General features: G+C 38.5%; 1 non-coding gene across 1 annotated transcript; it reads right to left on the reverse strand.

The window, feature by feature from the left end:
* Window positions 1-22,588: 22,588 nt before the first annotated feature.
* On the reverse strand, window positions 22,589-22,695 carry LOC128294226 (small nucleolar RNA R71). Its single transcript, XR_008284540.1, has one exon. It is a non-coding gene; the product is annotated as a small nucleolar RNA R71 (small nucleolar RNA).
* Between the last annotated feature and the right edge of the window lie 49,394 nt (window positions 22,696-72,089).

The raw sequence follows: 72,089 nt of genomic DNA on the forward strand, positions 1-72,089 counted from the left end.
TATTTAATAATTGTTGTAAGTCTTGTATGAGGTAAAGGAAGAATGCATGTGAACATGGTAAGTATACTCGGCCTTATGAATAAATGATGTGAGTGTTATGGAATTTATTCTTGAATATGTGTATAATTGACCATGTATATTCCACCAAATAAGTAGTTTATGTACATGATGTTATATTATGGTTCTTGAGCTTGTGAATATGAGCATATGTATTTTTGGTTATATAATGACATCTTGGCTTTGAAAGTTGAAGGATAATTTGTTAGTTTAATTATATGATCGTTCGGCCAATGTAGCATTTGTGTATGAAAATGTATTATTAATGAAATTTGTAACTTTGAGACTAAATGTGGTAATGATAATATAATTTGGTTTATTTTAAGTGAGATGATTATATTATTGAGATGTTTATTTGCTTATGACTTACTAATCTATAAAATCTTACTCTATGTATGTGTTTGATTTTGTTTTATAGATTTGGGATCAAGTTATGAGCTCAGGGATCGTCAGCAAAGTTCATCACACTATCTACTGTTTCGGTATTTAATAAGTTGAACTTGAATTATGGCATGTATAGGCTGGAACATACTTTTGAAATGTTGAGTTTTGGTTATGTATAATATAAGCCATACGAAAATGGCCTAACTACCTTGTTTGAAATCAGTTATGTTTGATTATGGTTTGTGTTCATTTTGGTTATAATATTGGTTGGTATGGATGAATGATATTTGTGATATGTGTTTTTGTGCATTGAAGTTGATTGGTGAATTGGATGTGGTTCGAATGATTCGATCATGATATACTTGTAGGCAAAAATTATAATTGTTATATTACTCTTGGCTAAAATGTTTCGGTTGTGACTTGTAATGATAGTAATAGTCTCATTTGGTTGACAAGTATATTCGGTTAAATAAGAAGAAGAGACAATGAATATAATTGATTATTAGTTCGGCACATACATATTTTTTTTCATGTAAATTGTGGTAGTTTATAATGTTAAGAGTTGTGTTAATATTTGGTCTTGGAATATGCTTACATTGAGAGTATATCCAAGGTATATGTGTTTATGAAGTTGTTTATGTGTCTTGGCTACATGACATATAATGGTTGTTAAATGAGCTAAGTATATCATATACTAGTTAGGTAACAATTAAGATACATGCAAGAGGTATATTCGATGTTCCCTGATGGTTTGGAATAATGATATGTACATGATTTTTTCGTTATAGTAAAAGATATGTCCTAATTTAATCAGCTATGCTTTGTTAATTGAACTTATATATGTATAACTTATACTATGGTTGGTATATATGTATAACCAAATGATACTTGTTATTATGTTTCGGTTTGTTTTGGAAATATATATGCATATATTATGCTTATATGATTTGTAAAATAGATACAATTGATGAAGACAAATATTGAGTAGGTGCTAGGTATGTATTGTTAGTAAATGGTTAGTTAATAACTAACAAATATATATTTGATTGTGGATGTGCATTCGGTAAACTTTTTAACTTAAGTTGGAAAGATAGAGTTGGTATAAATTAAATGTTTAATTTTATCCCGGCATTTACTTATCATTAAAGAAATTAATCGTGATTTGTATATGCAATATGTTTTATATGTAATTAATTATATGCTCCACATGTATATAAGAATATGACTTTTGATAATATGAGAATGTTCGAAACTGTGCTTATGTTCAGTAATGCCTCGTGATCCTAGTCTAGCGATGGATACAGATTAGGAATGTTACATTTTATTGGTATCAGAGCTACGGTTTAGTCGATTCTAGGACTTACGTAGCGCGTATGAGTCTAGCTATACATACCATATTATATATTGAGATCGTGTGATGACTTCTGACATTTGAAAATGTGTTTTCATATAGTAAATGGATCCCGACAGAGTTGTAGCTGATGATGTCTAGAGTGTAGCGCCTACTCCCACGCAAGGGACAGCGCCGGTTGATTCTCGATCGATTTCAAGTAACCAAGAGGGAGAGGCTAGACAAGCCTTTTACCAAATGATGAAAAACTGGTTTACTCGGTATATTCGGACTAACCCGGCTACACAACAACCTCTACCCCCGACTAATCCATCTTTGATGCTTGCTATGCCTCAAGTAAGTGACCAGTTGAGATTACATAAGCCACCTGTTGATAAAATCAAAAAACACGGGGCTGAAGAGTTCAAAGTTTCTAATGATGATGATGCTGAACGAGTTGAATTTTGGCTTGATAATACTATCCGTGTGTTTGATGAGTTGTCCTGTACCCTATATGAATGTTTGAAATGTGCTATATCTTTGTTACGTGACACTACATATCACGGGTGGAATACTCTAGTATCGGTGGTTCCGAGAGAGCAGGTGACCTGGGAATTCTTTCAAACTGAGTTTCGTAAGAAATAAATCAGCCAGAGATTTATCGACCAGAAGCGTAAAGAATTTCTGGAGTTGAAATAGGGTCGGATGACTGTGACAGAGTATAAGCAGAAATTCGTGAGACTCAGTCGGTATGCCCGAGAGTGTGTTTCGACCGAAGCTATAATGTGTAAAAGATTTGAAGATAGGCTGAACGAAGACATTAAACTGTTAGTTGACATATTTGAGATAAAAGAGTTCGTAGTACTTATTGAATGAGCCTACAAAGCTGAAGAGCTCAGGAAAGAGAAAAAAAAAGCTGACTTTGAAGCTAAAGATACACGTAAGAGACCATCCGGTATGTAACACCCCAAACCCGGCCTAGACGCTACGGCCGAATCTAGTGTGTCACATCTGAGTGTTTTGCAAAACCTTGTACTTGATGGTGGAAACCGTTTTTAAGTTAAACCCATGCAATTAAAAACCGAAGAAGCTTCTTTAGTTGAAATCCTTAAGGATAGAAATGCAGGTTTTTATTTAAAATGCTATTATTTTGAAAATTCGATGTTCCTACTCTAGTAGTTTAGAATATGAAATCAAAAGCCCATTAAAAGTTAAAAACCCCCAAATGGCCTTATTACATAATTAAAACCCAAATATGAAAGCTTAAATAAATTGAGTTATTAACAACCAATCTGCAGACATGTGGCCATCACTGAGTCCCTCGTAGATCCAAATCTTCTAAAGCTGGGGATTACTCACACAGTTAAAAGAAGGGTGAGTTTACGAAAACTTAGCCTGTAATCCCCTATCGATCAACAGTAATAGTGCATACAGTATTGGTCTGGGCCTGAGCCCTATTCAATAACAGCAAAGTCTGGGCCTAAGCCTTATGCAAGAATGAAGATGGGCCTAAGCCGATGCAGAATAAGACATCGGGCCTAAGCCCTATGCAGTAATAGTGTGGGCCTATGCCCAAAATAGTATAATCACAATACACGTATGCAACCCAACCTAATCCATCCTGCTCACCACCTGTACCAACCAACTCACCATGTAGGGAATAAATCGACCCATGCAGCCAACACGCCAATTTTGTAGCGTAGTTGCTAATAGTAACACAGCAAAGCTGCTAATAGCGATAAACATGGCGTAGCCACTAATATTAGAATACGTGGCAAAGTCACCAGAATAGTACTTCCTCCAAATCAGAATCCCAACCCCAATGCAGTATGTCATGTCATAATATTTTGTGTATGCAAGGTTTCATACTTAGATACGGTCATGCATTATCATACACTCATCAATTAACCTACCTTTAAGGTATAACAGTTATTTCCACCCATTAGGGGTAGAATAGTAATTTTTACCCCTTAGGAGTATTTTGGTCATTTTACCCTCTAGAGTCTCGGTACAAATAATCGACCTCTAAGAAGGTCCATAGTCGGCTCAAGCGACTTAAGTAACCTAACCATACCTAACGGTGTAAATGGCCTAAGACCCATTATTCGGCCCAAATGGGCCCACACGCTCATGTGGCCCACTTAGCCCAAATTTAGCTACGGCTATGTGACCTACATAGCCCAGTCCAAAATTTATCACTTACCGTAGATTTAATCTGTGTGAGGCACAGGAGCCCATTGGGTCCTCTCGACCCATTTCGGCACAACGAAGCCGTTAATATCCTATACCATGCACATGACATGACAAGCCCAACTATTTCCCACCTATCAGTTAGATTTACACAAGCAAGCTCACAAGGCACATTGGGTACATTTGGCCCATCGAGGCCCAGTACACGAGAACGCTCGTGGCAGCCTCTACAGTCTATCGCCCATGGTATGTGGGCTCGATTTACCCCACGAGCAGTCACACGCTCGTGAGGCCTCAAATGCCAAAGTTTCAGCTTTTCAGCTTTTGCCGATTTTCAGAAAAAAGGGCGTGAATACACACCTATTTATGAGAATGCACCGAAGTCCACGATCACCAACTTTGGCACATCCTACATTGAGTTTTAATCACTTTCCCTCTTACCAACTCATCTGGTTTGCACTATTTAAAGCCAGCTTCTCACCAATGCTCATGTTAGCTTCCTGATGTGGGATTACTTTCAACCATTAGGAAAATTCCTTATTAGTTTTTATGACCACTTTAACCACAGAGTTCCTGCCTGATAAACCGTAATTTATATATAGTTTTATCCCATGCTGAGCCATTTATGAATGGTTTCTCCTTAGATTTGGTGAATTCGATGCTCCTAATCCTTTAATTTCATGTTTTATACTTAGATAAGCATAAGAGAGTAAAAAGAGCGAGAAACAGGCCGAAAACGAAAGAAATAGACCCACGTGGGAAATCAACACGGCCTGGACTTCCTCACACGGGCATGCCACACGGACTTGTCCATTTGGCAGGATTGAAGCATGACTTACATGGGTAGACTACACGCCCATGCCTATTCAACAGCCTTGACCACTGGCTGGAGTAATCGCACACGGGCGTGTCACATGGGCATGTCCCTGCGGAGCCCAAGTATAATCTTATTCGGAAAAAGGCCAATTTTTAGGGATCTTAGGCATTCAAAAGCCTATTTAAACACCTAAGGAGGCACTTAAGAGGGGAACGCAGAGTAGGAATCAAGGAATTACTCAAAGAAAGCCGATTAATCCATCTCAGAAGCCGGATTCATCATTTAGATTGAAGATCTCCCTTTAAGTTCCTTCAGGAGTTTTGGGTTTTCTTATGTTTTGTTATCTTTATGCTTTTGAGATGATTTCTTTCATAAGTATGAACTAAACCCCCTAAATACTTAAGGGGAATGAAACCTAAGACAGATCTTGTTATTATTATCTGAATCGTATGATAAATATTTGACTTGTTCTTAATTATGTGTTCTTAATTCTTGTTTTAATATTCCAGGATATTGGTTCAAGTTAAGCTCTTATTTAGAGGAGGAATAGACCTTGTCTAAGAGTAAAATTGTCATAATTAAGTAGAGTTGATTGCGCGCCTAGAGATAGGGTGACAAGATTTTTTTGGATTAGGGTGAAACCTAATAAGAGAATCCATAGATCGAATTAATGCAATTCTAGGGTGTTAATTAGAAAGAGATTTCAATTATTCAACGTAGGGTTAGACGTTATTAGTCTCGATATAGATAAAAATATAACTTAGGGATTTCTACAGATCATGTAACATCCTGATTTTCGGTTTTTCGCGATTCCTGATATTTTAAGTAAATTTCTAAAATTTGGTATGTTATGATGGAATTCATAATTTGGGTATGTAAATGGGCTTATGGAAGGCCCATGAGTTGGCCAAAACCCGGTAGAATTTTTTAAATTTTGGACTTAGGAGTTAGGGGTTCTGGCTAGGTGCCCTTATATTAAGTTGTGGGTAAAGTGTATCACAAAAAGATCCTCCGAAAGTGGCTAAGTGACGCCACTAGGGAGCTTTAAAGGTGGCGTGTAAGTGTTGGGGAAGACACAGGATCGATTCCTGTGTTGGCAAATAGGAGTATTTATTTTTGTGCGGGAAGGGTAAGTGTTGGAACCCGAGTGGATTCTGTAAGAGGAGAGAGTTGGATCAAGTCAAATGCATAAATTAAGGAGGGATAAGGGAGAGATTTTAGGATCGATATGGAGATAGAGTTGGCGAATAAGGGAGTTTGGAGAGGGATTTTCGGCAGAGGGTATTAGGTTAGTAATTTCGGCATTAGGGTCTTAGTTGTGCCGATTTTGTTCTTTGGTGTGTAGCTTTTTTCTCTTTCTTTTCCAGCCGAATCTACCTCCCTTCTACTCAATTTTCTTCCTTTTCTTTCTTTCAAATCAGCCCACTATTTCCTTTCATTCACCATTGTTTTCCCTTATCTCTATTTTTGCGAAGTGCCACAAAAGCGAATCGGTGAAGATAGGGGTGCCGATTCTTTGTGACCAGCAACCTTTTCTTCCTTTTCAATAGTTGGCGTTCGGTTCCTTTACCTTTAGACATCCGAATTTAAGAGGAGAAAGGCGTGGTAAGTGTTCAAACTCTAAACAGCCTCTAGTGTAGCTTTGGCCAAAAGTCAAACTCCAAGTTTAGGAGATGGCGAATATGGGCATAGACTCTATGGGGTCTTCTTTTAATATTTTTGGTTTATTTATTGAAGGATCAGCAAGGTGTAGTGATGATTTGGAGTAGCTTGGATCGACGGAGTAGCTAGGCCTAGTCATCAATCGCGACAAAGGTAAGGTGCCTAAGGCCATTATGGATGGTGGCCGAATGTGTAAGTGTTAATATTGGAAAGTTCTTAATTTGGTTCAATTATTGCGAGCTGATCTATTTAACAATTGATTATAGGAGAAATCGTGTAGGATATCTCGTCAAGGAATATCGCAAATCAGGTGTGTAACGAACCCTTTCATAGCTTAAAGCGATAAAATGCCGAAAAGCCGAAATGCCGAAATTCTGGCATTTCGAGGACTTGTGAGCAAGGGAACGCTCACTAGTTAGTTAGAATCGATGAGACGGTGATCGAGAACGATGGAAACGGTAAGAATGTGATTTTTGGCGTTCTTGGTAAGTTGGGCCTCGAGGGGCCGAAGTGGGGCCCATTGGGCTTTCGGGCCCATTTGGGTAAAAATTGGTAGAAAACGAAAATCTGTTATATGGCATGATAAGACTGTTAAAACCGTTATGGAATATAGGCTAAATGCGCCTAGATGACGAAATTGGCTAAGTAGGGCCCATTAGGGGTTTTAGGCCCAATAACTCGATTTCGCTAAAAATGGGCCAGAATCACTGTTTGCACCCATGGATTGTTAGTAATCGTTAATGAACATGGAAACCCTAATTTTTGGTAAAATTATGAGATTACCCTTATACCATGAAAATGACCGTTTTGCCCCTAGGTAAAAATGACCATTATACCCCTAGGGTTTATGTATGATTTTAATACATGGGATTTTGATAAATATGGTAAGTATGATATGCACATGAAATGTATGATATGTACATGATATGTATGATATGCACATGAGGTAATCATAAATGCATTGGGTTGGGTTTTATATGGATGGAGGAAGTGAAAAGGGCTTATGCCCTGCTTATCAAAAGGGCTTATGCCCAGCTTATAAAAGGGCTTATGCCCCGATTATTGAAAGGGCTTTTGCCCTGATTATTAAAAGAGGCTAGGCCTCGGTTATATGATAAAGACTATCTTTGCCATTGGAGAGTTTGGCGGGGTGGGTCGAGTTAATCCCCACATGGTGTGTTGGTTGGTACGGGTGGAGAGTAGCGGATGGTGGGTTGAGTAGTCTCCCAAATGGGTTGCATTCTTTCATTGAAGTTATATGTGACCTTGAAATGGGCCTAAGGGCCATACCGATTTCTGAGAAAGGCTTGCCCAAGAATATGAAATATGAAAAGGCTTCGCCCAAGAATATAAAATATGAAAAGGCTTTGGCCCAAGATATGAAATATGAAATAAGAAAAGGGCTACGCCCAAATGCATGATTGAGATTGGATTTGGGCTTAGACCCAACAGTCGTTATTGTTTTGGGCTCGAAAGGGCTTGTTGCACACCGAGTTTCCAAACTCACCCCTTTCCTTAACCTTGCAGGTGAGCCTTGATGTGGGGACTTGGTAGGAGAGGATTCAGAGTGGCCACGGTGATCATCTTTGGGCTTTTAAATAAGTGTTGGTTTTCATTTAATTTCCTTTAATTATTATTTATTTTGGGTTGTAATAAGGCCAATTTTAACTTTCCTTTTATTTCTTTTGAATTATTTTAATTTTAATAACTTTAAAATTGGTTAATAATTATTCAAATGGGCTAGACTTAGGACGTGTTTTCAAAATGATACTTGTTTTCAAAATATCTCAACACCACGATTAATCGATTTATCAAAGACGTCCACTTAAACAAATTTAAACTCGATATAACAAAGTGTGGCTATGGTTGTGGGCATGTCTAGGATTGGATCCAATTAAAGAACTTGGTACTTAAGCAGCCTTCATGGCTCACCTCCTCTGTCTCAGATACCTACCTAGAGCCCAGGTTCTATACACTTTGTTAACTCAATAAAATGTATGGTTTTAAAACACTAAAATGGAACGTGGGTTTTCAACTCCAATGTGGCACATCAGATTCGGCCATAACGTCTGGGCCGGGTTTGGGGTGTTACATTTAGTGGTATCAGAGCCTAGGTTGCAACAAATCGGCTGTGGATCGGGTCCGAAAATCTATTTGAAAACTTAGGCCTAAGAAGGGTATTTTTGGAAATGGTTTCGAAAAGTTCATTTTAAAGATGTTTTATGGAAAATATATGTTAAAAAGGTACCATCTTTTCTGTTTTAATCAAGAGTTCAAAATAAAGGAGTTTTTAAATCAAAGTTTTCAATTTCTATTTTCGATAATAAAAACATGGTTTTTTTGAGAAAGAAGTGGTATATCTGAATCCCGGCACCAAGTCTGTAAGTATATTTTCCTTACAATATATGATATTGATATGATATTATGAATAGTGCTGAGACCCTACTATGATACCTTAGCTAGGGTAGAGCTGTAAACAGTAGGAATGAGACTGTAGCTAGGCTATGATGATACGAAAACAATCCTTGAACTGCTATATCTACATAAGACATTTTCTTAATAAACAGTGGAACGTTATACTAATTTCATAAAATTCGTAAATCAGATAATTCGATATGAGTACTAGAGGAGATAATGGTCATAGGGGAACGAAGGGATTATTTATCCAATGTTGTTTCGGCGTTAAGAGCCGAGAAGTTGATCCGGAAAGGTTGTGAGGCGTACTTGGCCTTTGTAAGTCAAACGGGACTTGAGGAGATAACGGTGGAGTCGGTTAGGACTATTAAGGAATTTCAGGATGTATTCCCAGATGAACTTCCTGGATAACCCCCGAACAGAGAAGTCGAGTTTGGGATCGACTTACTACCTGGAACAGCTCCTGTGTCCATTGCGCCTTATCGGATGGCACCAAAGGAGTTGGTAGAATTGAAAGCTCAGATTCAAGAGCTGTTGGATAGAGGGTTTATAAGACCAAGTGTTTCTCCGTGGGTGCACCAGCATCTGTTCAGAAGAAGAAAGATGGGACTATGCGAATGTGTATTGACTATCGGCGGTTGAATAAGTCGACTATCGTGAACAAGTATCCGTTACCAAGAATCGATGATCATTCGACCAATTAAAAGGAGCCTAGGTGTTTTCTAAGATCGACCTTGATTGGATATCATCAATTAAGAGTTAAAGAGGGGATATTTATAAGACGGTGTTCAGGACTCGATACGGTCATTACGAGTTTCTGGTAATGCCATTTGGGTTGACTAATGCACCGGCAGCATTCATGGATTTGATGAATCGGGTATTCCAGCCATACTTGGATCGGTTTGTAGTCATTTTATTGATGATATCTTGGTGTATTCGAAATGGAAGAGAAGCATGTTGAGCATCTTCGTAGTAATCGCAAGTGTTAAGGGAGAAGCAACTTTATGCAAAGTTTAGTAAGTGCGAAGTTTTGGTGAAGGAAGTTACCTTCTTGGGGCATGTTGTGTCTCTGAAGGGATCAAGGTGGACCTCGAAGATTGAAACAATCTTGGAATGGAAGCCACCAAGTCGAATGAGATTCAAGTTTCGGGTTGGCGGTTATTATCGGAGATTCGTGGAAGGATTTTCGTGATGGCAAAGACCGTTAATCTAAACTTATAAGGAAGGAGCACCTTTTGTTTGGACAGATAAGCAGCAAGAGGCTTTTGAGAAGTTGAAGAAGGTTTTGACTAAGCGCCAAGATTGATTCACCAGAGGTCGGTAAGGATTTCACTGCGTCTGACGATCGTCACATGTAGGTTTGGGCTGCGTGTTGATGCAAGAGGGTAAAGTGGTCGCTATGCTTCACGACGACTTAAGCCATATGAGGTGAACTACCCTACGCATGACTTGGAATTGGCAATGTAATCTTTGCACTTAAGATAGGGAGGCATTACGTATGGAGAGAAATGCATCATCTATACGGATCACAAGAGTCTTAAGTACTTGCTGACTCAAAAGGAGCTGAATCTTATGCAGCAAAGGTGGATAGAGTTGTTAAAGGACTATGACTGTTCGATTGAGTACCACCCAGGTAAGGCGAATGTCGTGGCTGATGCGCTAAGTCGAAGAGCTATGGCGGAATTAAAGGCGATGTTTGCTCGTCTAAGTTTGTATGCCGACGGGAGTTTGTTGGCAGAGTTACATGTGAGACCGACTTGGGTAGAACAGATTAAGAAGCAACAGTTGGAGGACGAGTCGTTGGTTGCTCGGTTTTGGCAAGTTGAGAAGGGGGAGAATCCTAACTTTGGGTTAAATAGTGAGGGAGTTCTTTGTTTTCGAGGAAGAATTTGTATGCCGAAAGACTCCGACTTGAGATTGATGATTTTGAAAGAGGCACATAATGGACCTTGTGCTATGCATCCAGGAGGGAGTAAGTTGTATCCAGACTTGCGAGAGCAATATTGGTGGCCTGGGCTTAAGCGAGAAGTGACCGAATTTGTTGGGAGATGTTTGACATGTCAACAAGTGAAGGCCGAGCATCAACTACCTTCGGGATTGTTACAGCTGGTAAAGATACCACTTTGGAAGTGGGAAAGGGTAACTATGGACTTTGTAAGTGGGTTGCCGTTGACACCTTCTAAGAAGGATTCGGTTTGGGTGATTGTGGATAGACTCACGAAATCTGCTCATTTCATACCTGTCCGAATCGATTACTCACTTTAGAAGTTGGCTAGATTGTATGTGGTGGAAATAGTACGGTTGCATGGTGTGCCAGTATCGATAATTTCAGACCGAGACCCAAGGTTTACATCTCAGTTTTGGCAGGAGTTGCATGAGGCATTGGGAACGCGATTGGATTTCAGTACGGCTTTTCACCCTCAGTCGGATGGGCAGTCAGAGAGGGTTATTCAGATTTTAGAGGATATGTTGAGGGGTTGTGCTATTGAGTTTAAAGGCAGCTGGGAGGACCATTTGCCCTTAGCGGAGTTCGCGTATAACAACAGTTATCAAGCAAGTATTCAGATGGCTCCATATGAGGCACTATATGAGCGAAGGTGTCGCCGCCTACTTGTTGGGCGCGAATTGGGGAAAGGCAAATACTTGGACCGAGTTGGTAGCGAATCATGAAGACAAGATTAAGGTAATCGGGAAGAGGTTAAAGAGGCGGCGGATCGACAAAAGTCTTATGCCGATCTAAAGCGTAACGATATTGAATATGCGGTAGGAGACATGGTCTTTTTGAAAGTTTCGCCTTGGAAGAAGATCTTGAGATTTGGTAAGAAGGGTAAGTTAAGCCCACGGTTTATTGGGCCTTACCGAATCATTAAGCGGATAGGGCGGTGGCTTATCACCTAGAGTTACCTCCGAATCGGATCGCATTCACGATGTCTTCCATGTGTCCATGCTAAGGCGATATCGTTCTGACCCAACTCATATCGTGCCAGTTGCAGAAATTGAGGTACAGTCGGATTTGACCTTTGAAGAGGAACCTGTGCAAATACTTGATCGTGATGTCAAGGTGTTGAGAAAGAGGTCAGTCCCATTGGTGAAGGTACTTTGGAGGAACCATGGCAAGGAAGAAGCTACCTGGGAGACTGAAGAGGCAATACGTCAGCAGTACCCTCAACTGTTTGGACCAGGTAAATTTCGAGGCCGAAATTTCTTTAAGGAGGGTAGAGTTGTAACATCCTGATTTTCGGGTTTTTCGCGATTCCTGATATTTTAAGTAAATTTCTAAAATTTGGTATGTGATGATGGAATTCATAATTTGGGTATGTAAATGGGCTTATGGAAGGCCCATGAGTTGGCCAAAACCCGGTAGAATTTTTAAATTTTGGACTTAGGAGTTAGGGGTTCTGGCTAGGTGCCCTTATATTAAGTTGTGGGTAAAGTGTATCACAAAAAGATCCTCTGGCAAAGTGGCTAAGTGACGCCACTAGGGAGCTTTAAAGGTGGCGTGTTAGTGTTGGGGGAAGACCTGGGATCGATTCCCTGTGTTGGCAAATAGGAGTATTTATTTTTGTGCAAGAAGGGTAAGTGTTGGAACCTGAGTGGATTCTGTAAGACGAGAGAGTTGGATCAAGTCAAATGCATAAATTAAGGAGGGATAAGGGGAGAGATTTTAGGGATGTGATATGGAGATAGAGTTGGCCGAAAAGGGAGTTTGGAGAGGGGATTTTCGGCAGAGGGGTATTAGGTTAGTAATTTTCGCATTAGGGTCTTAGTTGTGCTAATTTTGTTCTTTGGTGTGTAGCTTTTTCTCTCTTTCTTTTCCAGCCGAATCTACCTCCCTTCTACTCAATTTTCTTCCTTTTCTTTCTTTCAAATCAGCCCACTATTTCCTTTCATTCACCATTGTTTTCCTTATCTCTATTTTTGCCGAAGTCACAAAAAGTCGAATCAAGTGAAGATAGGGGTGCCGATTCTTTGTGACCAGCAACCTTTTCTTCCTTTTCAATAGTTGGCGTTCGGTTCCTTTACCTTTTAGACATCCGGATTCAAGAGGAGAAAGACTGTGGTAAGTGTTCAAACTTTAAACAATTCCTAGTGTAGCTTTGGCCAAAAGTCGAAACTCCAAGTTTAGGGAGATGGCCGAATATGGGCATAGACTCTATGGGGTCTTCTTTTAATATTTTGGTTTATTTATTGAAGGAGCAGCAAGGTGTAGTGTCGATTTGGAGTAGCTTGGATCACGGAGTAGCTAGGCCTAGTCATCAATCGCGACAAAGGTAAGGTGCCTAAGGCCATTATGGATGGTGGTAGAATGTGTAAGTGTTAATATTGGAAAGTTCTTAATTTGGTTCAATTATTGCGAGCTGATCTATTTAACAATTGATTATAGGAGAAATCGTAGGATATCTCGTCAAGGAATATCGCAAATCGTGTGTAACGAACCCTTTCATAGCTTAAAGCGATAAATGTCGAAAAGTCGAAATGCCAAATTCGGCATTTCAAGGACTTGTGAGCAAGGAACGCTCACTAGTTAGTTAGAATTGATGAGACGGTGATCGAGAACGATGGAAGCAGTAAGAATGTGATTTTTGGCGTTCTTGGTAAGTTGGGCCTCGAGGGGTCAAGTGGGGCCCATTGGGCTTTCGGGCCCATTTGGGTAAAATTGGTAGAAAACGAAAATCGTTATATGGCATGATAAGACCGTTAAAACCGTTATGGAATATAGGCTAAATGCGCCTAGATGACGAAATTGGCTAAGTAGGGCCCATTAGGGTTTTAGGCCCAATAACTCGATTTCGCTAAAATGGGCCGAATCACTGTTTGCACCCATGGATTGTTAGTAATCGTTAATGAACATGGAAACCCTAATTTTGGTAAAATTATGAGATTACCCTTATACCATGAAAATGACCGTTTTGCCCCTAGGTAAAATGACCATTATACCCCTAGGGTTTATGTATGATTTTAATACATGGGATTTTGATAAATATGGTAAGTATGATATGCACATGAAATGTATGATATGCACATGATATGTATGATATGCACATGAGGTAATCATAAATGCATTGGGTTGGGTTTTATATGGATGGAGGAAGTGAAAAGGGCTTATGCCCTGCTTATCAAAAGGGCTTATGCCCTGCTTATAAAAGGGCTTATGCCCCGCTTATTGAAAGGGCTTTTGCCCTGATTATTAAAAAGAGGCTAGGCCTCGGTTATATGATAAATGACTATCTTTGCCGGTGGAGAGTTTGGCGGGTGGGTCGAGTTAATCCCACATGGTGTGTTGGTTGGTACGGGTGGAGAGTAGCGGATGGTGGGTTGAGTAGTCTCCCAAATGGGTTGCATTCTTTCATTGAAATTATATGTGACCTTGAAATGGGCCTAAGGGCCATACCGTTTCTGAGAAAGGCTTCGCCCAAGAATATGAAATATGAAAAGGCTTCGGCCCAGTAATATAAAATATGAAAAGGCTTTGGCCCAAGATATGAAATATGAAATAAGAAAAGGGCTACTGCCAAATGCATGATTGAGATTGGATTTGGGCTTAGACCCAACAGTCGTTATTGTTTTGGGCTCGAAGGGGCTTGTTGCACATCGAGTTTCCAAACTCACCCCCTTTCCTTAACCTTGCAGGTGAGCCTTGATGTGGGGACTTGGGTAGGAGAGGATTCAGAGTGGCCACGGTGATCATCTTTGGGCTTTTAAATAAGTGTTGGTTTTCATTTAATTTCCTTTAATTATTATTTATTTTGGGTTGTAATAAGGCCAATTTTAACTTTCCTTTTATTTCTTTTGAATTATTTTAATTTTAATAACTTTAAAAATTGGTTAATAATTATTCAAATGGGCTAGACTTAGGACGTGTTTTCAAAATGATACTTGTTTTCAAAATATCTCAATACCACGATTAATCGATTTATCAAAGACGCCCACTTAAACAAATTTAAACTCGATATAACAAAGTGTGGCTATGGTTGTGGGCATGTCTAGGATTGGATCCAATTAAAGAGCTTGGTACTTAAGTAGCCTTCATGGCTCACCTCCTCTGTCTCGGATACCACCGGTGCCCAGCTTCCATACACTTTGTTAACTCAATAAAATGTATGGTTTTAAAACACTAAAACGAACGTGGGTTTTCAACTCCAATGTGGCACGCCGATTCGCCATAACGTCCGGCCGGGTTTGGGGTGTTACATTTAGTGGTATCGAGCCTAGGTTGCAACAACTCTGCTGTGGATCGGGTCCGAAAATCTATTTGAAAACTTAGGCCTAAGAAGGGTATTTTTGGAAATGGTTTTTGAAAAGTTTATTTTAAAGATGTTTTGCGGAAAATATATGTTAAAAAGGTACCATCTTTTCTGCTTTTAATCAAAAGTTCAAAATAAAGGGAGTTTTTAAATTAAAGTTTTGAATTTCTATTTTCGATAATAAAAACATGGTTTTTTTGAGAAAGAAGTGGTGCAACTGAATCCCTAGCACCAAGTCTGTAAGTATATTTTCCTTACAATATATGATATTGATATGATATTATGAATAGTCTTTGAGACCCTACTATGATACCTTAGCTAGGTAGAGTTGTAAATGAGGAATGAGGCGTAGCTAGGCTATGATGATACGAAAACAATCCTTGAACTGCTATATCTCCATAAGACATTTTCTTAATAAGCGGTGGAACGTTATACTAATTTCATAAAATTCAGTAAATCGATAATTCGATATGAGTACTAGAGGAGATAATGGTCATAGGGGAACGAAGGATTATTTATCCAATGTTGTTTGGCGTTAAGAGCCGAGAAGTTGATCCGGAAAGGTTGTGAGGCGACTTGGCCTTTGTAAGTCAAACGGGACTTGAGGAGATAACGGTGGAGTCGGTTAGGACTATTAAGGAATTTCGGGATGTATTCCGGATGAACTTCCCGGATTACCCCAAACAGAGAAGTCGAGTTTGGGATCGACTTACTACCGGAGCGACTCCTGTGTCCATTCGCCTTATCGGATGGCACCAAAGGAGTTGGTAGAATTGAAAGCTCGATTCAAGAGTGTTGGATAGAGGTTTATAAGACCAAGTGTTTCTCCGGGTGCACCTAAGATGTTCAGTAAAGAAGAAAGATGGGACTATGCGAATGTGTATTGACTATCGGCAGTTGAATAAGTGACTATCGTGAACAAGTATCCGTTACCAAGAATCGATGATCTGTTCGACCAATTAAAAGGAGCCTAGGTGTTTTCTAAGATCGACCTTCGGTCGGGATATCATCAATTAAGAGTTAAAGAGGGGGATATTTATAAGACGGCGTTCAGGACTCGATACGGTCATTACGAGTTTCGGTAATGCCATTTGGGTTGACTAATGCACGGCAAAGATTCATGGATTTGATGAATCGGGTATTCCAGCCATACTTGGATCAGTTTGTAGTCATTTTTATTGATGATATCTTGGTGTATTCGGAAACGGAAGAGAAGCATGTTGAGTATCTTCGTGTAGTAATCGCAAGTGTTAAGGAGAAGCAACTTTATGCAAAGTTTAGTAAGTGCGAGTTTTGGTGAAGGAAGTTACCTTCTTGGGGCATGTTGTGTCTCGCTCAAGGGATCAAGGTGGACCCTCGAAAGATTGAAGCAATCTTGGAATAGAAGCCACCAAGTCGGCAATGAGATTCAAGTTTCGGGTTGGCGGTTATTATCGGAGATTCGTGGAAGGATTTTCTATGATGGCAAGACCGTTAATCTAAACTTATAAGGAAGGGAGCACTTTTGTTTGGACGGATAAAGAAGAGGCTTTTGAGAAGTTGAAGAAGGTTTTGTGAAGCGCCAAGATTGATTCACCAGAGGTCGGTAAGGATTTCAACGTGATGACGATCGTCACATGTAGGTTTGGGTGCGTGTTGATGCAAGAGGGTAAAGTGGTCGCTATGCTTCACGACGCCTTAAGCCACATGAGGTGAACTACCCTACGCATGACTTGGAATTGGCGGTAATCTTTGCACTTAAGATATGGAGGCATTACCGCATGGAGAGAAATGCATCATCTATACGGATCACAAGAGTCTTAAGTACTTGCGACTCAAAAGGAGTGAATCTTAGGCAAAGAAAGGTGGATAGAGTTGTTAAAGGACTATGACTGTTTGATTGAGTACCACCCAGGTAAGGCGAATGTCGTGGCTGATGCGCTAAGTCGAAGAGCTGTGGCGGAATTAAAGGCGATGTTTGCTCGTCTAAGTTTGTATGCCGACGGGAGTTTGTTGGCAGAGTTACATGTGAGACCGACTTGGGTAGAACAGATTAAGAAGCAACAGTTGGAGGACGAGTCGTTGGTTGCTCGGTTTTGGCAAGTTGAGAAGGGGGAGAATCCTAACTTTGGGTTAAATAGTGAGGGAGTTCTTTGTTTTCGAGGAAGAATTTGTATGCCGAAAGACTCCGACTTGAGATTGATGATTTTGAAAGAGGCACATAATGGACCTTGTGCTATGCATCCAGGAGGGAGTAAGTTGTATCGAGACTTGCGAGAGCAATATTGGTGGCCTGGGCTTAAGCAAGAAGTGACCGAATTTGTTGGGAGATGTTTGACATGTCAACAAGTGAAGGCCGAGCATCAACTACCTTCGGATTGTTACAACAGTAAAGATACCACTTTGGAAGTGGGAAAGGGTAACTATGGACTTTGTAAGTGGGTTGCCGTTGACACCTTCTAAGAAGGATTCGGTTTGGGTGATTGTGGATAGACTCACGAAATCGCTCATTTCATACCGTCCAACCGATTACTCACTTGAAGTTGGCGATTGTATGTGGCGGAAATAGTACGGTTGCATGGTGTGCCAAGATCGATAATTTCGCATCGAGACCCAAGGTTTACATCTTGGTTTTAGCGAAGTGGCATGAGGCATTGGGAACGCGATTGATTTCAAGACGGCTTTTCACCCTAAGTCGGATGGGCAAATCGAGAGGGTTATTGATTTTAGAGGATATGTTGAGGGTTGTGCTATTGAGTTTAAAGGCATTTGGGAGGACCATTTGCCCTTAGCGGAGTTCGCGATAACAACAGCTTATCAAGCAAGTATTCAGATGGCTCCATATGAGGCACTATATGAGAGAAGGTGTCGTCGCCTACTTGTTGGGCGTAATTGGGGAAAGGCAAATACTTGGACCAGAGTTGGTAGCAGACATCAAGACAAGATTAAGGTAATCAGAAGAGGTTAAAGAGGCGGTGGATCGACAAAAGTCTTATGCCGATCCAAGCGTAAGGATATTGAATATGCGGTAGGAGACATGGTCTTTTTGAAAGTTTTGCCTTGGAAGAAGATCTTGAGATTTGGTAAGAAGGGTAAGTTAAGCCCACGGTTTATTGGGCCTTACCGAATAATTAAGCGGATAGGGCCGGTGGCTTATCAGCTAGAGTTACCTCCAGAACTGGATCGCATTCACGATGTCTTCCATGTGTCCATGCTAAGGCGATATCGTTCTGACCCAACTCATATCGTGCCAGTTGCAGAAATTGAGGTACAGTCGGATTTGACCTTTGAAGAGGAACCTGTGCAAATACTTGATCGTGATGTCAAGGTGTTGAGAAAGAGGTCAGTCCCATTGGTGAAGGTACTTTGGAGGAACCATGGCAAGAAAGAAGCTACCTGGGAGACCGAAGAGGCAATGCGTCAACAGTACCCTCAACTGTTTGGACCAGGTAAATTTCAAGGCCGAAATTTCTTTAAGGAGGGTAGAGTTGTAACATCCTAATTTTCGGGTTTTTCGCGATTCTTGATATTTTAAGTAAATTTCTAAAATTTGGTACGTGATGATGGAATTCATAATTTGGGTATGTAAATGGGCTTATGGAAGGCCTATGAGTTGGCCAAAACCCGGTAGAATTTTTTAAATTTTGGACTTAGGAGTTAGGGGTTCGGCTAGGTGCCCTTATATTAAGTTGTGGGTAAAGTGTATCACAAAAGATCCTCCGCAAAGTGGCTAAGTGACGCCACTAGGGAGCTTTAAAGGTGGCGTGTAAGTGTTGGGGAAGACCAGGATCGATTCCTGTGTTGGCAAATAGGAGTATTTATTTTTGTGCAGAAGGGTAAGTGTTAGAACCCGAGTGGATTACGTAAGAGGAGAGAGTTGGATCAAGTCAAATGCATAAATTAAGGAGGGATAAGGGAGAGATTTTAGGATGTGATATGGAGATAGAGTTGGCGAATAAGGGAGTTTGGAGAGGGATTTTCGGCAGAGGGTATTAGGTTAGTAATTTCGGCATTAGGGTCTTAGCTGTGCGATTTTGTTCTTTGGTGTGTAGCTTTTCTCTCTTTCTTTCCAGCCGAATCTACCTCCCTTCTACTCAATTTTCTTCCTTTTCTTTCTTTCAAATCAGCCCACTATTTCCTTTCATTCACCATTGTTTTCCTTATCTCTATTTTTGCCGAAGTGTAAAAAGTCGAATCGAGTGAAGATAGGGGTGCCGATTCTTTGTGACCAGCAACCTTTTCTTCCTTTTCAATAGTTGGCGTTCGGTTCCTTTACCTTTTAGACATCCGGATTCAAGAGGAGAAAGACTGTGGTAAGTGTTCAAACTTTAAACAATTCCTAGTGTAGCTTTGGCCAAAAGCCGAAACTCCAAGTTTAAGGAGATGGCCGAATATGGGCATAGACTCTATGGGGTCTTCTTTTAATATTTTTGGTTTATTTATTGAAGGAGCAGCAAGGTGTAGTGTCAATTTGGAGTAGCTTGGATCGCCGGAGTAGCTAGGCCTAGTCATCAATCGCGACAAAGGTAAGGTGCCTAAGGCCATTATGGATGGTGGCCGAATGTGTAAGTGTTAATATTGGAAAGTTCTTAATTTGGTTCAATTATTGCGAGCTGATCTATTTAACAATTGATTATAGGAGAAATCGTGTAGGAGATCTCGTCAAGGAATATCGCAAATCAGGTGTGTAACGAACCCTTTCATAGCTTAAAGCGATAAAATGCCGAAAAGCCAAATGCCAAATTCGGCATTTCAAGGACTTGTGAGCAAGCTTAACGCTCACTAGTTAGTTAGAATCGATGAGACGGTGATCGAGAACGATGGAAACGGTAAGAATGTGATTTTTGGCGTTCTTGGTAAGTTGGGCCTCGAGGGGCCGAAGTGGGGCCCATTGGGCTTTCGGGCCTATTTGGGTAAAAATTGGTAGAAAACGGAAATCTGTTATATGGCATGATAAGACTGTTAAAATCGTTATGGAATATAGGCTAAATGGCCCTAGATGACTAAATTGGCTAAGTAGGGCCCATTAGGGTTTTAGGCCCAATAACTCGATTTCGCTAAAATGGGCCGTAATCACTGCTTGCACCCATGGATTGTTAGTAATAGTTAATGAACATGGAAACCCTAATTTTTGGAAAAATTATGAGATTACCCTTATACCATGAAAATGACCGTTTTGCCCTAGGTAAAAATAACCATTATACCCCTAGGGTTTATGTATGATTTTAATACATGGGATTTTGATAAATATGGTAAGTATGATATGCACATGAAATGTATGATATGCACATGATATGTATGATATGCACATGAGGTAATCATAAATGCATTGGGTTGGTTTTATATGGATGGAGGAAGTGAAAAGGGCTTATGCCCTGCTTATCAAAAGGGCTTATGCCCCAGTTATAAAAGGGCTTATGCCCCAGTTATTGAAAGGGCTTTTGCCCCAGTTATTAAAAGAGGCTAGGCCTCCAGTTATATGATAAAGCAGCTATGCTGCCAGTGGAGAGTTTGGCGGGGTGGGTCGAGTTAATCCCCACATGGTGTGTTGGTTGGTACGGGTGGAGAGTAGCGGATGGTGGGTTGAGTAGTCTCCCCAAATGGGTTGCATTCTTTCATTGAAATTATATGTGACCTTGAAATGGGCCTAAGGGCCATACCGTTTCTGAAGAACGGCTTGCCCAAGAATATGAAATATGAAAAGGCTTGCCCAAAGATATGAAATATGAAATAAGAAAAGGGCTACTGACCAAAGGCATGATTGAGATTGATTTGGGCTTAGACCCAACAGCCGTTATTGTTTTGGGCTCGAAAGGGCTTGTTGCACTCGAGTTTCCAAACTCACCCCTTTCCTTAACCTTGCAGTGAGCCTTGATGTGGGGACTTGGGCGGAGAGGATTGAGTGGCCACGGTGATCATCTTTGGGCTTTTAAATAAGTGTTGGTTTTCATTTAATTTCCTTTAATTATTATTTATTTTTGGGTTGTAATAAGGCCAATTTTAACTTTCCTTTTATTTCTTTTCGGAATTATTTTAATTTTAATAACTTTAAAAATTGGTTAATAATTATTCAAATGGGCTAGACTTAGGACGTGTTTTCAAAATGATACTTGTTTTCAAAATATCTCAACACCACGATTAATCGATTTATCAAAGACGTCCACTTAAACAAATTTAAACTCGATATAACAAAGTGTGGCTATGGTTGTGGGCATGTCTAGGATTGGATCCAATTAAAGAGCTTGGTACTTAAGTAGCCTTCAAGGCTCACCTCCTCTGTCTCAGATACCTACCTGGTGCCCAGCTTCCATACACTTTGTTAACTCAATAAAATGTATGGTTTTAAAACACTAAAACGGAACGTGGGTTTTCAACTCCAATGTGGCACGTCAGATTCGGCCATAAGTCTGGGCCGGGTTTGGGGTGTTACAGATCAAGTCAAATAAATAAATCGTCTGGTTCAGAGTCAACTAACAAGTGAAGTCTAGGTGGATTTTTCCTTAGGTATTGTCTTAATCAATCGAATTCTCACAAAAGTATTTTCCCAAAATTTTATTTTTGTGCATTCTTAGTTTAGTAATTAGTTTAGATAACCAAACCTTGTAATTTTTAGGCTAGATAATAACAAGGAAGTAAATACTAGTCCTCGTGGTTCCTTTGGGTTCGACAATCTGGTCTTGCTGAACTATACTACTGTTGGATAGGTACACTTGCCATAATTGTGATAACAAGTTAGTCTCAAGAACGATTCATTCATAAATCTTTAAAACCTGTCACGAATATCACGTATCAAGTTTTTGGCGCCGTTGCCGGGCAACTAGGATATTAGGAACACTGGATTTTTATTACTTTAGCCATTTTACTTTTATTGCAATTTAAATTTTTATTTTCTTTTCTAATTCTTCATTTATTCTCTTCTGGCAGGTTTTTCTAGTTTATGACCAGAAGAAACCCGTCAGGACCATTATTGTTTGATAGTGAGATCGATCGCACAGTTTGCAGAAACCGAAGAGAAATAAAGTGAAGGTTACGATACACAGAGGAAGAGCAAGAGGACGATACTTCAACCACAACCAAGGAGATGGCTAAAAACCAAGAAAATTCGCTACCTCCTGCGATTGCTATTTATCAGAATCCTACTCCGCACACTATGTGTGATTATGCTAAACCTTATTTAACAGGACCTGAATTGAGCATAGTTAGACCTGCTGTAGCTGCAAATACTTTTGAACTAAACCTAACACAATTCAAATGATACAGCAATTTGTTCAGTTTGATGGTTTGCAGGATGAAGATCCCAACGCTCACTGGGCGAACTTTTTGGAACTATGTGATACATTTAAAATTAATGGCATTTCTGATGACGCCATTCACCTTCGGTCATTCCATTTTTCATTGAGAAACAAAGATAAACAGTGGTTGAATTCGTTACCACGAGGGTCAATCATTACTTGGGAACAAATGACTGAAAAGTTTTTATTAAAATATTTTTCGCCGGCTAAAACAGTTAAATTACATAATGATATCTCTTCTTTTGTGTATATGGATTTAGAAACACTCTACGATGCATGGGAGAGATACAATGACCTCTTGAGAAGATGCCCTCACCATGTTTTACCACTCTGGCTATAGGTTCAAACTTTTCATAATGGCCTAAATCCTTCGACTCGACGAATGGTTGATGCAGCCGTTGGTGGAACCATCAATAATAAGACACCTAAAGATGCTTATGAATTTATAGAAGAGATGTCACTGAATAATTATCAGTGGCAAGTCATGAGGACAAAGCCAACAAAACAACGGCGTTTATAACGTCGATTCGGTCACCATGCTCTTTAATCGGGTAGAACTCTTGAATAAGAAAATTGATGGTTTTCTTAGTTCTTCATAGGTTCACCCAGTAATGCAGTGCGAAGCAAGTGGAGGTGGATCAAGCAATTCAGAATACCCACCCTATGGCCACAACATGGAGAACGAGCAGTTAAATTACATGGTTAATAATCCTCGATCTCAAAATAATCCTTATAGTAATACTTACAATGCAGGTTGGAGGAACCACCCAAATTTCTCGTGGGGAGGCCAAGGGAATTAAAGACCACCACCTCCAGCCTTCCAACAAACACCCTACCAACAAGAGAAAAAGCAGAACCTTGAGGAGATGTTAACAAAATTCATCTCGGTGTGAGAAACTCATTTCCAAAATACCAAGACAGCCCTTAAGAATCAACAAGCGTCAATCCAAGGGCTCGAAACTCAGATAGGCCAACTCGCCAACCTGATTTCTAAATGACCACAAGGTAGCCTGCTGAGTAACATGGAATCTAACCCAAGGGAACAACTCAATGTGATTACCACTCATGACAAGGAAGGGTTAGTTGAGCCTGCACCAAAACCGATGCAAGGCATTATGGTTAGTCAAGATAAAGGTGAGGTAGACCATAATGACCAGAAACCAGTATGTAAAGAGTACAGACCCCGTGTGCCATATCCAACCATGACAAGGAAAGACTGCACAGAAGAACAACTAGGTAAATTTCTTAAATTATTAAAAAATTTACATATTAACTTATCGTTTATTGAAGCTCTCTCGCAGATGCCAAATGCAGTCAAATTTTTAAAGGAGCTTTTAACAAATAAACGAAAGTTGGATGAGGCATCGCATGTGGAATTGAATGCAGTTTAATTAGCCATATTATAGAATAAGCTATCCAACAAATTGAAAGATCCAGGGAGTTTTACGATTCCTTATTTAATTGGTAGTTTAGATGTTCATAATGCATTGGCTAACTTAGGGGCAAGCATTAATGTTATGCCTTATAAAATGTTTAAACAGCTAGGTCTTGGGAAACCCAAACAAACTAGGATGAGCATTCAATTGGCTGATAAAACATTAGATTTCCTAGGGGTATCATTGAATATGATCTTGTTAAGATCGATAAATTTATATACCCAGTAGACTTTGTTGTTCTAAACATGGAAGAGGATAATAACGCACCTTTAATTTTAGGACGACCCTTTTTAGCGACTGCTAGAACCATTATTGATGTTGGTACAGGTGAACTCACACTTCATGTGGGAGATGAAACAATCATCCTTCAAGCTCGTAATTCGAGTAACACATCAAGAATTGAAGGTGGTTGTATAAATCATTCTACTAGTTCTGATTATGTGGCGAAACCCTCTATACAGGAAACAGTTTCGAAAAACACATGTGAGCCGTGTTCAGAAAACAGTAAAGGACCTATCTATGAAGAACGAAGGCTACAAATCGAAGAGCTAGATGAATGGCGGACACAGAAACTGAGAACACCCGATAAATCGAAATCGAGCAAGGACAAGCTCAATACCTCACCAAATCAACTTAAGGTTGGAGACAAAGTACTACTAGATGCAGCAGATCCTCGCATTGCCACTTCTGAACCTAATGAAGAAATTCCACTTATAGTACTTAGTATTTTCCCATATGCTACAGTCGAGGTAATTCATCCCAAATTCGGCATATTTAAGGTAAACAATACTCGTCTTAAACCTTATGTTGATAATGTTGATAGTAGGGATGAGGAGTGTAAACTCCTCGCACCACCTTGACCATACAAAAGAGAGGTAAGTCCAGCTTAAGACTATAAATAAGCGCTTCTCGGAAGGCAACCCGAGCACTAATAGTAATGATTTATTTAAGTTCTAGTTTTTCACACCTAACCTACTAACTTAGTCTTGAAACACAGGGTTTTCCCATCCACATGACCAGGCACACGGGCATGCCGTAGGCCGTGCTCACACCACAAGAGGAGACACGACCGTGTGAAAATAGGGCAAAAGTTTTCCCCAACATGGGATGCAATAAGTCACCATGGCCGTGGGATAAGCTGTGGGTGAAATGCTAAAACAACACGGGCATGCGACATGCCGGTGCCTTGAAACCGTGGGCGAACCTGTCAATTTAGCACGGGCGTTCGACATGCCTGTGCCATCCACTCGTGGTCGACACTGTCAAAACAAACATGAGCGTGGACCTATGTACACGAATGTGGGAGAAGTGAACGAAGCAAGACACAGCCGTGTGCACCCATACGCCCAAGGAACACGGGCGTGGGCCAAATGTCAGACGCGCCCAAATTTAAAAATCGCAAAACGCATGGGCAAAAATTAGGGCACACGGGTGTGCCCCATGGCCATGTGCCCCAAAATCTATATAAACCCCTCACTATTCATCATCTCCCTCCCCAAAAATCCCTAACCCTAGCTGCTGCAACTCCCCACGCCCTACCTGCCACGCCTGTACGCCACCTATAACATTGTTTCCAACGACTCAAGCTTCTCCTTTTTGCCTTTTTTTACTATTTTCTCTCTATTTTCTTTAGTTATCTTGCCTATTTCATGATTTCTCTGATCCATTTGACTATCTTAAGTGAATATTAATAGTAGAATAGTAGAAATACTCATGCTTGTCATTGCCATTTTTCATACTATATTCATTCATTTTTCTTGTTTCTATGGATTTTATGTTTACCCACATACATTTATGCATTAGATTTTCCCGTCGTATTATTCTCATAGTCCTATTTTAAATGACTTGATCTAATTGCTTTAGTTGTTTTAGTTTTATTCTCTTCATTTAGTACGCGAGTCTCATGAAATATTTCTAATTAGTTTTGTTTTTCCATGCTCTTTTTGGGACATATTGGTTGAACTTTGACTTTTCAATACAGGTATTATGTCATCCTCACGTGGTAAGAAGACCGATGTTCCCGCCTCGAAGAAAAGGAAAGGACCAGCGTCATCCTTGAGTCCTACCACGGAGATTAGGCACCCGTTCCTCCAGGATCCCTTAGGACCCCAGTAGGAATTATATTAGATATTACGGGCCCGACCCCTAAGTGTGGGCCACTGCATTGATTGGGTCGTACTAGAACAAATTCATTTGGCTGGCATGGTCTGACCCTCCTGACGACTGACCCGTGGGGGCTCTTCTTTGAGATCGTCGAGCTGACGTATCTCGAGTTCACATTGGAACTCTACTCAACGTTCCATCTTCAGACCATCATGACCAACTTCGACGATCTTGGAACGGTCCAGTTTCGCCTTGGTGGTCTAGTACGCCAGTTCAGCGTACCTGAGTTTAGGATTGCACTAGGGCTATACATGGAGGAGTTCATGGATGACAATGAACTCGACACCCTCCACCGCCACATCCATTACTCCCCCTCAAAATACTGGAGGGACCTCGTCCCTGCCTCGCCCACCTACGATCCTAGCCGCTCTAAGGCATCAGCTCTCCCTCCATCCTTGAGGTATCTACACACCATCTTGGCTCACACTCTGACAGGGAGATAAGAGAGCACCGGCGTCGTCACCACCCACGACGCCTATTTCTTATGAAGCATGGCGAACGGACACGTCTTCGACCTTGCTTACTTCATGACCCTCGTCATCTGCCATCAGGCGGAGCGACATAGGAGAAGGGTCATCTCCATCGGGCCCTATGTGACTCGACTGGCTCGGCACTTCGGGCTCCTCAACATAGTAGCACAATCATACTCCCTCACTCTCATTGGCCAGATGTCCCCACAGGGCATCTCGAGCATGTTAAGTATGAGGATAATCGAGAAACAACGTGACACCTACCCTCCTTAGTACTGCCTCATCCAGTCCACCGAGGAGGACCCAGAGGACATTACTGATGATGTCCCTCTACGTCATTAGGACCCACCGTCTCAGCCACCACCCATCCATCGTCCAGTTCATGCGGCGACTTCATATTCTGATATCTCTGAACGCCTTACACGATTTGAGCAGCAATGTTTTCAGCGCTTTGATCACATTGATGCGACTCTACATCAGATTTGTCAACACTTCCACATCTCATCGCCACCACCACCTTGGGAACCATCCGGCGATGACGATGTTTAAAAACTTTTTATTTTTTATTTTTATTTTCACTTTTATCTTTATTTATCTTAATTAAGTACTTTTTATTTCATTTTCCTTTAATATTATTTTAATTTTAGTTTTTATAATTTTTATTGAATAATTTATAGTTTTGGCTATTTCATTACGAGTAATTATGCTTCATTATATTCCTTAAGAAGTTCCTGATTCTATCACAGTTATAAAGAGCTCCAAAGCTCATCATCGCACAGGAACCAAAAACTCCACTGGGAAAGGTTCTCCACGATTGCCATGTCCTGCTCGACCATGACCATAGCTACCACCAGATATAATATTCTTTTGGCACAGGACTTATGGACTAATGAACCTCTACCACCACTGGAGTATCCTCCTCCACTCTCATCATTGCCTTGGTCGATTATTCTCCATAACTCCAATTCAAGGAGTTCATCCATCATTCAGGAAGTTTCACTTCTCTCCCTATCTTATGATTATATATCTATCTTTTTCAATATATCTATCTTTGTACATTGAGGGTAATGTACATCCTAATTGTAGGGGGCCTTTTATATCATCATTAGAAATCCCTGAATTTTGTCTTTTTCTCACGTAAATTACTCATATCACTATTAGAATGAATTTTAATTAATTTATGATTTTTATTGATATGTCTTGAATTAAAACATAGGCAATTATGCTTTGATTGTTTAAACTTTAAGATATTAGGGAATCAACCATGATAAGTTGATTTTTAAAGAATTAAAAACTTTTAGGTTGTTTCCCTAAGTTTAGGTATTATCTTGAGTTGAAATTCACAAGTTTAAACATCAAAAAGCCATAATTTTTGTGAGATCTTGAGCCTTTAGAGCATATTCTATTCCATTCATGCTCACTTTCATTATGAGTGCGTTAGTTTTGATTTGTTATTCTAGAACTTGCTTGATTATGCATGTCAAGACCACACCATTTGATTTGATATGTTAAGATGATAAGGCATTTAGGTTTAACCCACCCACTCCACAAAAGCCTACCTCATTAATTAACCCTTAGTGAACCCCTTTTGAGCCTAATAAGCCATTAATTGATTTACCCTTAATATTAACCCATAACCCATTATTGTTGAAATCCCCTAATTTGATCCCTATTTTTGTCGAGATTTGATTTGAACAAATTGCTTAGCTATGTTTTTTCTTCTATGTATTTGACTTGTTCTTAAAAAAAATACTTACATACGTGTTAGTAGTAACTCGTCATTTTTGAGCTTGACTGTTAATTCCATATTCTGAGAAGAAGCCCACTTGTATTCAATTGATGACTAGTTATTTTTCTAGCTAGGTAAATTTTCAATTCAATCTCGATTCTAACCTCTTCTTTCAGCTTGTGACCACACCCCCTAACCAAAGCCACATTACAACCTTCTAAAAGTCCTTTTTGATTGATGTATTAGCTCAATATATAGTGGTGGAGATTTGATTTTCAAGTAAGCCTATGGTAATAACTTTTCATTTTGACTAATGAGTGCTTTAATTGATATCCTTAAACACCTTGAGTGATTTGAGTGATTCTTTAGTAAGGATGTTAAACTTTGCAATATTTTGATCAAAGATAATTACCTAGATGAGGGGAGACACCTATGTTTTCGTGATAAAATGCTCAACTTGGAATGCTTGAAACTTTGATGTACTTTTAGTTGAATTTTCAATGTATGAATACTTATGGATTATTTTGAGATATTATTGATAGGGATTATAAATTGAGGAGAATTTATTTTGATTGTGAGTTGAGGATTTTGTTTGAGGATAAGCAAATGCTTAAGTGTAGGGTATTTAATAAACCATAATTTATACATATTTTTATCCTGTGCTTAGCCCATTTATGAAAGGTTTCTCCTTAGATTTGGTGAATTCGAAGCTCCTAATCCTTTAACTTCATGTTTTATACTTAGGTGAGCATAAGAGAGTAAAAAGAGTGAGAAACGGGCCGAAAAAGGAGAAAATGAACCCACGTGGGAAATCAACACGGCCTGGACTTCCTCACAAAGGCGTGCCACACGGTCGTGTCCATTTGGCAGGATTAAAACATGACTTACATAGGTAGAATACACGCCCGTGCCTATTCAACAGCCATGACCACGGGCTGGAGTAATCGCACACGGGCGTGTCCGTGCCGAGCCCAAGTATAGTCCTATTCAGAAAAGGCCAATTTTTAGGGCTCTTAGGCATTCAAAAACATATTTAAACACCTGAGGAGGCACTTAAGAGGGAAACACAGAGTAGGAAGCAAGGAATTACTCAAGGAAAGCCGATTGCTCCATCTTAGAAGCTGGATTCATCATCAAGACTGAAGATCTCCCTTCAAGTCCCTTCAAGAGTTTTGGATTTTCTTATGTTTTGTTATCTTTATGCTTTTGAGATGTTTTCTTTCATAAGTATGAACTAAGCCCCCTAAATACCTAAGGGGAATGAAATCTAAGACGGATCTTGTTATTATTATCTGAATTGTATGATAAATATTTAACTTGTTCTTAATTATGTGTTCTTAATTCGTGTTTTAATATTCCAGGATATTGATTCAAGTTAAGCTCTTATTCATAGGAGGAATAGACCTTGTCTAAGAATAAAATTGTCATAATTAAGCGGATTTGATTGCGCGCCTAGAGATAGGGTGACAAGATTTTGCCGGATTAGGGTGAATCCTAATAAGGGAATCCATAGATCGAGTTAATACAATTATAGCGTGTTAATTAGAAAGAGATTTCAATTATTCAACCTAGGGTTAGACGTTATTAGTCCCAAGAGATATAATAATATAACTTAGGAATTTCTACAGATCAAGTCAAATGAATAAATCGTCTGATTCAGAGTCAAATAATAAGTGAAGTCTAGGTGGATTTTTCCTTAGGTATTGTCTTAATCAATCGAATTCTCACAAAAGTATTTTCCCAAATTTTTTTTCTGTGCATTCTTAGTTTAGTAATTAATTTAGATAACCAAACCTTTTAATTTTTAGGCTAGATAATAAAAAGGAAGTAAATACCAGTACTCGTAGTTCCTTTGGGTTCGACAATCCGGTCTTGCTGAACTATACAACTGTTCAATAGGTACACTTGCCTTAATCGTGATAATAAGTTAGTCTCAAGAACGATTCATTCATAAATCTTTAAAACCTGTCACGAATATCACGTGTCACAGTCCAACTCCACCTCCTACATAGGAGCTCAAATAGCAAAATAAATACTCCATTACGCATCCCAGGACTTGAACCTCAGACCTCACAGTTACACAACACGCCACCTTGCCACTCCACCACAGGCTCTTTTTGTGTCACAAAATATCCTCAATTAATTATAAGGTCTATAGGCCAAAGTCCAGGTTCCTTTAAAAGAAAAACCAAAATAAATTGTAAGAGCCAAGACTTGAACCAGGCTCCCTTGCAACTTTAATGACGCCACAACCACTAGACCACATGCTTCCTTGTATCATTTACTTAACACAATAATGTAAAAGGCCATCATTCAAGCATCCAGGGTTTTATTCACTTAAAACCAAAATTTTTGCTAAAGCCCAGGTTTGAACCCAATATTTCTCAGACACTTCATAGAGCACTTAACCACTGAAACAAACACATAATTGTGTCATTTCCTAGCATAATTAAATACTTATATTCAACCTCCATACGGACCCATACTCAAGGCCCAAATCTACCCTTTTTAAGAAATTTTGGCCTCGAAATTTACCTGTTCAGAATAAGTGAGGGTATTGATGCCGCATCGCCTCCTCAGGCTCCCACGTGGCTTACTCTGAACCGTGATTATGCCAAAGCACTTTGACCAGTAGAATAGATTTCTTTCTTAATACCTTAACATCATGATCTAATATCTGCACCGGTTCCTCCTCGATAGTCAAATCAGGTCCAACCTCGATTTCCTCAATTGATACAATGTGCGAGGGATCAGAATGGTACTGCCTCAGCATTGAAACATGAAACACGTCATGAATCCTATCCAACTTTGGAGGCAACACAAGTTGATAAACTGTCGATCCCACCCGCCTAAGTATTCAGTAAGGTCCAATAAACCTAGGGCTAAGCTTGCCTTTCCGCCTAAACCTTAAAATTTTCTTCCATGGTAAGACCTTGAGAAAGACATAATCCCCCACAAAGTACTCGATCTCTTTACGCTTCAAGTCTACATAAGACTTCTGCCTATCAGATGCTTCCTTTAACCGGTCTCGAATCAGTTTCACCTTATCTTTTGTATCAGAAATTAATTCTGGCCCCAGAACTCGCTGCTCACCCAGCTTAGTCCAACAGGTAAGAGTACGACACCTACGACCATACAATGCCTTAAATGGTGCTATTCGGATACTGGACTAGTAGATGTTGTTATAAGAAAACTTTGCGAACGAAAAATAATCCTCCCAGCTGCCTTTGAAATCAATTACACAACCTCTTAACATGTCTTCCAGTATCTGAATCACCCTCTCTGACTGCCCATCCGTCTGAGGGTGGAACGCAGTACTGAAATCCAGCCTTGTACCCAAAGCCTCGTGTAACTTTTTCCAAAACTGAGATGTGAATCTAAGATTTCTGTCAGATATGATAGAAATCGGTACACCATGTAGCCTCACAATTTCAGCCACATACAACTTGGCCAATTTCTGTAATGAATAATCCATGCGGACCGGCATAAAATGGGTAGATTTAGTCAATCAGTCCACAATCACCCATATCGAATCCTTCTTAGTCGGTGTCAAGGGTAGCCCACTCACAAAAACCATGGTTTGTGACACCCCTAATGTGACCCTAGTCGGAAAGTGGTTTCGGGACCACAAAACCGAGTCACAAAAATAATTAGATGTTATATTCTGTGCTTATTGTATGTGGAATTTGTATGTGTGAATATTTCATGCCTTGATTTTATCAATTAGGTGCTAATTTATAAGAAAGGACCCATGTGATAGGACTTGAAAATGTGATAGGTGAAATTTAAAGTGGCCAAATAATGCACGAGTTATTGACATGAGGGACTTGCATGTCAAATGGACCACTTTTAATTTAGTGGCCAGCCATGATGATGGTTGATAGATATTATATGCATTTTTTTTAGCATGATAATAGTTAATGGTTTTATAGTATGGAGGAAAGAATAATTAAAAGAATGGAAGAGTGATAGAAACAAGGTGTGTTCATTCTCCTTTCCCCCCCCCCAATTGCCGTACCTAAAGAGAAGAAATTGAAGTTAAGGCATGGGTCACCTTTAAGGAAATAAAGGTAAGAGTGTTCATCTTCCTTACCTTCTTGCACAGCCAAAACAAAAAAAAGGAAAGAGGAAGGAACTTGTCTAGGGCATTCGGCTATCTTGGAGGTTAAATAAGGTAGGAGTTCATGTTATTTCTATTGATTTTTATGAGAATCTAGCTAGTAGTCAAGCTCTTATTGCAACCCATATGTTGATTTTTCTTTAGTTTTGGTGACAAATTGTGCATACGGTATTATGGGGTAAATGCAAAAAAAAAAAAAGATAGTGTTTTGATGTTTTGGATAGAAATAATGGAAAGGGGAAAATATGAGCTACCTAAATAGATATATGTGAATTTAAAAGATGGTATGAACAAATGTGGAGTTTTGCTAGTTTAGGATTATTCGGCCAAGTGTTTATGTGGTGGAAATTAAGTGTTAAATGAAATGAAAATGATATTATATGGGGGTATGTATATTCGGCCATATGAGTAAATATGATTGGCATGATTTGTGTTTTGGAGATGTGTTGTGATGTTGATTATATGATTCAAAATGAGGTATGTTAATGATGAAATATAATCGCCATGGAAGTAGCTCATTTTGGAAGTATGATTTGTGGATGTTTTAGAATTGGCCTAAGTGTTTTCGTCATTAACATATATATATAATGTCAAGGTATGCCGAGGAATTGGTTAAGTACATTGTTGTTAAATGCTTGTTGTTTTGTATAATTGTTGCCTAGCTACTAAATGAACTTAGGATATTATGGATAAGTTCAAGAGTGACAAAATTGAAATGAAGTAGGCTTGTGCCGAATGAGTTTGCTGGCTAACGAAAATAGTTAATGTGCATATAAGTAAGTGAAGTTATGTTATAATAGAACTAAGTATGGCTAGTAAAGCCTATGTAGTTTTCTTGCTATGTTTGACCATAAATATGATACATATTGAAATCTATTGTTTTTGATATAGATTAAATGATATGAGATTGCCGAATGTGATTGTTAAGTGAATAATATTAGTTAAGTACTTAAGCAAATCTATTGTTTTACTTAAGCTTGAGAGCAAAGAGGATCAAAGTCGGATAGGGAAAAGAGGAAGTAAATGAATAGCCGTGGATATCTAGTCGTCGACCACTTCCGAGGTAAGTCTTAAGCGATTAAAAGTTGAGTAAATTCAACCATAATAGGACATAATGAGTTGATTTAATAAGATATGATGTGGCCATGATATGTCTTAAACTCAAATGGTAAGTTCATAAGTGTTTGGACTTGGAAATTTAAGAGCAAACTATAATAAATCGCTTGGACAGCAACAGTAATGTGATTTTAGAAAATCACTATAAATTGTTGGTGTGGAAGTACAGGCTGAATAAAATATGTAATCAAAGCTTAGTTAGTCTAGTTTCTTATAAAAGAGACCGTGGAAGCAAAGAAATTTCCTATAAAGAGATATCTACAGTTCGGTGGGACAGTGTCAGAATGACTCCGAAATCCCCTGTTCTGTATTTGGAAAATCTTTATAATTTGTACAAAAATGGTTATAAGATAAGATTTATATGCTTAGACTCCTTAATGAGTCTAGTTTCAAATGAAATCAAATAGAACACATTATGAATTCTGTACAATGAAAAATGTGATTCGTAGTGAGGGGTGGTCAGATTAGTCAAACAGTGAAATAGGGGAGACTTTAAGAAAAATCTGGTATTTATTGGCCAAACCAAAAATTCTGAAAATTTTATGGATGGAAGACATATCAGTCTACATTCAGAGAAAATTAACGGTAAGTGATTTGGAGTCTTGTAGCTCCGGTTATAAATACTTTAGTGACCATTGCTCAGGAAAACAGCTCGTAGCGAATATGTGATTTTGTTGTAAACATTGATAAAACTTGTTTTAGTTGCTCATAAGCTATTGATTGAACCCATACTTGAATTCTAAATCGTGATATTGTAAAATTATATATGAGTGTTAGATGGATCTTTGATATTAAAATTTTTGAAATTGTAAGTTTATGAGTATTCGAATATGAAATGATAGTATGGCGTGAAATTGAATTATTCATTGGAAAATGACTGATGTAGATTCGGCCAAGACCAAGTCTGTACATAATAGTATATGTGATAAGGCCTAATGGCCGATGTGATGAATGTGAAAGTGTATATATATGTGATAAGGCCTAATGGCCGATGTGATGAATGTGAAAGTGTATATATGTGTGATAAGGCCTAATGGCTAATGTGAAATATATGTGTGATATGTATATGTGGTAAAGCCGAATGGCTAATGTGAAATATATATGAGATATGTATATGTAGTAAAGCTGAATGGCTAATGTGAAATGTATGTGTGATATGTATATGTGGTAAAGCCGAATGGCTAACGTGAATGTTGTAACATGTGATTAAATGTACATGAAACTTGGAAATATGTTCTGGGTGAGACCCGATGACTATGTGTGGAGATTATGTCCGGGTAAAACCCGATGACTACGCGTGGAGATTATGTCCGCGTGAGACCCGATGACTATGTGTGGAGATTATGTCCGGGTAAGACTTCGTAATAAGAAATGCTTATAAATATACGCAATGCGAAAGGTTAAACAGGTATGTACTCCAAGTTTATATATGATGCATACGAGAGCAATCTATGGGACTATTCCTATGATTATGTGACATCGGATTAGTGTGAGAGGTTATGTGAAATCATACGATATATCTATGTCACATGAGCTCACTTTTATGTGAGAGTTTATCTGCCTATTGTATATGATGAGATGTGCATATTCGGTAAAGGGATGGTATGCCCGAAGGAAGAGTGAAATAAAAATACGAGCAACTATGTTATAATTTGATTGCTATCTGTTGACAATGCTTAAAACTTACTAAGCATTGTAATGCTTACTCTGTTTACTCTGTTTCCTCCGTCTTATAGGTCTCATTATGGCTACTGTGCTCGGGGATCGCAAAGAACTAGTCACACTATCACTATCCACTGTTTGGTACTGCTATGTTTTGGAATATCTTATGGCATGTATAGAATAGACTAGTAGTGAGAGGATATTTTGGTTAATGTATAGGACTACCCTTTTGTTGTAGGTCATATACCTTTCGGTTTTGTGTAAATTTGGATAGCCATGCGAAAATGGCATAAGTATACTTTGATCATAGCATTATAATCGTTTTGTATGTCGTCCATCGAGAGGTATGGAAATGTTGGTAACGGTTAGTCATGGGGATGGTTATTCATGATCACTTTTGGTATATGTATGACAAACTCTAGTTGATCCATGGAGGATCATGAAATAGGTAAAGTTTACCTTAAAAATAGATGCTGGCAGCAGCAGTGATGTGGATGTGAAAAATCTCTAAAAATAGTAGGAATAGAATTAAATAGCGAATAAATTATGTAATCGAACCTTGATGAATCTATTTTCGTAGGAAAGTAACGAAACGTTCATATGAACATTATTTTATGAGGTGTTAAAGTTTTCATGAGACAGGGCCAGAACGGTTTCTGGATTCCCTGATCTGACTTTGGAAATTCATTATAAATTAACCAGAGACATTTAGAAGTCATGCCATATATGTATGGATTCCTTTTTGAGTCTAGTTTCTATAGAAACAAACCGCATCAGTATTGAACCCTGTACAGGGAGATATCCAAATTGTAATGCATGAAGGTCAGTGTAGTCGCACCCTGTAACAGGGGAGGCTTTAACTAATAAACTGTACTAATTGGCCCGACCAAAAATTCTAGAAAAAAATCTGTAGATGGATATATGAGTCTAGTTTTGGGGAAAAATTACGAATCTGATTTTCGAGTTTTGGAACTCAAGTTATGATTCTTAAGGTGACAGTGACGCAGTTAGCCAGTCGTCTGGAAAATTTTTTTTTGGACTGTGAGAGTAAAAGAATTAGTCGGTTAGCACCTCGTGTTCGACTCCGGCAACGGTCTCGGGTACGGGGTGTTACATGGTTACCCTCTCCCACTTCCAGAGTGGAATTTTAACTGGTTGTAGTAACCTAGAAGGTAAATGATGCTCAGCCTTAACTTGCTGGCATGTTAGACACTTACTCACATACTCAGTAACTTCACGTTTCAACCCTGGCCACTAGTACAGCTCACAAAGATCTCGATATAACTTGTTTCCGTTAGGATGCATAGCATATGGACTACTATGCGCCTCTTGTAGTATGGACTGCCTCAGATTAGAATCCCTCGGTATACATACTCTTCCACAGAAGCATAATACTCCTTTCTCATTTAGCCCAAAATCCGTGGTCTCACTATTCTCAACTTGTCCAAAATGAGAAGCTAGTGACTCATCTAGAAACTATTTCTCCTTAATTTGATCAATCCAAGTAGGTCTCACTTGCAGTTCAGCTAATAGGCTACCATCATTGAACAGGCTAAGACAAGCAAACATTGTTCTCAAATCAGATACAACCCTACGACTCAGTGCGTAAGCTACCACATTAGCTTTACCAGGGCGATACTCAATTGAACAATCGTAGTCCTTAAGCAAATCTATCCACCTTCGTTGCCTAAGATTCAATTCCTTTTGAGCAGGAAGATATTTGAGGGTTTTATGATCTATGTAAATAGTCAACTTTTCACCATATAACTAATGTCTCCAAATCTTCAGTATGAATACCACCGCAGCTAATTCCAAGTCATGAGTGGGGTAATTTGTCTCATGAGGCTTGAGCTGACAAGATGCATAAGCAAACACTTTACCCTCTTGCATCAACACACAACCCAAGCCAATGTGCGACGCATCACTGTAAACAGTAAATTGAGTCTCATACTCTGGCTGCATCAAAAATGGGGCCTTAGTTAAAACATCTTTCAGTTTCTCAAAACTCTCTTGCCGCTTATCAGCCCGATTAAACAATACCCCTCTACGCAGTAACTTAGTCAGAGGTGTAGCAATCTATGAAATCCTTCAACAAAACATCTATAATACCCAGCCAGACCCAGAAAGCTTCGAATCTTAGTACCATCTTTAGTGGTTTCAGACCCACTACAACTTTAATTTTCTAAGGATTTACCCTAATTCCCTTTGCCGACACTACATGTCCTAGAAATGTCACTTCCTGCAACCAGAATTCACACTTGCTGAACTTTACATAAAGCTACTTTTCCCTCAAAACTTGCAAAACAATACGAAGATGTGCATCATGCTCTTCCTCGATTCTTGAATACACCAAGATGTCGTCTATAAACACAACTACGAACCGATCCAAAAAGACTGGAATACTTGGTTCATTAGATCCATGAAAGCCATTGGTGCATTCGTCAACCCAAACAGCATCATCAGGAACTCGTAATGACCATAACAATTTCTAAATGCAGTCTTATACACGTCAGCGTCCTTAACCTTTAGTTAATGATACCCAGACCAAAGATCTACCTTAGAGAAAATCGTAGCTCCTTACAGCTGGTCAAACAGATCATCTATCCTCGGTAAAGGGTACTTATTCTTGATAGTTAGCTTGTTCAATTGATGATAGTCAATGCACATGCGCATGGATCCATCCTTCTTCAGAAATAACATCGGTGCTCCCTACGGAGACACACTCTGTCGAATGAATCCTCGATCTAATAGCTCTTGGATTTGAGCCTTTAGCTCTACCAGCTCTTTCGGTGCCATACTATAAGGGGCAATGGACACCAAAGCTATTCCATGTAGGAGTTCAATACCAAATTCAACCTTACGATCTAGAGGCAACCCCGGAAGCTCTTTAGGAAATACATCTAAAAACTCTTTGACAATTCTAACATCTCCCACAAAAGGACTTTTAGAATCGAAAATACTAACATATGCTAGGAACGCATCGCATCCCGTGAGAACCAGCTTCGTAGCCCTTAACGCAGAAATCATATTAGACAAATAATCTCTTCGCTCCCCTATCACCTTCACCTCCTCATCCTCCATAGACTTTAACACCATACGCTTAGTAGCACGATCCAATTTCGCATGGTGTTTCACTAACCAATCCTTGCCCAATATAATATCAAATTCCCCAAACGGAAGTTCCATCAAATCTGCCGAAAAGACCAGCCCTTGAACTTCTAAGTGCACTTCTTTGAACAACTTACTCAGCCCAACCGATTGTCCTAGTGGACTCAACACAGTCATTTCACTAACTGTATTTTCAGACTGAATACCCAATGTCTCGGACACAGTGCATGCAACATATGAGTGTGTAGACCCAATATCAGTTAAAGTAATGTATAGTAAATTATAAATCAGGAACGTACCAGTTATGACGTCAGGGGCATCCCCATCCTCTCAGCGATGAGTAGCATAAACCAAGGCTGGCTGTCTTGCCTCAGTGTTTCCAGCACCTCTGCTTGGTGCTTCACGACCTCGACCAAACCTGTTTCCACCTCTCACTTGAACTCGGCCTCTCGGTGGCTACTGACCACCTCTCACAGACTAAACACGACCCTATCCTGCAGCTTGCATCTGAGTAAACCCCTGAGTACAGTTCTTAACCAGATGATCCATAGACCCACATCTAAAGCATGCTCTAGTTCGTTTCCAGCACTCACCCTGGTAAGCTCTCCCATAATCGGTGCAAGGCTGCAGTCTTGCAACAATACTAGGAACCACTCGAACTGGCCCATCAAACCTGGCTCCCTTTACAGGCCTTCCAGAAGAACCCGAGGGTCGAAAATCCCTTTTATTTTTTCCCCTATCTTTCTCTCAGTTCTGGCGCTCAGAGCACTTCACATCCTTAGTAATTTTTTCTTTCTCCATAAGGGCAGCAAAGTCCCGCTCCCTTTGTGGGGCTACCAGCACATGTACTCATCCCGGAGGCCATCCTCAAACCGCACATAGCGTTCATATTCAGTTGCGACTATCCTGTGTGCATACTGACTCAACCGCAGGAACTCTGCCTCGTACTCTGCAACGGTTTTATTCCTCTAAGTTAAATTCAGAAATTCCTTCCTTCGAGCATCTACATAACTTGTGCCCATATACTTCTTTGAAAAGGCTGCTTTGTAGAAATCTCATGTCAAACGGTCAGCTTGCGTACCTTCTCTCACAATGAGCCAACACTAGTAGGCCTCATCACGTAGTAAAGACACTGCCCCTTTTATTTTTTGCTCTGAAGTACAGTCAAGGTCATCCATTACTTGTTCGGTAGCCTCTAACCAATATTCTACCCCATTCGGGGCTACACCCGAAACACCCCAGAAGATTTTTGCTCCATTAGATTGGAGTTGCTCCGGAATTGACCCCTAGCCTACATATCCGATACTTGCTCCAGCAACCCTTTCAAGAACTCATAGCATTGCTTGAGATAAAGCATCATCTCAAGCTATTTAGTCATGAGACCCTGACTCAGTTATTGGTGAGGCTGGTGCCTCCCTAGCCGGCATGTGGCCCGATGCTAAAGACCCAGCTCTAGTACTTCTTTGACCTCTACCGCGGCCTCGTGTACCCCTTCTGCGAGTACCTCTTGTGCTCATATTGATAGCGAATTGTCTGTTTTAAAGTCTTATGAATCAGTTTATAATTTCAATAATTATTAACAATGTGTTATAAACATTAGCAATTAGAGTTTGTTTTCGCAGAACAGAATCTTCTACAGTTGTCAGACTTCTATAATCTCAGTCTACTCTAACTACAAATTTTTAGTCTAATTCTACTACCTACAGTAGTCTCCAGTAATACATTTCAGTTCATAACAATAATCAGTGTAAAAAAACTTACTGATTTGGTGTCGGAGACTCAGTGTGCCACATTTCCAACTACAACATTTAACATTCAAATCCACAAAAACCTATTCTATAGTCGAGTTTTGTAACTTGGCTCTGATACCACTAAATGTAACACCCTAAACTCGACCTAGATGCTACATCCAAATCTGGTGTGTCACATCTGTGTATTTTACGAAACCTTGTACTTGATGCTAGAAACCGTTTTTAAGTTAAACCCATCTGATTAAAAATTGCTGAAGCTTCTTTAGTTGAAAACCTTAACGTTAGAAATGCAGGTTTTTATTTGAAATGTTATTATTTTCAAAATTCGATGTTCCTACTCTAACAGTTTAGAATATGAGATCAAAATCCCATTAAAAGTTAAAAACCCCCAATGTCATTATTATACAATTAAAACCCAAATATGAAAGCTTAAATAAATTGAGTTATTAACAACCAATTTGCGGACATGTGGCCACCACTGAGTCCCTCGTGGCTCCAAATCGTCTAAGGCTGGAGATTACCTACACAGTTAAAAGAAGGGTGAGTTTACGAAAACTCAGTGTGTAATGCCCTATCTGTCAAGAGTAACAGTGCATACAGTAAAGGTCTAGGCCTGAACCCTATTCAATAACAGTACAGTCTGGGCCTAAGCCCTATGCAATAATAGTACAGCCTGGGCCTAAGCTCGATGCAGTAACCGTACCGTCTAGGCCTAAGCCCTATGCAGTAATAGTGTGGGCCCATGCCCAAAACATTATAATCACAATACAAGTATGCAAACCAACCCAATCCATCCTGCTGACCACCCGTACCAACCAACTCACCATGTGGGGAATAAATCGACCCACGCAACCAACACACCAATATCGTAGCGTAGCTGCTAATAGTAACGTAATAAAGCTGCTAGTCGTAACACAGCAAAACTGCTAATAGCAATGCAGCAAATCTGCTAATAGCGGTAAACGTGGCGTAGCCACTAATATCACAATACGTGGCAAAGCCACCAGACCAGTACTTCCTCCAAATCAGAATCCCAACCCCATTGCAGTATGTCATGTCATAATATTTTGTGTGTGCAGGGTTTCATACTCAGATACGGTCATGCATATATCATACACTCATCAATTAACCTACCTCTAAGGTATAACAGTCATTTCCACCCATTAAGGGTAGAATAGTAATTTTTACCCTTTAGGGGTATTTTGGTCATTTTACCCTCTGGGGTCTCGATACACATAATTGACCTCCAAGAAGGTCCACAGTCACCTCGAGCAACTTAAGTAACCTAAACAGGCCTAACGGTGTAAATGGCTTAAGACCCATTATTCGGCCCAAGTGTGCCCACACGCTCGTGTGGCCCATTTAGCCCAAATTTAGCTACGACTGTGCGACCTACATAGCTCAGTCCAAAATTTATCACTTATTGTGGATTTAATCTGTGTGGGGCCCATAAGCCCGTTGGGTCCTCCCGGCCCATTTCGGCCCAACGAAGCCCTTAACGGCCTATGCCATGCACATGACATGACAAGTCGAACTACTTCCCACCTATCAGTTAGATTTACACAAACAGGCCCATGGGGCCTATTGGGCCTATTTGGCCCATCGAGACCCAGTACACGAGAACTCTCATGGCGGCCTCTACAGTCTATAACCCATGGTTTGTGGGCTCGATTTACCCCACGAGCGGTCGCATGCTCATGAGGCCTCAAAAGCCAAAGTTTTGGCTTTCCGAATTTTGCCGATTTCTAACAAAGAAAGGCGTGAATACACACCTGTTTATGAAAACGCGTCGAAGTCCACGATCACCAACTTTTGTACATCCTGCATTGAGTCTTATTCATTTTCCCTATCACCAACTCATCAGGTTCACTCTATTTAAATCTAGCTTCTCACCAATGCTCATGTTAGCTTCCCGGTATGGGATTACTTTCAACCATTAGGAAAATTCCTTATTATTTTTTATGACCACTTCAACCACAGAGTTCCAGTCCAACTCCACCTCCTACACAACTCAAACAGCAAAATAAATACTCCATTGCGCATCTCAGGACTTGAACCTCAGACCCCACAGTTACACAACACACCACCTTGCCACTCCACCACAGGCTCTTTCTGTGTCACAAAATATCCTCAATTAATTATAAGGTCTATAGGCCAAAGTCTAGGTTCATTTAAAAGATAAACCAAAATAAATTGCAAGAGCCAAGACTTGAACCCAGGATCCCTTACGACCTTAATGACGCCACAACCACTAGACCATAAGCTTCCTTTTGTCATTTACTTAACACAATAATTTAAAAGGCCATCATCCAAGCATCTAAGGTTTCATTCACATAAAACCAAAATTTTTGCTAAAGTCTAGGTTTGAACCCAAGATTTCTCCGACACTTCACAGAGCACTTAACCACTGAAACAAACACACAATTGTGTCATTTCCTAGCACAATTAAATACTTATATTCAACCTCCTTACAGACCTATACTCAAGGCCCAATGCTTCTAGGCCCAAATTCAGGGTGTTACACTGTAAGTCATTTCAATCAATATCAAAGAAATTCCGAGATGATTTTAGCCGTTCTAAGGCTACATTAGATTATTCTCGGTGGGATCAGAATAGACCGCCTATAAGCTCGAGAGCTACCTCAGTAGCTAGTGTGGGTAATGTTAGATGAAATCAACCTGAGTGTAAACACTGCGGTAAACGACATCTCGCCAGCTGCAGATTACATGATCAGGCCTGTTTTAAATGTGGACCGATGGATCATTATATTCGTGAGTAGACCACCCATAAATGCGGGTAATGTGAGTAGCAGTCAGAGAGGGACTAAAGATACAACAGTTTGATCTGAGGCTCGTGCACCTGCAAGAGCCTATGTTATTCGCGCACATGAGGAGGCTTCATCCCCAGATGTTATTACTGGTACATTCACTCTTTATGATACTAATGTAATTGCATTGATTGATCCTAGTTCTAATCATTCTTATGTGTGTGAGACATTAGTATTCAGTAAGATGTTACCTATTGAGTCTACTGATTTTGTGATTAGAGTGTCAAACCCTTTGGGCCGATGTGTTATGGTTGACAAAGTGTGTAAGAATTGTCCTTTGATGATCTAAGATTTGTGCTTTCTGGCTGATTTGATGTTGTTGCCATTTGATGAGCTCGACATAATTCTGGGTATGGACTAGTTGACTTTGCATGATGCTATTGTAAACTGCAAAAGAAAAACTATTGATTTACGATGCCTGAATGATAAGATTATTCGGATTGAATCTAATGATTTGAATGGTTTACCAGCAGTGATTTCCTCGATGGTAGCTCAGAAATATGTGAGGAAAGGTTGTGAAGCTTTTTTTTCCTATGTGTTTGATAATAAAGTGGCTGAAAGAAACATTGAATCAGTACCTGTTGTGCGTGAGTATCTAAATATGTTTCCTAAAGAATTATCGGGTTTGCCACCTATTCGAGAGGTAGAGTTTGGTATTGAGTTACTGTCAGGGACGACTCCGATATCAATAGCTCCATACACAATGGCACCTACTGAATTAAAAGAATTGAAAGCTCAGTTGCAGAAGTTGACAGATAAAGGTTTCGTGCGACCGAGTTTCTCTCCCTGGGGTGCACCAGTTTTATTTGTGAAAAAGAAAGACGAAACTATGAGAATGTGCATTGATTATAGATAGCTCAATAAGGTGACTATAAAGAATATGTATCCGTTGTCACAGATTAATGATTTGTTTGATCAATTGAAAGGGGCCACAGTGTTTTTGAAGATAGATCTGAGATCAGGCTACTATCAATTGTGAGTTAAAGACTCCAATGTGCCGAAGACTACTTTCTGAACGAGGTACGGACACTATGAGTTTTTGGTTATGCCATTCAGACTTACTAATGCACCCACTGTTTTCATCGATTTGATGAATAGGATCTTCAGACAGTATTTGGATCGATTTGTGGTTGTGTTCATAGATGACATTTTGATCTATTCCCGTGATGAAACCGAACATGCTGAACATCTGAGACTTGCGTTACAGACTCTGCGAGATAAACAGTTGTATGCAAAGTTCAGTAAATGTGAGTTCTAGTTAAGTAAAGTTAGGTTTTTGGGCCATGTTGTGTCAGCATCGAGTATTCGGGTTGATTCGAGCAAAATTTCAGCTATACTTGATTGGAAACCTTCGAGAAATGTTTCTGAAGTCTGAAGTTTTCTGGGGCTTACCGGTTACTATAGATAATTTTTGAAATGTTTCTCTATGATTGCAACCCCAGTGACGAAGTTATTACAGAAAGATGATAAGTTCGAGTGGTTAGAAAAGTGCTAGAAAAGTTTTGATTAGTTGAAAGCCCTTTTGACCGAAGCTCCAGTGCTGGTTCAGCCAGAATCGGGTAAAAAATTTGTTATCTATAGTGATGCATCTTTAAATGGTTTAGGTTATGTTTTGATGCAGGAAGGCAAAGTTATAGCTTATGCCTCGAAACAGTTAAAGCCACATTAGAAGAACTATTTGACACACGACTTAAAACTGGCAGCTGTTGTGTTTGCATTGAAGATATGGCATCTCTATCTTTTCGACGAAAAATGTCATGTTTATTCTGATCACAAAAGCCTAAAATACTTGATGACTCAGAGAGATTTGAATTTGAGACAAAGCCAATGGTTAGAACTATTAAAAGATTACGAGCTTGTAATTGACTGCCATCCAAAGAAGGCTAATGTTGTTGCTAATGCTCTAAGCCGAAAATCACTATTTACTTTGCGTGTAATGAATGCACATATGGATATGTCTGATGATGGTTCGATAATAGCTGAATTAAAAGCAAGACTGTTATTTGTTCAAAAAATTTGTGATGCTCAAAAAGTTGATGATTTGTTAGCAAAACGAGCTCAATGTGATTCAGATGTTGATTCAGAGTTCAGAGTTGATGCTGATTGTTGTTTGAGGTTCAGAAATCGAATATGTGTCCCGAAAAGTTTTGAGTTCATTCAAATGATTTTGAACGAAGCTCACAGTAGTCAGTTATTTGTTGACACGGGTAGTACAAAGATGTATAATGATCTGAAACAGCATTATTGGTGGCATGGTATGAAACGAGACATTTTTTATTTTGTTTCGAAATGCTTAATCTATCAGCAGGTAAAAGCCGAGCAATAGGTACCTTCTATATTGCTTCAGTCGATTATGATACCCGAGTGGAAATGGGATAGAGTTACTATAGATTTTGTATCGGTTTACCGTTGACACCGAGCAAGAAAAATACAATATGGGTTACTGTGGATAGATTGACTAAATCAGCTCATTTTGTTCCGATTCGTACAGATTAATCACTTGATAAGCTAGCTGAATTGTATGTTTCTCAGATTGTGAGATTACACAGAGTACCTACTTCTATTGGAGTACCTATTTCTCTTATTTTGAATAGAGATCCGTGGTTTACATCGCAGTTTTGGCAGAAACAAGATGCTCTAGGTATGAATTTACATTTCAGTACTGCTTTCCATTCGAAAACAGATGGTCAGTCCGAACTAGTCATTCATATACTTGAGGATATGTTGAGATGTTGCATTCTCCAGTTTGAAGGTATGTAGGAAAGATACTTACCGCTGATTGAATTTGCGTTCAATAATAGCTTTCAATCTAGTATCAAAATGGCACCTTATGAGGCTTTATACGGTCGTAAATGTCCTACACCATTGTATTGGACTGAGCTCAGTGAAAATAAGATACACCAGGTCGATTTGATCAAAGACTGAACAGAAAATAAAAGTGATCTGTGAAAGTCTGAAAGCAGCATCAGATCATCAGAAATTGTATACGAATTTAAAACGAAAAGATATAGAGTTTTAGATCGGAGACAAAGTCTTTTTAAAAGTGTAACACCCCTCGTCCGTATCCAACGTCGGGACAGGGTTTGAGGTGTTACTAGACTTAAACTCAACCAACTACATAAAATCAGGCCGTAAAATTTTGATCAATTTAAAACTTTTCATTTCACATACATTTTGTCCCTTAAACGGGCTCATGAGGCCTAAAACATGCATTTGAGATGGTTCGGGACTAAATCGAGAACTTAAGAAAAACTTGGAAAAATTTCATGCTTTAAAGCTCCACACGCCCGTGTGCTAAGGACATGCCCGTGTCCTGAACTCGTGTCCAAAACTCTAGACATTCTGCCAATTTGGTCATGAACAAATTGAAGCCACATAGCCAAGGCACACGCCCGTGTCCTATGACCGTGTCCTTCACCAGGCTGAGACACATGGTCGTGTCTCTTGCCCGTGTGCATACTACCTTGCATACTGACTTGAAAAACTTAGGTGCAGGGGACACAAGGCTAGACAACATGCCCATGAGGGCAGACCGTGTGTCACACATGGCCTAGACACATGCCCGTGTGTCTACCCGTGCGGACAAATACAAGGCTATTTTCCAAGCCATTTTGTCACCCTCACAACACATGCACGCATGCTTATACAATAGCATACAACATGGTAAAATTAGGCACTTAAACATTCCTAACATGTCATGACCATGGCAATTTCCCATGCAACCAATATCATAGATTTTACCTTCATCTTTACCACATTAATGTTGTAGCTATCAACATGTCATCAAACATCATTTTCATCACTAAGCATTCATGATCACATCTACATACCATTCATACCAAGCCATTAAAGACTCTTCATAAATATATAGGTTTACCAACCCCATAATCAAAATAAGCCAATACATGTGGCTAAAGCAAAATCACATACTCGAATATTTAAACTCCTATACATGCCATAGACTCAAAGTACTTGAATTCACTTACTCCAATAGCGATAGCTTGACAGTGTGATAATATCTCTGACGAACTCCAACCCGAGCTAACCTAGCAACACTAGAGAACATGGGAAAGGAAGGGGGGTAAGCTTTACGCTTAGTAAGTTCATATGAAAACAATAAGCAACTCATTAACATGTTTTATCAATGTTCCCAACATAATCTCAAGTTCATGATAAGCTATCTTCTTGTACAATAGTCAATAAAATATTTATATCTGGAGATACGAAACTCCAAATTAAGTTTTGTTAATTTTCCTTGAAACTAGACTCATGTACCTTTCTACCATAAAATTTTCAGAATTTTTGGTTTAGCCAAATAGAACAGTTTATTCCTCAAAGTTACCTCTAATTCACTATCTGACAGTTTCGACCCTTCTGCACTAAAGTTCAATTATCTCATAGCACATGACTCGAATAATGTCCTCGTCTATTTCTCTTGAAAATGGACTCATTAAGAATTATAAAAATATAAATTATAACTCATAAATATTTTTTTACAATTTATAATGATTTTCTCAAATTAGAACAGGGGATTTCGAAGTCATTCTGACTCTATCTCACACAACTTCAAATATCTCATTATAGGAAATTCTTTTGCTTACATAGTTTCTTTTATAAGAAACTAGACTCGATAAGCCTTAACTTCATATTTTATTCAGCCTCTAATTCACTACTATTTTTGGTGTATTTTCAAATTTACACCACGCGTAGAGCCCAAAACCTGCCCGAGCTAATTTACTCTTCCACAATTATTGTTCACCAAATTAATACATCATCATTTCATCTATCATGGTAAGAACACATAGCTATGCATCATAAGCATGGACCCATAATCTCAAGGTCATTACAAAATCGTTCTCATAAACATGACTTACTTATTTGCAACCTTACTAAAGGTGCATCATAGACCGAATCATTTCTCATGAGTTTTGCGTACATACCTGTACTACTTCATAACATAATCATTCCTTATCACAACTTTGTTAAAATCTTTGAATTTCCCGTTGAACCACTTGGAATACAAAAGGGTATTCGGGAAAATTTGTACACATAGTAAGATACCAATGTCATATCCCAGATATGGTCTTACATGGGTTCACAGGCATCGATGCCAATGCCATGTCCCAGACATGGTATTACATGGAATCTCATAGCGAAACTTTATCGAATGTCATCGAGACATCATGAATCCATTTCATAAAGAAAATACATGTACATATACATTTCATGCAATATTTTAACATTAGACATATAATAATAACAACACGTTGCATTATTTTCATACAACTTACCTCGACACCAAATTGGTAAAAGAAGCCTAAACATCAATTTCTCGTTTTTCCTTGCTCTAAGCCCGAATCTCATTTTTCATCATCTATAACATTACATTTAACTTATTAAAACAATATGCTAATCAAATTAGTCCAATGACACATTTTGGCAAAATTTTTTATTTTACCCCTATACTTTGCCAAAATTACCAAATTGCCCCTAGGCTCGAAAAATGATTTTTATCAAATTTTATTACTCATTAAGCTTAGAAAAACCATTTTCATAACTATATCAACTCACAAATTCAATTATTTTACACATTTACACATTTTACAAACTTTACAAAATAGCCCATTTAGGTGCTTTCATGCAAATTTATTTCATGAAAGTTATTTATAACACTACCAAGGCTCATATTATTCCATAAAAACTTAGAAAAAAACACATATTATTTCATGGAAAAACCCTAGAATCTTAATCATTTTGCAAAATAGTCCCCTCATTTGAAAGCTCATGCTTTAGGGGTTCTAAAAATGTAAAAATCATCAAGAAAGACATTAAAAATCACTTACGAGGACTTTACTGAAATTTTCCAGCTTCTAAACCCTTTCTTTGATGCCATTTTTGGTGGAGAGAAGATGAAGAAAAGATGAGGTCTTTCTTTTCTTTCTTTTATTCTATTTTTAGTCAATTTAGTCACTTAAAAGCCACAAATTTTGGCTTTTTGACCAATTTGTCTCCCTTGGCCGACCATCACACTTTCAATGGCCAAATTTCACTTTAAAGACCCACTATTTAAGATACAAATTAATTTAACACCTTTAGGCATCAAAACACAACTTTTATCTTTTACGCGATTTAGTCCTTTTTCAAAATTGGACTAGAAATCGCTAAAATGAATATACCAAAATTTTTATGCGCCTTTATAAACATGCTATATCACATAAAATAACATCAAAATAATTTTATCCGGCCTCAGAATAGTGGTTCCGAAACCACTGTTCCGGCTAGGCCCAAAATCGGGCTGTTACAGAAAGTCTCACCGTGGAAGAAAATACTCTGATTCAGTCGTAAATGCAAATTGAGTCCGAGATTTATTGGGCGGTATGAGATTATAGAGCATATTGGGCCTGTTGCTTTCAGACTGTTGTTCCCATCTGAGCTAGAAAAGATCCACAATGTATTCCATGTTTCGATGCTTTGTAGATATCGATCGGATCCCTCACATGTGATTAGTCCGTCTGAGATTAAGATTAAGCCCGATATGACATATGAGGAATAACCCATTCGTGTTCTGGCTCATGAGGTTAAAGAGTTGAGAAATAAGAAATTCTCGTTAGTTAAGGTACTGTGGCATAAACATAGAGTTGAGGAAGCAACATGGGAATCAGAGAGTACAATGAAAGAGCGTTATCTAAACCTATTCACTAATAATATTTTCGGGGATGAAAATACCTAAAGGGGAGAGTTGTAACAGCCCGATTTAGACCCTAACCGGAATGGTGGTTTTGCGACCACGAATCCGAGTCAGAAAAATATTTTAAAATCATTTTCTAGGTTAAATTTTCATAATTTAATTTTGTCGTTTGAGTGCCCGATTAAATAAAAGGACTTAATCGCGTAAAATGCAAAACTTGTATGCTAAATGTTGAAGTGTCTAATTGCTTTGTTCTTTTAATGTGGGGTATTTATAATGCAATTATACCCTCAAATTTTTGTATGGTCAAATTCGGCCATTAGTTAGTGGAATATGAAAATTTTAACTAAGGTTAATTTAGTAAATTATTAATATAAGTTAATATAATATAAAATATATCATAAAAAAAACATTAGTGTTCATACTTTCTATCCAATACTAAAATAAAAATAAGAAGAAAAGAAAAAGAAGCTAGGGTTCGGTCTTGTTCAAGCTTAATTAAGGTACGTGTTTAACTCGTTTTTTTATAATTTTTACATTTTTGAGATCATTGCTAAGTTATCTTCAAGACCCATGCTTGAATTTTTTATTTTGATGAATATTTTGAGTTATGCCATTGCTGAAAGCTTGTGATTTTTGTTGTTTGATGATGAAATATGAAACATATGTTTTGGGTTAACATGTTTTGTATTGGAGTTTTTGATGATTTTGAGTAATTAGGACTAAATTGTAAAAATAATAAATTGAGGGACTAAAATGTGAAATAAATGAAAAATATGGACTTGTATGGACACTAGGAACATTCGGCCAAACATGGGTATATTGAAATTTTGCATATTTTGTGTTTTATGCAATAGGGACTAAATTGTAAAAAAGTGTAAAATGTCAGGGGCAAAATGGTAATTTGACCATTTATGTGTTTTCGACTAAATTGAATGAAAATATGTTTGAATGAGTTTAATTTGAATATGTTTAGACCAATAACCAAAGAAATCAAATTTGGATTGGGGGAAAACGAAAGTTGTAAACTAGTCGCCCCGTTCCGTTTTACAACGTCCTAGGTAAGTTTATAAGCAAATAAATGTACTTAATTTTAATTAAATGCAAATTATATATGCTAAAATGAAATATGTGAATTTATATTTACAATAGCCAAATATATACAAGCTTGGCTACTATATTTCTGAATTCGTTTCGACCGAGTCACGAAATTCGAAAGCCCCGTATGAACCTTAGGAATAGCTAAGATACATATGTCATGACATAGGATTTCGATATGTGATGTGCGAGTAAGTCCATGGCATTGATATGTGACCCTGATATATGTGTGCGAGTAAGACTCTGTGACAGCCCTAATTTGACACTAGTCGGAATGTGGTTTCGGGACCACAAAACCGAGTCATAAAATTTAGTTAAAATTTTAATTGCATATCTTATATGTGTGATAGTACTTGTATAAACATTTGATGTTTTAATTTTATCTTAGGAATGTGAATTTTGCTTGAAAGGATCTAGTTGAGAGACTTAGAAAATTATGATAGGTAAATAAGTAAGGACCAAATAGTATTAAAGTAGGAAAGTTTGGGTTTGCATGTCAAAGTGCCCAATTCATGTTAAGTGGCCGCCAAGCATGGTTCCATTCCTCCAAGTTTATGTTGTTTATTATTTAATATTGGTAAGTAAATTAAAATAAATTAAAGAAAGGAATTAAAAGGAAAAGATGAATAAAATAAGGAGGGAAGAGGAGTGTTCATCTTTTTTTCTTTGGCTATTCTTTGTGAGTGAGGAGAAGGAAGGAGATTTGGTTATTTGATTTTGGCTTGGAAGATGGCTAGAATGAGGTATGTATTGAATGATTCTTGAAAATCTATGCATGTTTGAGATGGTTAGTTCAAATTCTACTCATCCTATAGATTAGACTTAGGATTTTGAGGTTGAAATTCGCCAAGAAGCTTGAAACTCTTAGTAGATGTGTTAATGTCATTAAAATGGATAGTAATGTAGGATATGGTGAGTGGTTAATTGCTTTTAACTTGAAAGTTGAGGTTAAAATGGGTTAAGTGATCGCGAATCTAATTTAGGGTGGAGGATTGTGTTCATGTTATATTGGATAGGTAGAGGTTGTAATGAGGTTGAAATTGTTGAATTGTTAGTTGGGTAACAAATGAAGCAATCGGCCATATGGGGTAAAAATGGGATGTTCATTTTAGTTGTTGTTTCAGTTTTTGTGAGAAATGGGTCAAGTGTTCATGAGATGAAATTTTGTGATTAGATGAATTAAAAGTAATAGTATAGTTGATATATATATATATATATATATATATATATATATATATATATATATATACATATACATATTCGCCATCACTTAGGAGCTTATGTGATGTTGAGTTTAAGCTTTGCATATTGGCTATATATACATATATATATATGTAAGCCCATTCGTGATATTACCTTAGGACTATGTATATATAACCGACAAAAAAATAGGAAAAACTAGCAAAGGTGATTGCCGAATGTCCAAGTATACATATGCATGTGTGATTGGATTATTGAAAGTATGGTAATTGCATAAGGTTATTATCCTAATAGCTAAGAACATAAGGTAGCAAGATAAAATTTTACCATGCCGTTCAAATTCATCATAAAATCATTAAAATGTGAATACCAATATATGTAGCAAAGCGGTTGAATGAGTTAATTTATTTGTTTAAGCTCAAGATCCTAAAGGAGAGGCATCTAACAAGGAGAAATCGAAGGTCATCGAGTAGCCGACTTGGAATTATTTTACCCAACACAAGGTAAGTCATTAAGCATATAGTTGGTATTGATTTAAATGATCGTAATACCTATGCAATTGTGATTAATGAGATGAAATGTATACAAATGTATATGTATGTAGAGATGAAATTGTCGAATGTAAAAAGGAAGTGAAGCGTATAGAGTGGCTGGTTTTCGGCAATAAGTGTGCGGGCAATAAGTGTTCACGGTTGTGAGATTGGCACTAAGTGTGCGGGCTTGAAATGCATGGCACTAAGTGTGCGAGTTTAAAGTACATGGCACTAAGTGTGCGTGGTTGATTATTAAGCACTATGTTTGTGAACCCACTATATATATATATTTTCTATCAATTATTTATATTAAGGGTACGACCTTACCGAGTCGATTTCGGACAGCAGAAAGGGTAAGTACCTTGAGTTCATGGCTAATAGGTGCTATGTTTATATTTGTAGTTGAGCGTGGTAAGTTTTGAACCTATGTGATGATTATAATTGAAGTCACGTACATAAGGTTGATCGTGGAATAGGTGAAAGTTCGCTTAGTTGTATGATTGTAACGAAAATAAAATGATGTATGGAAATGCCTCAATTATTCTATTGAATAGCGTATGAAATGTCAATGTAGGACTTGGAATGAGGTTGAATCGTAAGGTCTAAGAAACTATGGCATAGTTCGGTATGGATGGAGTACTTAGCCTCATTTCGTTGTTTCCTCTTGTGAAAATTTTATTAATGGATGGTAGTGTAATGCTTATGACTTCTCGAGTTATATACTCATTCGGTGTTTGCTTGTCACCTATTTTAGGTTTCTTGGACTCGACTTTTTATGTATTCGGGACCGTCATCGAAGTCATCACACCACTAGCAACTTTTGGTATTTTCTTCTTAGTTGGTCTAGGAGAACATTTCGCATGTATAGGCTATTATGTTTTGTTGAAATTTGGTATGTAAACATTTAGCCATGCGAAAATGGCATAAATGTTCGGTTGGAATTGGTTCTATGATGTTTGGACACAAGTCTTGGTAATTCGGTTTTGGTTGAGTATTGGTTGAGGCCTACTCGATTATTATGCCATATGTCATGGCTGATTATTTTCGATGTTAAATTCATGATTTGGTAATAGTGTAGTGGGGAGATGCTCGGTGATGATTAGCCTCGCATGGCTAGTCATGGTCATAAATTGTGACATGTATGATGAATTATTAGTTAGATCAAGGAAAAATCATGAAATAGGCATAGTTTGTTTTAGTAACAGATCTTGTGATAAAAAGTGATGTGAGATTGAAAATCACTAAAAATAGTAGAAATGGAATTAAATAATGAATAAATTATGAAATCGAATCTTGATGAGTCTATTTTCATATGGAAGAAACGAAACTACCATATGAGCTGTATGTTAGGAGTTAATTAAATTCTTGTGAAACAGGGCCAGAGTAATTTTTGGATCCCCTATTATTATTTAGAAAATTCACCGTAAATTTTATCGAGATAATTAGAGGTCGTGCCTTATATGTACAAATTCATTATCGAGTCTAGTTTCATTAGAGACAAATGGAATAGGCATTGAAGCCTTGTACAGGGAGATATTTAAATCGTAAGGTACAGAGGTCAGTGTAGTCGAACCTTGAAATAGGGGAGACATTAACAAATAAACTGTACTAATTGTCCCAACAAAAAAAATTCTACAAAAATTCCCCCATATATATATATGAGTCTAGTTTCGTGGAAAATTTACGGAATTGGATTTCGAGTTTTAGAACTCAAAATATGATTTTTAGAGCGACCACGATACAGTAGCTAGCTTGCCTGGAACAAAAAAAATAGGGGGAAATAAATGAAGTAAGCCGGTAACACCTCGTGTTCGATTTCCGGTAACGGCCATGAGTTCAGGGTGTTACATTTTTATTGGTATCAGAGCTATGGTTTAGTCGGCTCTAGGACTACCATAGCGCGTATGAGTCTAGCTATACATGCCTTAATGTTAGTGCTTAATAATGTGATGACTTCTGACGGTTAAAATTTTTGTTTTGATTAGCAAATGGAACCCGGGTAGAGACCCTTAGCGGATGACGTTGAAAGTGTAGCGGCTGCTCTGCGCAAGGGACACCGCCTGTTGAACCTCGGTCATCGCAAATAATCGGGATGAGGGGCAAAACAAGCCTTCTTCACCATGATGAATGAGTGGGTCGCGTAATATGGCGAACCATTCCAATTGTCCAACCATTCCGAATTTGAATAATCCACCCCAAGAGCCCGTAATGCCATCGCCATCGATCCCGTGAGGTGAGTAAACCACTGTAGACTTGATTAGGAAGCGAGTCGAGGAGTTCAAGGCCATAGTTACTTGATGATGCCGAAAGGACCGAAGTTCGCTTGATAACACCATTCGGGTGTTCGATGAACTGTCATGCACACCCGATGAATGTCTAAAGTGTGCTATATCCTTGTTGCGAGACTCAGCCTACTATTGGTGGAGGACCTTGATTTCCATAGTCCCAAACAAACGAGTTACTTGGGATTTCTTCCAAGCAAAATTTCGAAAGAAATATATTAGTCAACGGTTCATCGATCAAAAGTGTAAGGAATTCTTGGAGCTCAAGCAAGGCCATATGACAAGATTCGAATCTGAACATGAGTTCGTAAGACTCGATCAGTATGCCCGGGAGTGTGTGGCTGATGAGGTTGCTATGTGCAAGAGATTTGAAGAAGGATTGAATGAAGATTTAAAGCTACTAGTGGGTATTTTGGAGATAAAAGAATTCGTAACACTAGTTGAACGAGCCTGCAAGGCGGAAGAACTTGGAAAGGAGAAGAAGAAGGCTGAATTTGAAGCTAGATACTATCGTAAAAGATCGATGGGTAAAGCTCCATTCTCGGCTGTAAAGAAGTTCAGGGAGGACACTAATAAATCGAGGACGACTGCAGGAACTTCCATTAGAGCACGACCATCAACGAACTCCCGAGCTACTTCGGTACCTAGTGTGGGCAATAATCGCCAAGAGAAACCTGAATGCCCCCAATGTGGAAGACGACACATAGGTGAATATTGGGGTAAGTCTACTAACAGGGCCTGTTACGGATGCGGTTCGAAGGACCACCTCATTAGAGATTGCACGGAGCTTGATGAGAAGAATAGGATGCAAGGTGCAAGACCTAGTGGAATGACACTAGAGGTAGACCACCGAGAATTTCAGGAGGTAGGGTGGTAGTCGAGAGGGCCTCGACATCTGCTGCTCGAATCGAGACCGTACTCTGCTAGAGCATATGCCATTCGCGACGAGAGGAGGCATCCTCCCCGATGTTATCACCGGTACTTTCACTCTCTTTGATACTAGTGTGATTGCATTGATTGACCACGCTCTACTCATTCATACGTATGTGAAACCTTAGCATCCAAAGAAGACTCTATCTATCGAGTCTCTCGAGTTCGTAATTCGAGTGTCAAACCCTTTGGGTCAATATGTACTTGTTGATAAAGTGTAAGAGATGCCTCTAATAATCCGAGAATCGCTTTTTTTGGTGATTTGATGCTTTTACCGCTTGACGAATTTGATGTTATTCGGTATGGATTGGTTGACCGTACATGATGCAAGGTGAACTGTAAAAGGAAAACCATTGATTTGAGGAATACAAATAATGAAGTAGTCCAAGTTGAGTCTCTTGATTTAAAGGGGTGCCCGATAATATCTTCAATGACCGCCGAGATATGTGAAAAGGGTGTGAAACATACCTTGCGTATGTATTTGATGGCAAAGAGACGGAAAGGAAACTTGAATCAGTACTAGTGGTCTGTGAGTATTCAGATGTTTTTTCCCGAAGAGTTACTGGGGTTGCCACCGGTTCGAGAGGTGGAATTCGGCATCGAAATTGTACCTGGTACCACGCCAATCTCAATAGCCCCGTATCGTATGGCATTAACGGAATTAAAGGAATTGAAAGTTTAGTTGCAAGAATTGACGGATAGAGGTTTCGCTCGACCGAGTTTTTCACCATGGGGCGCACCAGTACTGTTTGTGAAAAAGAAGGATGGAACCATGAGATTGTGCATCGACTATCGTCAGTTGAATAAAGTGACAATAAAGAATAAATATCCGTTGCCACGTATTGATGATTTGTTTGATCAATTGAAGGGAGCCTCAGTGTTTTCAAAGATAGATTTGAGATCTGGTTATTATCAGTTGAGGGTCCGAGACTCGGACATACCCAAAACTGCTTTTAGAATGAGGTACGGTCACTACGAATTCTTAGTGATGCCGTTTGGGCTCACTAATGCCCCTGCGGTATTTATGGATTTAATGAATCGAGTATTCAGACCATACTTGGATCAGTTTGTGGTTGTGTTTATTGATGATATTTTAGTTTATTCATAAGGTGAAGCTGAACATGCCGAGCATTTGAGATTAGTATTACAAATTTTACGAGACAAGTAGTTGTACGTAAAATTCAGTAAATGTGAATTTTGGTTGAGAGAGGTTAGCTTTTTGGGGCACGTGGTGTCCGCATCGAGTGTCAGGGTGGATCCGAACAAAATTTCGGCCATACTCGATTGGAAACCTCCAAGGAATATTACTAAAGTTAGGAGCTTTTTGGGACTTGCCGGATACTACTGACGTTTTGTAAAGGGCTTTTAGATGATAGCTGCACCGTTGACAAAACTACTTCAAAAAGATGTTGAGTTTGAATGGTCAGAACACTGTCAGGAAAGTTTCGATCGACTAAAAACCTATTTAACCGAGGCCCCAGTGCTAGTACAGCCGGAGTCCGGCAAGGAGTTTGTTATTTACAGTGATGCATCCTTACTTGGGCTAGGTTGTGTGTTGATGCAAGAAGGTCGAGTTGTGGCTTACGCGTCGAGACAATTAAAGCCGCATGAGAGAAACTATCCAACCCATGACCTTGAATTAGCAGCCATAGTGTTCGCCTTGAAAATATGGCGACATTACTTGTTTGGAGAGAGGTGTCATATTTATTCGGACCACAAGAGTCTTAAATATTTGATGACTCAAAGAGATCTAAATTTGCGACAAAGACGTTGGCTTGAGTTGTTGAAAGACTATGAACTTGTCATTGATTATCACCCGGGGAAGGCTAACGTGGTGGCCGATGCTTTGAGTCATAAAGCACTGTTTACTTTGAGAGCGATGGATGCTCACCTATCTGTTTCGCCCGATGAGGTGCTAGTAGTTGAATTAAAGGCCAAACCATTATTGATTCATCAAATACTTGAATCCCAGAAAGTCGACGCTGAATTGGTCGCTAAACGAGCTGAATGTGCCTCGAATGAGGAATCAGAGTTTCAGATTGACAACAATGATTACTTGACGTTCAAGAGTCGATTATGTGTTCCAAGAAATTCGGAACTTATTTCGATAATTTTGAATGAGGCTCACAGTAGTCGAATGTCAGTCCACCCGGGTAGTACTAAAATGTACAACGATCTCAAACGTTAATTTTGGTGGCGGGTATGAAACGAGACATTTCAATTTGTTTCAAGGTGTTTGATATGTCAACAAGTAAAAGCGGAACATCAAGTGCCATCGGATTACTTCACCAATCATGATACCCGAATGGAAATGGGATCGAGTGACAATGGACTTTGTATCGGGTTACCTTTGACTCAGAGTAAGAAAGACTCGGTCTGGGTTATTGTTGATAGATTGACCAAGTCTGCTCATTTTAACCACGTCTGCACGGATTTTTCGCTCGATAAATTGGCGAATTATACATCTCCCAAATTGTTCGATTGCATGGGGTACCTATTTCTATCGTGTCGGATAGAGACCCAAGATTTACATCGCGATTTTGGAAGAAGTTACAAGAAGCGTTGGGTACTAAGATGCATTTAGCACCGCATTTCATCCCCAGATCGATGGCCAATCTGAAGCGAATAATTCGGATACTCGAGGATATGTTGAGATGTTGCGTCTTAGAGTTTTATGGTTCATGGGAAAGATATTTGCCTTTGATTGAATTCGCACAACAATAGTTTTCAATCAAGCATTAAGATGGCACCTTACGAGGCTTTATACGATCGTAAATGCCGTACCCATTATTTAGGACCGAACTTAGTGAAAGTAAAATCTTGGGTTGATTTGATTAAGGATCTTGAGCGAAAGTTCGAGTAATTCGTGAAAGTTTGAAAGTCGCTTGGATCGTCAAAAGTCATATCTGGATTTAAAGAGAAAAGACATTGAATATCGGGTTGGGGACAAGGTATTTCTCAAAGTTTCACCCGGAAGAAGGTGCTTAGATTTGGCCGTAAGGGCAAATTGAGTCCGAGGTTCATCGGTCCATATGAAGTATCCGAACGAGTTGGGCGATCGCATACCGGTTAATTTTACCCCGAGCTTGAAAAGATTCACAACGTTTTCCATGTCTCGATACTTGACGATATAGGTCCGACACGCACGTAATCACTCCATCTAAGATCGAGATTCACCTAACTTGAGTTATGAAGAAGAGCCGGTTCGTATTTTGATGCGTGAAGTAAAAGAGTTGCGAAATAAGAAAATCCCATTAGTGAAGGTGTTGTGGCATAAACACGGAATCGAAGAAGCCACTTGGGAACTTGAGGACTCTATGAAGGATCGATATCCTAAATTTTTCACTGGTAAGATTTTTGGGGACGAAAATTCCTTATGTGGGGGAGAGTTGTGACAGCCCTAATTTGACACTAGTCGGAATGTGGTTTCGGGACCACAAAACCGAGTCATAAAATTTAGTTAAAATTTCAATTGCATATCTTATATGTGTGATAGTACTTGTATAAACATTTGATGTTTTAATTTTATCTTAAGAATGTGAATTTTGCTTGAAAGGATCTAGTTGAGAGACTTAGAAAATTATGATAGGTAAATAAGTAAGGACCAAATAGTATTAAAGTAGGAAAGTTTGGGTTTGCATGTCAAAGTGCCCAATTCATGTTAAGTGGCCGGCCAATCATGGTTCCATTCCTCCAAGTTTATGTTGTTTATTATTTAATATTGGTAAGTAAATTAAAATAAATTAAAGAAAGGAATTAAAAAGGAAAAGATGAATAAAATAAGGAGGGAAGAGGGAGTGTTCATCTTTTTTTTCTTTGGCTATTGCCGTGAGTGAGGAGAAGGAAGGGAGATTTGGTTATTTGATTTTGATTTGGAAGATGGCTAGAATGAGGTATGTATTGAATGATTCTTGAAAATCTATGCATGTTTGAGATGGTTAGTTCAAATTCTACTCATCCTATAGATTAGACTTAGGATTTTGAGGTTGAAATTCGGCCAAGAAGCTTGAAACTCTTAGTAGATGTGTTAATGTCATTAAAATGGTTAGTAATGTAGGATATGGTGAGTGGTTAATTGCTTTTAACTTGAAAGTTGAGGTTAAAATGGGTTAAGTGATCGCCGAATCTAATTTAGGGGTGGAGGATTGTGTTCATGTTATATTGGATAGGTAGAGGTTGTAATGAGGTTGAAATTGTTGAATTGTTAGTTGGGTAACAAATGAAGCAATCGGCCATATGGGGTAAAAATGGGATGCTCATTTTAGTTGTTGTTTCAGTTTTTGTGAGAAATGGGTCAAGTGTTCATGATATGAAATTTTGTGATTAGATGAATTAAAAGTAATAGTATAGTTGATATATATATATATATATATAGATATACATATTCGGCCATCACTTAGGAGCTTATGTGATGTTGAGTGTAAGCTTTGCATATTCGGCTATATATACATATATATGTAAGCCCATTCGTGATATTACCTTAGGACTATGTATATATAACCGACAAAAAATGGGAAAAACTAGCAAAGGTGATTGCCGAATGTCCAAGTATACATATGCATGTGTGATTGGATTATTGAAAGTATGGTAATTGCATAACGTTATTAGCCGAATAGCTAAGAACATAAGGTAGCAAGATAAAATTTTACCATGCCGTTCCGTCATCATAAAATCATTAAAATGTGAATACCAATATATGTAGCAAAGCGGTTGAATGAGTTAATTTATTTGTTTAAGCTCAAGATCCTAAAGGAGAGGCGGCCAACAAGGGGAAATCGAAGGTCATCGAGTAGCCGACTTGGAATTATTTTACCCAACACAAGGTAAGTCATTAAGCATATAGTTGGTATTGATTTAAATGATCGTAATACCTATGCAATTGTGTTTAATGAGATGAAATGTATACAAATGTATATGTATGTAGAGATGAAATTGTCGAATGCAAAATGGAAGTGAAGCGTATAGAGTGGCTGGTTTTCGGCACTAAGTGTGCGGGCAATAAGTGTTCACGGTTGTGAGATTGGCACTAAGTGTGCGGGCTTGAAATGCATGGCACTATGTGTGCGAGTTTAAAGTACAAAGCACTAAGTGTGCGTGGTTGATTATTAAGCACTATGTGTGCGAACCCACTATATATATATATATTTTCTATCAATTATTTATATTAAGGGTGCGACCTTACCGAGTCGATTTCGGACAGCGGAAAGGGTAAGTACCTTGAGTTCATGGCTAATAGGTGCTATGTTTATATTTGGAGTTGAGCGTGGTAAGTTTTGAACCTATGTGATGATTATAATTGAAGTCACGTACATAAGGTTGATCGTGGAATAGGTGAAAGTTCGCTTAGTTGTATGATTGTAACGAAAATAAAATGATGTATGGAAATGCCTCAATTATTCTATTGAATAGCGTATGAAATGTCAATGTAGGACTTGGAATGAGGTTGAATCGTAAGGTCTAAGAAACTATGGCATAGTTCGGTATGGATGGAGTACTTAGCCTCATTTCGTTGTTTCCTCTTGTGAAAATTTTATTAATGGATGGTAGTGTAATGCTTATGACTTATTGAGTTATATACTCATTCGGTGTTTGCTTGTCACCTATTTTAGGTTTCTTGGACTCGACTTTTTGCGTATTCGGGACCGTCATCGAAGTCATCACACGGCTAGCAACTTTTGGTATTTTCTTCTTAGTTGGTCTAGGAGAACATTTCGGCATGTATAGGCTATTATGTTTTGTTGAAATTTGGTATGTAAACTTTTAGCCATGCGAAAATGGCATAAATGTTCGGTTGGAATTGGTTCTATGATGTTTGGACACAAGTCTTGGTAATTCGGTTTTGGTTGAGTATTGGTTGAGGCCTACTCGATTATTATGCCATATGTCATGGCTGATTATTTTCGTGTTAAATTCATGATTTGGTAATAGTGTAGTGGGGAGATGCTCGGTGATTATTAGCCTTTGGCATGGCTAGTCATGGTCATAAATTGTGACATGTATGATGAATTATTAGTTAGATCAAGGAAAAATCATGAAATAGGCATAGTTTGTTTTAGTAATGAGATCTTGACAGCAGCAGTGATGTGAGATTGAAAAATCACTAAAAATAGTAGAAATGGAATTAAATAATGAATAAATTATGAAATCGAATCTTGATGAGTCTATTTTCATATGGAAGAAACAAAACGACTATATGAGCTGTATGTTAGGAGTTAATTAAATTCTTGTGAAACAGGGCCAGAGCGATTTCTGGATTCCCTGTTTTTATTTAGAAAATTCACCGTAAATTTTATCGAGATAATTAGAGGTCGTGCCTTATATGTACAAATTCATTATCGAGTCTAGTTTCCTTAGAGACAAACGGAATAGGCATTGAAGCCCTGTACAGGGAGATATTTAAATCGTAAGGTACAGAGGTCAGTGTAGTCAAACCTTGAAACAGGGGAGACTTTAACAAATAAACTGTACTAATTGTCCCAACAAAAAATTCTACAAAATTCCCCATATAGATATATGATTCTAATTTCGGGAAAATTTACGAATTGGATTTGAGTTTCAGAACTCAAAATATGATTTTAAAGCGACCACGATACAAGAGCCACTTGCTGGAACAAAAAAATATGGGGAAATAAATGAAGTGTTTCAGTAACACCTCGTGTTCGATTTCCAAGAATGACCATGAGTTCGGGTGTTACTGAGACCTGCTTAGGACAGTGGCATCGATATGTGATTACATGTAAGACCACGTCTGGGATGTTGGCATTGTACAATATGTGTGATTATCCAAGTGTCCTATCCAATTCTGAATGATTCATCGGGCAATGATAAGTGCGATTGAATGTGTAAATTGAGCTAAAATGGTCAGGTATGAATTAGTCTATTTCCTACTTGAAATAAGGTAAGTAAGTTACTTGATATTTGCTGTAAGCCTTCTATGAGGTAAAGGAAGAATGCATGTAAACATGGTAAGTATACTCGGCCTTATGAATAAATGATGTGAGTGTTATGGAATTTATTCTTGAATATGTGTATAAATGACCATGTATATCCAACCAAATAAGTAGTTTATGTACATGATGTTTTATTATGGTTCTTGAGCTTGTGAATATGACCATATGTATATTTGGTCATATAATGACATCTTGGCTTTGAAAGTTGAATGATAATTTGTTATTTTAATTATATGATCATTCGGCCAAGGTAGCATTCGTGTATGAAAATGTATTATTAATGAAATTTGTAACTTTGAGACTAAATTTGGTAATGATAATATAATTTGGTTTATTGTAATTGAGTTGATTTTATTTTTGAGATGTTTATTTTCTTATGGCTTACTAAGCTATAATAGCTTTCTCTATGTGTGTTTGATTCTGGTTTATAGATTTAGGATCAAGTTACGAGCTTGGGGATCGTCAGCAAAGTTCATCACACTAGCTACTATTTCGGTATTTAATAAGTTGAACTTGAATTATGGCATGTATAGGCTGGAACATACTTTTGAAATGTTGAGTTTTGGTTATGTATAATATAAGCCATGTGAAAATGGCCTAACTACCTTGTTTAAAATTGGTTACGTTTGATTATGGTTTTTGTTCATTTTGGTTATAATATTAGTTGGTATGGATGAATGATATTTGTGATATGTGTTTTTGTGCATTGAAGTTGATTGGTGAATTGACGTGGTTCGAATGATTCGGTCATGATATACTTGTAGGTATAAATTATAATTGTTATATTACTCTTGGCTAAAATGTTTTGGTTGCAACTTGTAATGATAGTAATAGTCTCATTTGGTTGACAAGTATATTCGGTTAAATGATAAGAAGAGATAATGAATATAATTGATTATTAGTTCGGCACATACATATTTTTTTTCCTATAAATTGTGGTAGTTTATAATGTTAAGGGTTGTGTTAACAATTGGTCTTGGAATAAGCTTACATTGAGAGTATATCCAAGGTATATGATATTTATAAAGTTGTTTATGTGTCTTGGCTACATGATATATAATGGTTGTTAAATGAGCTAAGTGCATCATATACTAGCTAGGTAACAATTAAGATACATGCAAGTGGTATATTCGGTGTTCCTTGATGGGTTGGAATAATGATATGTATAATTCATGATTTGATCGTTATAGTAAAAGATATGTGCTAATTTAATCAGTTATGCTTTGTTAATTGAACTTATATATGTATATGTATATTTGCACTTATACTATGGTAGGTATATGTGTATAATCGAATGATACTAGTCATTATGTTTCGGTTTGTTTTGGAAATATATATGCATATATTATGCTTATATGATTTGTAAAATAGATACAATTGATGAAGATAAATATTGAGTAGGTGTTAGGTATGTATTGTTAGTAAATGGTTAGTTAATAAGTAACAAGTATATATTTGATTGCGGATGCTCATTCGATAAACTTTCTAACTTAAGTTGGAAAGATGAAGTTGGTATAACTTAAATGTTTAATTTTATCCTAACATTTACTTATCATTAAAGAAATTAACCTGTGGTTTGTATATACAATATGTTTTATACGTAACTAATTATATGCTCTATATGTATATAAGAATATGACTTTTGATAATATGAGAATGTTCGGAACTGTGCTTATGTTCAGTAATTCCTCGTGACCCTAGTGTAACACCCCTCACCCGTATCCGACGTTGGGATAGGGTTCAAGGAGTTACCGGGATTTCGCATTCACAAACATGTTAAATCAGGTCGCCAAATTTTGCTCAAATTTAAAACTTTTCAAACATGTACATCTTGTCTCTTACACAGGTTTTCGAGGCCTAAAACATACCTAGGGGTAGTTTAGGACAAAACCATCACATATGAATATAAACATGCATAGGTTTGTAGGTCATAGCCTACTTCAAAATAAGCCAACTCCAATGGCCATATACAAAAAGTTACGTACATCTTTACATGCCTTCATTTAGCAATTCAAATGACACATATAAAAAAATACTCAAAAGTCCTATACATGCCATTAAACAAAATAGAAATGTCTTTATACCAAAGTTGGACTAGTTGATAGTGTGTTGACTCTCCAACCGTCTTCTAATCCTTACGAGTCTTTGAGCTCTAAAAAGTAGGGAAAAAGAGAGGGGTGAGCATTTTCATGCTTAGTGAGCTCGAATAACTGGAAAGTAAACTTACCAAGTAATTAGCATACAACCAATTTGGGTAATAAAATCAATAAGCATGAAATGGCTTTCCTATCACATACACTCAATTAATGAGTTAGTCACATAACAAAGCACCATGAAATTTATCTTAGTTGAGCTCATCGTTCAACATTTCATACTAATCTCGTTGAGTTTCTAGGAAATCTCGATGTAGTATCCATAATCCATCAACTCATAAGGATGATCACTTCAGGTATGCACTCCTGCAAGCCTCACATCTTATGGCAGGATTACCAGTCCAGGCTAAATCCCTTATAGCGACAAACACTCTTAATGAGCTCGGATCTGACTTACTAGTCCCAGCTAAATTTAGACCCTAATCAGATTACCTATCCGGGCTAAACCCTCAATGCACATATATTATTCAGAAGGCTCGATCATTCAAGGAACACCCATTCGGGCTAGATCCTTTTCATAATTGAGATCAGCGAATTACCCGTCCGGGCTAAATCCTTACTACAACACATGCAGGATCTCAATTCACATGTCAAGCATGGTTTATCCATCGAATTCCTTTTTTAACTTCAACCGAGACAATTTTTCAACATATCATTATCAAGGATGTATTTCATGGAATTTCATGCCATCAATAAATGCAATCATCATGCATTCATTAATCATATAATTAGACACATTATGAGTTTACTTTAAGTTATCCGAACTTACCTGGTACTCGTTTTGGTTATTCTGAAATCTTTTGTTTTCCTTGATCGACCTTCGAAATTTGTTCATCAGGGTCTATAACAACAAAATTAAATCATTAAGACTCCACATTATACATTTCAAGTCTAAATTCCACCCTCGGTCTAAATGACCGTTTTGACCCTAACCTTTCACACATTTATGATTTAGTCCCTAGGCTCGTATAATGAAACACATGCGATTTCTACCTTACCCAAGCCTAGCCAAACACTTCTCCCTCTTATGGCAGCCGAAATTTTCCATTAGTTTCTCATTTCTACCACACATTTTACAACTTTTGCAAAAAGGTCCCTTTAAGGGTTTTTCATGAAAATCACATAAGAAAAGATGTTTAACACACATCCAACTTTCATATTCCTCCATAATCCATCAAAATACAAGTAACTCATGAATGGGTAAATTTTTAAACATGAACCCTAGCATGAAATATGGGTAGAAATGGAGAGAGAAAGCTACCGGGATTTCAAAAATACAAAGAACATTAAAAACAGGGCTTGTGAGCACTTACTATTGAGCTTCAAAAGCTTGGAAACCCTAGCTATGGAGGGTTTGAGAGTTTTGGCTGGTACAACAGAGAAAATGGCTGATATTTGGTTCATTTTTCCCATTTTATTTCATTAAAATGCTAAATTATCAAAATGCCCTTAAGCCCTTTCTTTAAAATTTCATCCATGCAAGCCCATTTTTGTCCAAAAACTTAAAAATTGGGCAAATTTCTCCCCAAGACCTTCTAATTTATAATCTAAAGCAATTGCATAAAAATTACTTCTAGAATCCAAGTTTTTCAATTTATTCAATTTAGTCCCTAATTTCCAATTGGACACCTTACTCGAAGAATTTCTTCATGAAACTTTAACACATGCATATTCTCATATTCTAGGCCTCATAATAATCATCAAATAAATATTTTGATGTCAAATTTGTGGTCAGAAAACCACTATTCTGACTAGGCCCTATTTCAGGATGTTACATTTCTCCCCTCTTAGGGACTTTCGTCTTCGAAAGTTTTACCAGTAAACAGGTTTGGATATTGGCTTCTCATGGTTTCTTCTACCTCTCATGTAGCCTCTTCCACACCATGTCATGCTATAAAACCTTTACTAGAGCCATATTTTTATTCCTAAACTGTTTAACTTCACGAGCCAATATCTTAACCGGCTTCTCTCCATAAGTTTCAATCTCAGTTGGTGAAATCACATGAGAAGGGTCTGATCGGTATCTGCGGAACACATCGTGAATCTTTTCTAGTTCGGGTGGCAATGCCAAGCGATAGGCTAACGGTCCAACTCCTTCAGTGATCTCATATGGTCCAATAAGTCGCAGACTCAGTTTGCCTTTCCGACCAAATCTCAACACCTTTTCTATGGAGACACTTTTAAGAATACTCTATCTCCAACTCGAAACTCAATTTCCTTTCTTTTCAGATCAGCATATGCCTTTTTCCTATCTGATGCCGCTTTTAAACAATCTCGTATCACTTTAACTTTCTCTTTAGTTTCTTTAATTAAATCAACTTCATGAATTTGACTTTCCTTGAGTTCTGTCCAGTACAATGGAGTTCGGCACCTCCTGCCATATAAGGCCTCATAAGGTTCCATTTTCAAACTTGTTTGAAAACTGTTGTTGGAGGCGAATTCTACCAACGGCAAGTATTTTTCCCAACTACCTTGAAATTCGAGGATGCAACATTGCAACATATCCTCAAGAGTCTAAATCATCCTTTCAAACTGACCATCGGTCTGAGGGTTAAAAGCTGTACTAAAGTTCAACTTCGTACCCAAGGCTTCTTGTAACTTCTTCTAGAATCTCGAAGTGAACCTCGGGTCTCTGTCTAAAATAATCGACAAAGGCACTCCATGCAATCTTACAATCTTAGAAATGTACAAGTCAGCCAATCTATCGAGGGAATAATCTGTCCTTACCGGAATAAAATGAGCCAACTTCGTCAATTTATCTACTATGACCCATATCGCATCTTTCTTTTTCGGAGTTAATGGCAATCCTTTCACAAAATCCATAGTAACTCTATCCCACTTCCATTTGGGGACCATCACAAGCTATAACAAAGCTGAAGGTAGTTGATGTTCAGCTTTAACTTGCTGACATACCAGACATTTTGATACAAATTCAGAAATATCTCTTTTCATGCCGATTCACCAGTTCATTTTCTTCAAATCGTTGTACATCTTGGTACTTCCCGGGTGAATTGATAAATGGCTGTTATGTGCTTCTTGCAAAATTTTCCAAATAAGCTCATTATCTTTGGGTACACAAACCCTATCTCTGAACATCAAACACCCATCAGAACCAATTTGAAAATCCGATTCAATACCTGACTCACATTGAGTCCTTTTAGCTTGCAAGTCATCATCATTAGTTTGAGCATTATAGATTTCCTAAAGAAATGTCGACCTAGCCTCTAGCTCTACTAAGACTGAACCATCATCAAGCAATGCCAAAAAAGTATCCATGGCCCTTAATGCAAACAAGGATTTCTGCTCAATGCATCGGCGACTACATTCGCCTTTCCCGGGTGATAGTCGATGATCAGATCATAATCCTTGATTAATTCTAACCATCTCCGCTGTCTCAAATTTAATTCTTTTTGAGTCATCAAATACTTCAAACTCTTGTGGTCTGTGAATATGTGGCAAGTCTCACCATATAAGTAATGCCTCCAAATTTTCAAAGAAAAAATGATGGCAGCAAGCTCTAGGTCGTGTGTAGGATAGCTTTTCTCGTGTGGTTTCAACTGTCGTGAAGTGTAGGCTATCACTTTGTCATCCTGCAGAAGCACACAACCCAGCCCGTTCAAGGATGCATCACTGTAGACCACAAATTCTTTTCCCGGCTCAGGCAATACTAAAACAGGAGCTTCAGTCAGTAATGTCTTTAACTTGTCAAAACTTTGCTGACACTCTTCCATCCATTCGAATTTAACGTCTTTCTGTAGCAACCTCGTCATCGGAGTCGCTATTAGGGATTCACAAATCTTCGATAGTAATCGACTAAGCCTAAAAAGCTTCTAACCTCGGTTACATTTTTAGGCGGTTTCCATTCGACGATAGCAGAAATCTTACTTGGATCAGATTGGATGCCTTCACCCGAAACAATATGACCCAAAAATCTAACTTCTTGTAGCCAAAACTCACTCTTACTAAACTTAGCATAGAGCTGCTTTTCTTGCAAGGTCTGCAACACAATTCTCAAGTGCTTCAAATGCTCTGTCTCATATTTGGAATAAATCAAGATGCCGTCAATGAACATAACGACAAACTTATCCAAATATGGCCGGAAGATCCTATTCATTAGGTCCATAAATATGGTCCGTGCATTCGTCAGCGCAAACGACATGACAAGAAATTCATAATGACAATACCTCGTCCTGAAAGCTATCTTAGGTACATCCAATTCTTTAACTCGCAGTTGATAATAGCCGGACCTCAAGTCTATCTTAGAGAGCACGGTGGCTCCTTTCAACTGGTCGAACAAATCATTAATCCTGGGCAAAGGATACTTATTCTTGATAGTTACCTTATTTAATTGGCGGTAATCTATACATAGCCTCATCGAGCCATCTTTCTTCTTTACAAATAGTAAGGGGGCACCCCAATGTGAAAAACTTGGCCTTGTAAATCCTTTAACCGTCAGCTCTTGCAACTGTGCTTTTCACTCTTTCATCTCAGTTGGTGCCATTCTGTACGGAGCAATAAAAATGAGAGCTGTCCCTGACACCAATTCAATACCAAAATCTATCTCCATTTCAGAAGGTAATCCGGGTAATTCTTCCGGGAACACATCTGGATACTCACATACTATCAACACAGGCTCAATCTTCAACTCTGTTTCTTTAGTGTTCAATACAAATGCAAGGTAGGCTTCATACCCTTTCCTCATATATCTTTGAGCAACCATTGCCGTGATTACAACCGATGGCGAACTCAATTCTCTTGAATTAACCCGTAGAATCTCACCATCTGGGAATTTCAATTTAATATACTTACTACCACAATTTACAATTACATCATGCAGGGCTAACCAATCCATACCAAGTATTACATCGAATTCATCAAATGGCAACAACATAAGGTTAGCCAGAAAACCGTGACCCTGAATCGTCAAAGGACAATTCTTACAGACTTTATCAACCAGGACTGACCTGCCTAGTGGGTTCGACACTTTAATAATAAATTCTGTAGGCTCAATGGGTATGTTCATACTAGACACCAAACTCATACGAATGTATGAATGCGTCGACCCTAGATCAATCATGGCAATAACACATGTATTGAAAAGAGAAATAGTACCCGTGATGACGTCAAGACAAGAGGCTTCCTCTAGAGCGCATATCACATATGTTCTTGCTGGGGCTCGAACCTCTGGTTTTGTAGCGTCTTTAGTCACAAATCGACTGCCACTAGCACTCCCAAGGTATCTTGGAGGTCTACCTCATGGAATGGGAGCACTCGACTTCGGGGTTACTTCCATTTCTTTTTTGACTTGCTTTGGGAAGTCTCTGAGGAAGAGGTCAAGAGAACCACATCTGAAACATACGCCTCCCTTCATTTGGCACTCTCCGAAGTGAAATTTGTTGTAACTCTTACACTTCGGCTTTTGATCATCTACACTCCATACACTAGTCACCATCGGGGAGGAAACTTTTGACTTCATCGTTTAGAGCCTCTTGCTCTACCCGAATATCCTACTGATGAAGTGGAGCGTTCATGTTGGCTCCTTACTTTCTTTGTAGAAAATGAGGGTGTTTTATCGCTAGACCTCTTATTCGCAACTCGAGCCTCTCTCTTTGCTTGCTTTCTTTCATTATTAAGCTCCTCAAACTTCTTGGTCCGATCAGCCAATGCGGCAAACTCCCATACTTCAAGGATCCCAATCAACAACTTAATTTCCTCATTTAGACCTTCCTCGAAGCATTTGCACATTTCTGACTTAGTTTGGACCCATTCAGTTGCATACTGACTTAGCCTCACGAACTCTCTTTCATATTCTGCTACATTCTTGTTCCCTTGTTTGAGTTCCAGGAACTCCTTTCGCTTTGAGTCTCAAAACCTTTGGCTAATGTATTTCTTCCTAAACTCTGCTTGGAAGAAATCCCAAGTAATATTTTCCTTTGGCACTACCGAGGATACAGTTTCCACCAATGGTATGCAGTATCCTTCAGGAGGGACACGGCACACTTTAAACACTACTCAGGTGTGCACGAAAATTCATCTAACACCCGGGTAGTATTCTAGAGCCAGAACTCAGCTCTTTCAGCATCATCCTCGATTTTAGCTCTAAATTCCTCAACCCCATACTTTCTAAGCTTATCTACAGGGGCCTTACCGATTCTTACCGGTGCCATACCCCGTGGCACATCCTCATTAGGTTGGTTAAGGGGCAGGGGAGGTCTTGGTATGTTGGGGCGATTCCTTAATTAATCCCAAAACCATTCGTCCATCATATCAAAGAAAGCAGCTCAGGCCTCTTCCTGGCCTTCAGACGTAAGCCTTCTACTACTACTAGATACAGCTTGTTGTACGGAAGCTGGAGAATGGCTCTCAGCTCCCTCGGACTCATCTTGTGCTTGATTGGAAGACGTTTACTATATTCAAAACAATTTAAACAATTAGGAGATGTCACACTATCAATATTCAAATAATGGTATGTATAGTAAACCTCAGTATCCTCTACGATAGTCCTAGAATCGACTAAACCGTAGCTTTGATACCACTAAATGTAACGCCCTTCACCCGTATCTGACGCCGGGATAGGGTTCGAGGCATTACTGGGATTTTTCATTCACAAACATGTTAAATCGGGACGCCAAATTTTGCTCAAATTTAAAAATTTTCAAACATGTACATCTCATCCCTTATACAGGCCTTCGAGGCCTAAAGCATACTTAAGGGCAGTTCGGGACAAAACCGGAAGCATTCAATAAACCTTGGGCACCTTAGAAAATTTCCCTTACTTTGTAGTGTCACACTGTGACAGCCCAAAATTGACCCTAGTCGGAAGGTGGTCTCGGGACCACAAAACCGAGGCATAAAAATAATTAAAAATTTATTTTGATGCCTATAATATGTGTGTGCTCATGTATGACATTTTATGATGATTGATTTAGTGTTATAAGGGTGAATTCCACAAGAAAGGACTTAGTAATGAACTTTGAAAGTATGATAGGAAATGTGTGATGACTAATTAAAGCATGCATGCAAAATAATGGACTTGCATGTCAAATTCCCCTTTATAGGTGGTGGCCGGCCATGACAAGGAGGATGGGCTAAACATGTCATGGAACATGTTTTGTTGGTGCATTAGGGTGAAATAATAAACAAAGGTGTATGGGTGATAAAAAATGAAAAAAATGTGTGTGAGTGTGGTAATCCCCCATTACCGTGAGTTGTAGAGAAGGAAAGAAAAAATTTTGTTCATCCTTTCTTTGAGCCAAAACTAAGGAAGAAGGAGGATTTTTGCTTCATGCTTGGTTTGGAAGAGATCTAGAAGGAGATTTGGCTAAGTTTGCATCAAGATTAAGGTATGTATGAGGTTGTGTTAGGAGTTTCATGCATGTTTTGGTTGCTAACTTGATGTGCATGTTAGCCATGGCTCAAATCTTTGTTAAGCCATGGAAATGGTATTTGGCCAAAGTTGTTATGGTGATAAAGCCATTGCATGCTAAGTGTGAAGCTTGATG

The sequence above is a fragment of the Gossypium arboreum genome, chromosome 6 (genome assembly GCF_025698485.1).
Source record: "Gossypium arboreum isolate Shixiya-1 chromosome 6, ASM2569848v2, whole genome shotgun sequence".
Classification (NCBI taxonomy): domain Eukaryota; kingdom Viridiplantae; phylum Streptophyta; class Magnoliopsida; order Malvales; family Malvaceae; genus Gossypium; species Gossypium arboreum.